Source organism: Oreochromis aureus, linkage group 23, assembly GCF_013358895.1.
Source record: "Oreochromis aureus strain Israel breed Guangdong linkage group 23, ZZ_aureus, whole genome shotgun sequence".
NCBI classification, from domain to species: domain Eukaryota; kingdom Metazoa; phylum Chordata; class Actinopteri; order Cichliformes; family Cichlidae; genus Oreochromis; species Oreochromis aureus.
The window spans coordinates 28,996,410-29,057,357 of record NC_052963.1 but is presented as its reverse complement, the minus strand read 5'-3'; the positions used below and the strand labels follow the sequence as shown (position 1 = coordinate 29,057,357).

The following is a 60,948-nucleotide window of genomic DNA, read 5'->3' as shown; positions in this document are numbered from 1 at the left end:
TTAGAGCAGAGCTACAGATTAAAAATGCCCAAGGCGAAGCGGTCAAAAGTCTGGCTGTACTTCACAGCAAAAGATGCAAACTCAGCAGCCTGCAACAAGTGCTTTAAGCTGATACTGTCAAAGGAGGTAACTCCTCAAATCTGATGAAACACCTGGCGACGCATAGCGGGTTTTTTTAAAGCCGAGAAATGCGCCGTGTTTGATAGCTTGCTGCGAGACCTCACACCGTGCACATCTACTGTGGGTGTGGTGCCTGTTATCGGACCCGGAGTTAGCAACATCCCCCAAAAACCCGAAGAGGAGAGTCCTGGCCCCTAGCCCTGTCAGCGTAGCAGAAATGATGACGGATGATGATGGCAGCAGCAGCCGTTCTCCTCTGCGTGAGTAGCTTCATGTTGTTCGTGTGTAATTAACGTTGAGTACGCTAACCACATTATTACATTAATGCATGTAAGGTGAACTAGCAAACACCGTTGTAGTTACATGCGGCTGTCTTCTTGTTTGATGGCAGATACTCCCTTCACCCTGGCCAAAAAGGCTAAAATGACCAAAGAAAAAGTGGAAAACAGTTAAACATGAGAGGTTTTTGGACAAAGTTTGTGTTTTTTCCATTGTTTAAGCACTGCTTCCAGCCAAGAGTGAGACCATATATGCCCTATAGCTGCAGAAAAGGCTAACATTGTTATCTTTTTACAAAAAAAAACAGCTGAACATGAGAGGTTTTTGGACAATTTTGTATTCTCCATTCTTTAAGCACCGGTTTGAGCACCGTTTAAGCACCGGCACCGTTTCAAAAGTACCGGTTTGGCACCGGTATCGGATAAAACCTAAATGATACCCATCCCTAAAGATAACCATGGATGTACTATGAAGCTTCTACAAATGGCTCTAGTAAAGACATACTGAGTGGAACCAGAATTTCATAGCTTCTGCTGGGGCGTAAAGAGTGTTGAGCCAACATGCTGATTTTTGCTCCAACCTCTGGAACTAAAATATGTGGATGTTGAACTAGAATACATTGCTTTAATGCAGTGGAGGTTTTTGTGTCTCCTGCCTCGATATGCTCTGTTTTTTTGTCCTCTGAGGCTTGATGGATGGACAATGCTACAGTCTGAAGTCCGATGTGGTAAATCCTGCCATGACTATGGATGGCATGTGTTCACAGAGCTACATTAAAGATCACATTTCATTTTCTCAGATTCTGGTTTTGGTTTGTTTTCACTGACTCAGCAAACTCCACATATCTGGTGCTTATTTAGAGTAAAATCAAGCACTCGCAAAGACATTCTGTTCAAGTCTGATTGTCTCTGGAGATGAAGATGGGAAGAGCAATCACTGCTGGGCCAGCAGAGCATTACGGTTGGCCTTCATCTTCTCCAGGCGCTTGGAGAGGTGGCTGTTACTGGCCTCCAGCTCATCAATCCGATCCAGTGCTGAGCGGAGCTGCGAGAAACATGGAAACAACAAATGTTCCTTAGTGCTCACATAGAAAACAGTGAAAACAGAATACATGCCCAAGAAACCAGAAAACACAAAGCAGGGAAAGTCATGTCCCAGAAACAAGGTGGTGCTCTCACCTCTCTCTGCAGCTTTCGTTTCTCTACCTTCAGCTCATCTTCGATCTTCTCTGCGTTCTCCGACGCCCCTTTATAGCGACTCACCTGACCCTCCAGACGGATTACCTGAGGACATCAACAGCAACATGAACCGTCTTATTTAAGGCAGATAAAGTTTCAAACTTCTTGATGAAGTCAGATGAAAGTGGACTTTTAGGGAGGGAGCGAGTACAACTAAACAGATTGAAAGTTTTGTTGTGTTTTCTGGCCAAGCTACAAGAAAGACCTACAGGAGCTTTTATGACATCCCACACATCTTGACTGATCCCCTCATTGCAGCTAAAACAGCTCCTGCTCTTCTGGGAAGGCTTATGGTCAGACAATGATGTTTTGACATTTGCAGTCTCCATTTTACTTCATATCAAAGGTATGTGATGGAGCAGATATTAGGGCTGTGTGCAGGGCGGTTAATTTCTTCCACAGCAAACTCATTCATTCTAGCCTTTATGGACCTCGCTTTGTGCACAGTGGCACAGATTGCTAGAAGAGAAAAGAACCTTCCCCAAAACGGTTTGCGCAAAGCTGGAAGTAGAGAATTTTCCAAAATGTGACAGTAAGCTGAAGCATGAACATTTTCCTTCAGTGGAACTGAGAGGCCTAGATAAACAGGGATTTACAGTTGGTGTGGTCAAACACTTCTGTCAATGCAGTGCACCTATGATAAAGGCGCTCCAAAGATTTATCTTGTTTGAATATTTCTGAGATTGAACCAATTTGGGAGGGAAACACTTAAGCATGTCAGTACTTACATTTTGTTCAAGCGTGGTGACTTCCTGTTCAGATTTCACTAATTTGAATTTAAGGTCACTGATTTGTCTGTTGGCATCTCCTACAGAAAAGAAAATCAAACGACCAAAGAAACTTAATGATCATTTTAATTATTATGCAACTTTACTGACAACAAATTCACAGAATTTTCACAAATCCATTTGTGAATACTACAACAACAAAAATAAACAGAAAAAATGAAACTGAAGAATTGCAAGGGGTAGATGAGGAAGATTAAACAGGATGAAAGATTAAAAAGGCCGAAAATGATCAAGACTCACTCTGCAGTTCTAGCAGATGAGAGTCCATCCCGTTCTCCAGACCATCGTTCTCTGTATTCTGAACTCCTTCTGTGACGATCTTCTGTCTCTGATCCAGCTGAGACTGCAGTAGCCTCACCTGTTCACACATTCAGAAGCACATTTCATATACTTGGCTAACATCTGATTAAACAAATCTGCAGTGGAGGTGATTTCCATGAGAGCCAATTTTATAATACAGGCAACTCACCTGATCCTGTAAACTCTCTCTTTCTTCAAAAAGTTTTTTCAGCCGAAACTCTGAAACAGCAGAAAAAAATAAGTCCAGGAAACAGTCATATTATTGTAGCCTGAATCTTTTTATGGTTTAACACTGATTCGGTACATCTGCCTTTCATTATAGCTTTATTGATTGTGAGTACAGTGCCCCTTTAATCGTGTTGGAAAAGATCTGTGCCGATCCTTCCTGAGAACATTATGAGTGATGCATTATGTGAGAATAATAATAAATCCTGTACATGGAAGTTGAAAGCTCCATTAAGTAAAGTCCTTTGACTAGTTGTGGTTTTTCAAACACACTTTGCATGTGTTGTGTCTGAGCAGCTGAAACATGATAGAAAATATAAAAGGACCCAATGTAGATCCTTGAAAAACTAATCTAAAACTCTAACTCTGAAGTTATCAGTTCTTTAAGTTCTTTAAGTGTACTGGGCACCAATTTGAAGCCTTTCTGCTTCCTCAAGTCAAAAATTACTTAATAAAACTTTTAATTTATTCATTATGGAAAATGTCAAATGTAAAATACAGACAAATATTCTTTTCAAACAAGTGCGTTTTATTAATCTGAAAAAATACCATCAACCCATTTAACAGAAATAAAGAATTGATTTCATGTAATTGTTTTGATTCCAAATTCATTTTATTAGGACAAAAAACAAAACAAAACAAGTTTACTCACAAAAATAAGACCTGAATGGTACACCGAATTATTTCCCACAATTTGACACACACACACACACACACACACACACACACACACACACACACACATAATTACCATTATTAACATATCTAACTGGTAAAATTTCCTCAAATGATAGAAGGAGACTGATTACATATTTTGAAACATCACTTCTAAGTCAGGCAGTTAAAGTTTACAGCTGCTTACCCTTGCACAGTGTTGCAATTAACTGTCAAGAAAACAATTTTCAAGCAGTCAGCTTATAAAAACATGTCAGTAAAGAACAGATTTATAGGTGAATGAATTAAATATTCACTTTATTTATTTGATCAGTTCAAATACTTAAGTACTGATAACAGTACTGATGCTTCATTGATATTTCAGTCTAATAATTTAGAATCTAAAGCTCCAACACTGTGACTACTAAATCATCATTTCCTTCATTCTTGTGATTTTAAGAAATGCTGCACTCAGATTTTTTATTTTTCCTGCAGTCTGAACATGACTCTCTTTGTCTTCTGCCGTATTTCATGCTAGTCGCCACAGAAATAAACTTTCCATCTTCAGCAAGAGTCTCCATCTCCATCTGCTGGTCATCCCGCTCCTCGTTGATCTCCTCACAACTGTCAGTGTCTCCAGCCAACTCCTTTGAATTTTTGGCAGCTACTACGTGACAGCTTTGACTCTTGAATCTCTTTGAACTTGTTGACGAACCCAGATTTGACCCAGACACCTTTCCTGTGGCCTCTTGAGGTTTAGTGAAGTAGGAGTCGATAAAAACAAAAGGCTCCGAGCAGCTTGTTACAGTTGTTTCATCTATATCAGCAGGATTTCCTACAAACAATTCTACCACTTCCATCTCATGGGTTTTAGACATGATCCTTTGTGCCTTTTGGTCAGCATTCATAGGACCCAGAGTATCTGCATACAGTTTACTTGTGGAGGCTACTTCCAACATCCTTGAAGCTGAATGGTCTCTCAGTAGGCCTAAAGGTCGGGTCAGACGTTTTGCCACATGTTTATTAAGTGCAGGATCCATCATGTGGCCAGTTTGCTCTTTGTTGTGCTGACTAGGCTTGTTCTTTAATATATTTTCCACATCTGAAGTCCACTTTTGAAGAGATCCCAGGATTTCTGAGAAGATTTGCGAGATTTCAACTACAAAAACTTGATTTCCAGCAAATCCTTGGTGGATATTTTGAGTCATCTTTTCCAAACCAGCACAGATGTCCAGCGGGGCAAATGATGTTGATGTTTGAATGTTACGTTCTGCACATTCGGAGGAACTTTGTCTAGCTGGTTCATGAATCCTCTGGTCTTTAAGTTCTTTGGGTGATCGAGCTCTTTCGTGAAATGTGTCTTTATCCACCTGAATCTCTTCCAGACTACCAGAAATATCACACTTTTGACTTGATACACTAAGCAGGACCACTTTGCTATCCTGAATGACATGTTCAGTAGGATGATGAAAAAGTTTTGATTTGAGAACAGGTGAAACAACCTTGGGGCATTTTTCTGAATTTTCCTGAATTTTGCTGATCTGTTCACTAAAGGAGTGTGTCTCTTCTGTTGGATCCTGGTTTGCTGGTGCTGTTGAAACCAGCCCAAATTCATTTTTAGCTTTGGTTGCAATTTTTGGTTCATATATCTTACAAGCAGCCCCTGGCCTTTCTTTATTCATACGTACTTTGGCTCCTTTCTTTCTATGCAGAAGACACCCATGTTGCCTGCTCTGTATTTTCTTGATTCTCTTGGGTCTTGGTTGCTTGGTTCTTGCAGCCTTGTTTCCTCCTAGATGTTTGTCAGCTGTGTTTCGTCTTTCTATGGGCTGTTTGATCGACTTGCTTTTGCTGATGGTGGAAATGTCATTTAATGACTTTGACCGTTTAAGAACCTTCCAGAGGTAGTTTTTCTTGTTGTTCTCAGGTGGTCTGTTGCCTTCTTTTCTCTCCCACTCTTTAGTTTTTCCTGAAAGACCAGGAAGAAACATTGGAGGACCAAACACAGCTGACTCTTAGAGAAGTAAAACATAAATTAACTGTCTAGAAGAGAATTAACTGGCTTGTGGTGATGAAGGAAGGAGGCGATCAGAGGGATTAAACGTCGATTCTTGAATTAATCTTCTGTAGCAAGAAATCGAAGAGCTGATTTTAAAAATCCAGATACGATGCTGAAGCGATTGAAACCATTTGAGATTTTTATCAAAATTAAAGAAAGATTACACAAGCGTGTTTTTGTTAGAGACTCATTCAGACATGCACATCATGCAATATTTTAAAAAAAGGGAAACAAAAACAAACAAAAAAGAAAATGGTTCAGTAAAGTAAAAGGAGATGAAACATTACAAAAATGAAATTACCAATGCCAAGTGAAAATAAACTACTCCAGTTTTATGCTAACATATCTCTAAATTTCATATGTCATATTCCTGCCTCAAACTTGTGTAACTAATAATAATGACTTAAAATATAACAACTTTTAAAAGTTACAATTTGTTTGACTTTAAAAGTCAAAATTGTAATTTACAAACTAATATCCTGAATAAAAATATGTACTCTTGATTTTAAAAATGAACACACTGAATTACACCTTTTAAAACATCGTAGCAATTCCGACAATTGTAATTTCAAAATGTTAACATTAAAAATAAATGTTTTGGTATTAAAACTATAATATGGTGTTGATAAGTTAATGCTTTATTTGCATTCACATTAACTACTGTAAAGTTAGCACCTATTCTTCTACATGTACACTTGCATAATCATAAATTATAAGTTGGACATACAGCAAAAAAAATAAAATAATAAAAACAATAACAAAAAAATAGTTAATATTTATAATAAATGTGTAAATAATTAAAAGAACTGCATGGGGCTGCATGGTGTCAACGCATTAGCATGATTAGCTCGTTAACGTGTTGACGCTGTCCAGCCCCACGCACAGGGCGATCTGCGGTAACTCGCTAACATGGATTTGCTGCATTAATGCGGTTATGGCGTTAACATCATTTTAACGAGATTAACGCTCACAGCACTAATTCTTATGAAAGGTTTATTTGGGTCCTACCAAGCATGCTCTCTCTGCCACCTTGAGGAGACTCCTGAGCCAGTCGAGAGGCAGATTCTGCACTTATATCGTCCTCGTTCCCACCGAGTTCTGCATCCCCATTGGTGGTAATGTCAGGAGAGATGGCCACCCCGTTTTTCTGTCCAGCAGAAATTCATAAAATCAGTAATCAGTCAGCAACATGATCAATACCAGTCGCCCTCTGTGTGTGAACGTTGGTTCTTGTATTTAGTCAGAAAGCCTACAGTTCTTTTTAAAAATCTTAAACAGCTGCACAGATGTTCACATTAACTGTCCTGTGACAGTTAACAGATGTCACGATGTATTTGCATAAGATTTAGAAATTATTTTTATAAGCTTGCCATAAAATTTAAAAACAGCAAACTAAAATAAATATTCTAATAACATAAACCCCTCTTTTAAATGCTTTAAAAGGAACATCGTAATTTTACTAAAGAAAGTAATGAAAGTTTTAGAGAATAAATTCTGAATTAGTTTAATTTTTCAAAAAGTTAGTTTAAAGATGCTGAAAAATGTTGAAAAAGAGTTTAGATACTGACACAGTTTCAAAAGGAATGAGTGCCGACTTTCCCTACAAAAGAAAAGCAAACAAATAAACAAAAAAACCCTAAAAGAAACTTTTTTGCAAGTATAAATTTAAGTGGTTAAAGTGCAGAGAGAATAATCTGTAATTTAGCAAAACATGTTTCAAAATAAACTTTCACATTTAGAGCAGGGCTGGACTGGGACAAAAAACCAGCCTGGGCATTTTGACTAGAGACCGGCCCACCAGGTATTAAAGACATAAAGCCTTTGAATGAAAAGAAATGCTTTTGTGACAGTGATGTACACTGTCTTGTTGGTATATGTATGATTTCTATACATTTTACGTCAGATAAAAATGTTGGTCGTAAGATTCAGATAATTATTTAATAAAAGCTAGACATTTTAAATGAGAATAAGAAAGAAAAGTACTTCTTTGTGCCCCCCTTTCCCTGTTAATGCCCTACCTGGCCCCCTGGCAAAACTTTGCTAGACTCTGCACAGTTACCAGCTGTCAGCTACTTAGAAAAGGATCCTGGTGTTATTAGTCTCTCAGAAACAGTTCATAACTTCCCTTCAACTCATTCATGTCACCTAAAAGGTAAACCTGTTTCTCCATCACCTGTTCAGCTCTGATGATTCAGTAAGGACATCTCCTGGTTTCATCCTAATGTTTCCCTCTCACCACATAACCAAACCGATATCATATCTCTATCAGTAACATCATAGCACCCGCCCAGCTGTGTAGAAACTCCGTCATGCTAGCTCGCACGCAGTATGAGTTACTGTAACTGACTGTAAAAAGTCAGCACAACGAAAATAAACTACACCTAAACTTAGTTTATATCCGACCCAGATAGACTGCAGGTCATAACTTCTTACCTGAAATTCAGTTCACCTGATACTCGGACAACTGAGTTATTTTTACACATTAGCCAGCATCTGGCCAACACCACCTCTCATTGTTCATGCTGTTACAAAATAAATAAATAAATAAGTCATCGGCCCGCCGGCCAGTCCAGCTATGATTTAGAGGCACAAATCGAAATGTTAAGAAAGTTATAAACTTAATTAACTTTAATTTTAATTAACTTTAATTTTAACAATATAATTTATGCTAAAATGGACTATGGCTATTTAGATGAAAGCTTTTCATTTTCATGTAAATATATGTATTCAATTACATTTATTTAGATAATTTTTTTTTGAAACATTAAACAATTTGATCAATTAAAAAATAGTTTTAAAGGAGTAAAGAAGCAATTTTGCAAAAAAAAAAAAAAAAAAAACCCACTGGAAATTAAAAGTTTCATTAGTTCATTGGAACTCTGTTCTGTGGTGAATAAATAGGACATACAGGGAAATAACAGTAATAAAAATATAAAACATGAGGGATCTAAAAAGTTAATTTGTGTAATAAAGCTGTAATTTGACAAAAAAGGGCAAATTTAAGTCTTTTTTAACAGGTTTACATACCTAAAAAAGTTAATTTTAAATTGACACAAGGTTCATTAGAATAAGAACAAAATTTAACAATTAATCTTGTGTAAGTGCAATGCATGAGATTTTAGGTGAAATGAAACTCAAAGGTTTTTCAGATTGTTTTTTAAAGAAGGTTTTTATATGTTGTTAGTTTATGGAACTAATGTTCAGTTTTAAAATGATAAACTGATGAAATCAGATGTATTCTAAACTCTGAGCTCTTCCTGCTGCTCTTCAGAGTTTGATACCTTTAGTAAATCTCGCAGTCGAACCACCTCGTCTCTGAGCCGGTCACGCTCAATGCAAACAATGTCCGAGATTTCTCTGTGCCGTTCCAACGCCTGAGCGACAACGAGCGGGGAGGAGAGGAAAGAAGTAAGCAAGTAAGAAAGAAAGAAAAGAGATAGTGAAGGAAAGAAAAGTAAAACCCTAAGAAAGAAGAAGTGAAGCTTCAGACTTAAGTTTGAAAATCGTAAAGCACTGAATGAAACCATACCCCGATTTTTTTGTCTTTCCACTGCAGCGCTTCCTGCAGGTCAGAAACTTCCTGACAGTAACTGCTGCTCTTCAAACGCAGGTCAGTCACTTCCTGTTCACCACAGACCCAGACGAGGGCAGCAGAAAGCAGTAAAAATGAGTAAAGAGCAGAAGAAGGAGGAAGGAAGGAAAAAGAAGAGGAATAGGATGGCCACACGGCCCATACAAGCACCTGGACGTCCCAGTCAACCGTCAACATAAACTGTCATACGAGTTTTCTAATGAGCAGGCTTATATATATATATATATATATATATATATATATATATATATATATATATATATATATATATATATATATGTAAATACATATTATTGTAGGGATGTCAAAGACATGTTGCCTATTTATACTGTAAGCCTTTTTTTATGCAGTGTATGAATTCACTGGTGTACAAAGTTATCAGATAATTTCCTTATATACTGTTACAAAGATGTCGAATGAATTACAAACCGATTTGTTTGTTTGGTGTCATATCTATCTCTGTTTTTTGCTTCACTTTTTGGACTTTGTGTGCTCAACTGTTTCTGCTACATGTCTTCGCTGTAATTAAAAGTAATATAGTGTGTGCGTGTTAACCAACCGTGAGCAGCTCCTCAGTCTGTCTCAGAGTTTCTTTCATGTCTTTGAAGTGAAACTGCAGTAAGCTGTGAGCATGACGCTCACGCTCCCACTCCTGAAAACACACACGAACACACACTGATAAACAACAACAGCAGACGAAAAAAAATAAATCCTCAAATCTGCAGTTAAGATAATTACAGACATGGTAAAAAAAAGAAGACCCTCTTTAATTGCTTATGCTTTATGTACCAAACGTAATACACATCTAATATTACGCCGTGTCTTTATTTCACATTATTTAACTGTTCGTGAAGAACAAACTCCAGCCTCACTGCTTCCAAAGGAACTACGAGGGTCGGTAACACCAAGGTGCATTTTGAGCAGTTCTGAAGTTTCAGGTGTGTTAACATGGAGGTAAGGAAGACATAATCAATGATCTTAGAGAAGCAACTGCTGCTTCCCGTCAATCTGGGAAAGGTTATGAGTTCATTTCAAACAATCTGAGGTCCATCATTCTACGGTGAGAGAGATTATTCACAAGTGGAAAACCTTCAACGCAGGAGAGGACGTCCCACCAAACTCACCCCGAGATCACACCATGCAAGTCTCAGAGAAATGATAATGTTTTTTTATTGAATCCTTTTTACTGATTACATGTTGTGAAATGTGCGTTCTGGGTTACAGATCGCTGTGAAACAAGGAAGTAAGATACTCTGAGAACGCTGTAATCTCAGAGGTGTTGGTGCTTCAGAAAGCTGAATGTATCACAGCCTGTAAGAAGAATTTCAGCCTTTACATTTGAGGTTAAAGCTCTCAAAGAAAAAAACAAAACGTCTTCAAGAAACTTAAAGAAGCCCAGACGTTTTTCTTTCCAAGATCCATAACTACGATGACCTGGATGACTGAGAACCTTCACAGATGAAATTTTAGGTATATTTAATTTTTTTGGTAATAATTCGGTTTTTGTATTTATTTCATGTTTTTCATGTTTTTCACTGCTGTAATCAAAATCATATAAGCTGCTGCACTGAACAACTTTCCCTTCTTGTGACAAGAAAGTGAACTGAAAGTTTGAGTTAAATCTGAGGCCGTTAGTGTCACAGCTGAAACTGGGTAATAGCACGATGATCCAAAGCACGGCAGCAAATCTCCGTTAGAAACAAGGTGCCGCAAACGTACAGACCTCAGCCCGACTGAGACACTTGTGGTTCTATATTTGGGTTCAGTTTTTGTCAAATAAATGAGACACAGTGATGATATATAATGATGATACATGGACTTTCTTTTTCTTTGACTGTATTCATATCAAACGTGGTTGCAAATATAAATATATACAAATATGTGACCTTGTGTGCATCGTCGCAGCGGCGCCGCGTCTCCCACAGCAGCTCCTCCATGTCGTTGAGCTCCTCCCTCAGCGTCTCCACCTGATACATCAGAGTCGACTTCTCATTGTGCAGTTGAGCGTTAGAAACCATCGCTTTACGGTACTTCTCCTCCGTCTCCGCCAGAGAGTCCTACAGTCACAAAATAGGTTTTTATTTTTTTCATATTTATCACAGTAAAGCCCTCGAAACAAACTTTGTACATTTAATTATTTATTATTCATTAATTCATTATTCAACATGAGCACTAAAACTGGTGAGTGCTTGAGACAGATTTATTAAAATCTTAATGAATTCAACTTGTTTCAAACACTAACGAAACTGTTTTATGGTTTTTTAAACGTGACCTTCATCTCTCTGATGGACGCTTCGGTTTCTACGGAGAACGACGTGTCACAGCTTCCTCTGCGAGATGAGGCTCCACCCAGCGAGGCCAGAGTGGCTGCTGACAGCGTCGACGCCGTCCTAGAGCCCTGACACAAAGATGATTACCAAATTTATATCAGATCTTTTTAAATAAATTAATAACAAAAAATGTATTTACTTGGTAAAATTACAGTATTTTAGTTTTTAAAAAATAAAAATTAAACAAATTTTACACAAGTTTAAAAAACATATGATGTTTTTAAAAAGATAAAATAAAATCAAGAGTGGGCTCACTTTATCTGGGAACTCCTTGTCTGTCCTCTCCTCCACCTGAACACAGAAACACTGATTATTGATATGACTGATTGAGTTTTACTGTAAACTTCAATGAGTGAGGCTGCGAGCAGCCAGCAGGGGGAGCCACAGAGTTAGACTTAGACATCCAGAGATGAGAGCTCACCACTGGGCTTGCCCGAGCTGAACTGGCCCTGGAAGAGGCCCGAGAACCAGAACCCAGAAACCCGCTGTAGTCCGAAGGCTGGACATAGGAGGAGGAGGGTACAGAGGATGTAGGAAAAGAGGAAGGATGAAAAGGAATGAACGCAGGTGAAAAGGAAATAAGAGAAAGGAGAGAAAAAGGATGGAGGGAGAAAAATTAGGATTGAAGGAAGGAAGAAAGGAGATGAGAGAAAATGAGGATCAAAAATTAAATGTGAAGGAGACACAGGAAGGAGGTAGAGAGGGAAGGAAAGAAGAAAGAAAAGAGTTGGTGTCATCAGTTGTTTATCACTTTATCAAGATGTAAAAATAAATCTTTAGAAAACTGATCAAACTCATTAATGATCAATGGAACTTAAATGTTTTGATTAATCAGGATGAAATCAACATGCGGGTCAATAATGAGTTTGATCATAAGACAGGTTTGCTCTAACTTCACTGCTACTCAGTTTGATCTTCTACTGAGCTACACACAACCACAGGAAGTGATGTCAGAGAGTCAGACCCTATAGCCGTGGCAGCGAGGAGCATCACAGAAAAATGCTGAAGGCTGCAGACAGGAGGAGATGACCAGACTCTTTATTTTCACAAGAAGTGACCTCACAATGAGCAAGCTCACAATGTGACTCAACCTCCTGCTGTGATTATTAATCGGCCTCCTGTCCCTTTCCTGCTTACAGCTGCCGCAGCAGCGTCCCTGTCTATACATAACCTGCAGTAATCAGCATGAAGCTCTGCAGCTCTGAATGAGCTGCTCATATCTACTCTTCACGTTCAACCTCTGTCATTTACCATCAAAATGCTTCATACAGCAGCTTAACGAGCCGCAGTCCATTAGCAAAACCTGAGCAGTGTCCATAAAAACCCAGTTTTTATGGAGTAAACTCTTCTGTGGTTAAAATGCTGAGATGTGAACTCACCCTGAGGCTGCCTCGACTCCCCACTGACATCCTTTCCTCATCGTCAGAGATCTGCAATCAAACAAGCAGAGCATCAACAGACAGCACAGTTCTTCACGTCATTGATTCTGTCGTTGCACAGGCTTTACCTTACAACATAAAGCATCGTGAGGTGACTGCTGCTGTGGTTTGGTGCTATGACATCCCCAGGCTGAAAAATCTTCACAACAACACTCAAACGGTCTGAGAAAACCATTCAGTTTACTAGACCTGAGTTAGACCTAGGGCTGCACGATTTTGCATAAAATGAGAATCACGATTTTTTTGCTTAGAATTGAGATCACGATTCTCCCACGATTTTCTTTTCATATATAAATATTTATTGCACTTATTAACTGCACATCAACTACGTAACAGTTGAGACTGAACATAAAAACAATAAATGAACATAAAAACAATAAATGTCTCACATTTTGTCGTTGCCGCAAAATGTTGTACTGCTTGTAATTCCGTCTCCACCGTTGCTCGACACTGCTTGTATAGAGCAGGTAGTGCAACACTTGAAAAATAGTTGCGGGACGGCACTGTGTAGCGTTTGTCTAGGGTGTTGATCATTTTCCTAAATCCCTCGTTTTGGACAGTGTTGATGGGAGCCATATCTTTAGCCAGGTGATAAGTGATAGCCTCCGTAATTTCTTTGTGCCTGCGCGAGTTCGACGGGTATGGGGAAGCGCTGTGTAAGGTTCCCGTTATTGATGTTTGGGTGGTTGACCAGGACAGATTTTCTCCTGTCACTTTCTTGGCCTTTACAGCTTCGTCATCTCTCACGTGCTCTCCGTTGTTTTTTCCCTGCCAATTTTAGCAGCCAGCTGGCTTCTGTATCACGTGGTATAAGGCTCCGCCCTTGTCATTTGTTGAGCAGGAAGAAGGAGCGCTTGTTTTCATGCAGATTATGTCCCGTTTCAAAATGCGATACTATCGTCATCTCTTTTTTTAAATTTTTTTTTTATTATTAAATCGTTGTCATTTGGAAATGATCGCACATAAGTCTGAATTGAGATCGCGATTTTCTAACGATTAATTGTGCAGCCCTAGTTAGACCTGAGTGTAAACTATCCAGAGCTCACTGGATGATCTAATGTTCTTTAAAAGTTGATCCAGCCTTAGGATGTTGCTTTGTGTTTAAACTTTAGGGGACCAAACACTTAGACCTCCTGGTGAGTTAGTGGAAACTAACCATGCCTACAATGATGTCATAGTGTCCCAAATAAAACTTTCCACACACGTCGTCACTGGACGTGTGATATTCAGAGTGGACAGGTAACACGCGTGATTTTTAATTTGTTAAAGAAATAAAGAAACAGAAAAACAGGAAAATGACAGGAAAGAGGTACAGACCGACGCGTGCCTCCGAGAGTGGCGAGAATACCGCTCACTATCCTCCTGAAAGGCCACAAAGTAGAAAGCAGGTTAAAAGATTGAAACCAAAGAATAAGGCGGCAGGTGTCCTCTGAACACGCTAAACAGCAGGTTATTGCATGATTGGCACGGTCTAATAAAGCACAAACACATGAAGGCTGCTGCATGCAGACAAGAAGCATGGGGGGAGAAATGACAGACCATAGCCTGTCAAAATACTACAAAAATTTTGTAGTTCTTATTTTAAAAAAAGAAAAAGAAAAGAAAAGTAATAAAAGAGGTCTGTTTAGGGGAGTCGAACACAGTGTAAAAGTATAAATACAATAATAAAAAATGTGGATACACAAAAAGCAGTTAAAAGTAATGTTCTATTAATTTAAAAATAAATGAAAATTGACACAAATATAAAAATTAATATTAATTAGAATTAAACAGAAATCAGACGCAGGTGTGAAACAGTGGCAGCTGCAGAGACGTGCGAGCAGGAACGGTAACTGGGAGGATGATAACTGATAATCTATCAGACAGGATTAAACAGGCCGTTAATCTGAGCCTGTCTGAGCACGTGCAGAACAGACAACAACAACAACAACAACAGACAGTGGCGTCCTGCTGACACATGAAAACTCCTGCTGTTACGCGCTTTTAAAAAAAGGAGCTGGGTAAATGGGGTCAGGCTTTAGGATTGAACAGAGACAAAAAATCAGCTGGTTTCACTCAAACATCTGGATTCAGGCTCAGTTTTATTTGACTTTTAACATAACGTTAAACTGTGCTCATGTACATGTAGTTTACATTAAGGTAATACTGTTTTATTCTTTTTTATATTTTTATATTCATTACATTTTAATATGCTGCTGTGTTACATGATATAAAAGATACCTCAGTGTTGCTTTTACTTACATCACGTTCCATTAAATCGCATTAAAGTTTAAACTTTTATTCAACTTTAATTTATGTTGAATCACATTGTGTTAACAAAATTAAATTCAATATTTGATGTATTATCGTCACGATCTCTGTCCTGTAATATGAACTCAACATTTAATATAAAATTATGGCATTTGCAATACAATTTTATTTTCTTTCTTTTATATTTATATCAAACAAATGACATTATTAGTATTTTATTTCAAACTGTGACACTCTTAAATGTAACTCATGTTAATGTGTACAGCTTAGAGTCACATGGGAGGCTTCAAAGGGCTGGTTTATTTTATGTTACAAAGAAAACAGGTTCTGTTACATTATTTAAAATATTGATTATAATTATAAAACTCTAAAATCAGATACTTTTTCTTTCTTTTTTTTCTATTTTTTAATGACTTCTAATACAACGCCTATTTAAATTCATTTCTGTTACACTGTACATTGTTTCATTTCTAATGATGCATTGCATTGATTGCATTTTGCATATACAGCTCATGTAATATGCTACACTGTTATCTAAATGTAATCATTATGTACTTACACGACGGGTATTTTTTATTAGACCGTGTTTTATTATTACTCGAGTCTTGTTTTAGAGTCATATGATTGACTATGAGCTGTTGCACAGGTAATATGATGAAACGGCCCTTTATGTCCACTGGAGCTTTCATGTGTCAGCCTGACACTCGCACAGAGTCCTACCATCCACTGCTCAATGTGACCCCACTTATTATCCACACCGTAATACTTCTGTAGAGGAGGACGAAGAGGAGGAAGAGGAGAAGATCAAAAGGGGGAAAGGATAAAGTTTCAACTATTCAAAGACAAAATATGAAATCTGTTTGCTTTGTCCTTCTGGGGACACCAGCTGGGTGGAGTTAGTGCAAAGCCCCACCCAGCTGGTGCCCCCAAAAAGATAAAACTAAAAGAAAGAATGAGTTAAGGTTGAATGGAGGACTTATTCATACCTTATGACTGTGAAACAGCTAAAGGAAGAACGAGAGGAGAGAAAAAACAGGTCAGAGAAGCCAGAGATCAAAGGTCAAAGGGGCGTCCAGGGTCAGATAATGAAGAAAGAGGACACAAACAGACTGCAGCTCAGTGGGAGATAACGGCTGAGACTTTAAACCCAGAGTCTGCTTCTCCAACAATTTCAAAGTAACTACACATTTATAGAAATGTAACTATTTAACTTCTTGTTTGATTTTCACAGCAAAAGCAGTTTTTTACTTTGTCAGAGGCTGATGATGCTCAGCTCTTTTCTGAATCTCATTCATCAGTCAATCACTGATTAATGACCCGTCATTCAAAGCCCTTTCTTATTTTTTATATTTTTGGAATAAGAAGCAAAATCAGAAGAGCTGATGAAAACAAACTAATCATTACAAACAATCAGTAAACAGACACACTGTAATAATTTGTTGTTAATAAAGTTGTTCTGAGACTCACCACAGCAGGACAAGGCCGGGTTACCTCCATACTTCAGACCGAGCGGTGACTAAAGGCTCAGTCAGACTGGCCTTTGACCTCACACAAACACAATTTGATGACTTCCTGTCTTTGTTTATTCTTACTCTTTAGTAAACTGAGGGTTTTTTTACGGCATGCAGCCCTGCTGCACAGCCTGAAATTTTATAAGATAAGACTTGAGGACAGGAACAGTGTTTACTGAGGTCAAAGGTCATTAGAATGAATGAATTAACAATAAGATGGCCTGCTTTTTTAAATTTAACTGTTCTTATTTACGTGGTTTTAAAACATACCTGAAGAAGTCAGTTTTTCCTCCTTGCATCAAACTGTTTTCACAAGCTTGTAAAATAAACTGTTTCCCTGTGAACTTGTGAAAAAATAAAAGTCTGCTAACCTCTTTCTGTCGCTCCAGCTCCTTCATGCGGATTTCTCGGGCCTCGGCTCTCGCGGCCCGCTTAGCTGCCAGCCGCGCCTCTGCCTGAACACACACGGAGATCAATACATCAGCCAAAATTTTGTGATTAATAACCAATTACCGGGTCACAGGTTTCAAATGCTAAGAGTCAGCAATAAAAAAAATTATAATAAAATTTTTTTTTTAAAAAAGGGGTTGATAATAAAACATGAATGTTATGTAATTTTAATAAGAATGTAAGTTAAAATAAAATAAATAAATAAAAGCCTCATTCAGCCGTCTGTTCGTCATTGAGCAATAACTTGATCAAACTCCTCTCAGTTTTAATCAATACACTCAGTGATGTCATCAGTCACTGTTAGAGACCATAAACCTGAACCACTTCCCGCTTTTATTAAATTAAATTCTAAATGTAAAACTAAAGCTGATAAAAAGTAATGACAGTAAAGCTTAAATTAAAAAAAAAAAAATTCACACCAAAATAAAGAAAAAAATGTCATGAAAATTACATTTTAATAAACAGTTTGTTGGTTGTTTTGAAACTTTTTTTTTTTTTACACTTCTTATTTACAATCTTTCATTTTTATTTTAAGCATTAAATAATTATGTAAACAAAAGTAAAAAAAGTTTGTAAACTAAAAATATTTTATCTGAAAAAAATAAAATTATTAAAAACAACATCTTACTTGCAATAATAATCTAAAATACTGTGCAAATGTAAAACAGTAAATATATTGGTGTGAAACTGATGTAAATGTTTGAGGTCTGATTCTTTAGGTGAGTCTCAGGTGAGTCCAGCAGGGGGCATCTGTGTGTCTCTCAGGTTAATTCAAAAAAGATTTATCAGCACAACAACAGCATTATTATAAAGTACAGGTGATCACAGTCAGACACCAGTTGATCAATTACTCCACAGGAGACATCGTCTTAATTACTGTATCAATCTATAGGCGTCACGTAGGGCTGTGCGATATGACCAAAATCTCATATCCCGATATAAGACATCTATCGTCCCAATAACGATATAAATCACAAAAATTGAACATTTTCTGTAAATTCTGTGAATCTCGGGCAGCTCGACTTGTGTGAAGTGTTTCCAGCTGGGCATCATGTACCTGGAGTCGAGTGTTTTAACTGATGCATGAAACTATACATTTTTAGACACAAGTTGTAACAGCCGCCGTTTTCATTGTGAGTATTTATTACACGGCGTGCTGAGGGGAAAAGCCTGTTCTAACGTTTGAGTCTAAGGTTTATTTTTTAGCACCTGACGGCTCTTTTTTGCTTCTCATCCATAAATACTCTGCATACTCTTTCACGTGATTCAGTTTATTTTGAAAAGTCTCAACAGGATCTTGAGCTTTATTGTGAAAGGTTTATGTGGAAAATAAACAAGCGGACATGCGATGGTTTTACTGTCGTTGTTGCTAAAGACAACGCATAAAAACAGGCGCTTGTCCGTCTGTAGTGTGGTTATATTAAATATAAGAGAAAGAGAGAACTTTAAGGAATTAATATAGCCACTACAGTGACCATCAAAACGATGAAAAAATATGAAACAAACGATAGCGTAAAATGAAACAATAGATGTTTTTATATCGTCAGCCGATATATATCGTTATATCGAACAGCCCTAGTGTCACGTGATTGGCTGCCACAAATCACCTGATAACACACGCCTCAGCTCAGGTATGTCTAAAAAGAAAAGGTGTCCACACTTGTGACAACATTAGAAATTACTTAAATTACCAGAGAAGAAAAACTGCTGTTTCCAGGACACCACTTAAAAGGACAATACACCCGAGTGTGCAAACACCTGAGTGTGCAAACACCTGTCAACATTTAAGCTGTGTGTGTTCCGTCACTGCAGGAGGAATGTGGTTCATCCACCTCTCTTCATACCTGAGACACTCCCTCCATCTAACTGTCAGCACCCACCTGAGCCACAAATGATTATTTTGATAGTCGACTAGTCACCAATTATTTTTGCAATTAGTCAACTAATCAGATTGGACGTAAAACATACAGCTTATTGCACCAGCATGCATCTGCTCTTATATAACTATCATTAGCTTACAGCTTGAAGTGTTTAAGGTATGTGATAACCAAAAATAAAGATAAGATGATAGTTTATTAAATTTTTAATGAAATTTGCAGATTGTCTTGGTGGAGTTTAATAAACTCAGCCGTCTGCTCCTTGCTATCTAAAATATAACAGGACACCGGAGTATATTCTCGAGCATCTCACACTTCTGATAATCAGTTGTGTGCTTGACGTTTATTCAGCTGTGTAAAAACTATAACTTTAATCTCAGCCAAACCGATTTACTCAGGAACAAATAAAATACTGAAAGACGGTGGTGGGTTTGGAAACGATTTGCCGGGAGTCTGGTGTTCTCGCTGGCTCTAGTGAACCTTGAACCCTGGCTAGCTATCGGGCTGGTGGGTAACAGACGTCTCCCAAAACGTCGGAGTGCTTTTGAAAATATGTGGTGTCTTGATAAACTGATATTTGAAGTTTACACAGCTACATTATTGCCTGAAAATATGTTAAACATTTGTTTTGTGACCCAGAAAGAATAATAAGAGTTATATTAAAACTAACTAGCTGCCGCCATTGTTGGAAACTGAGCAGGGTCGCGCTATGAATTCTGGGATAGGTTAGGCCACGAATCGACCCATCCTTCAAATCTGGGGAAATGAGGGGTGCATTTGTCGGCCGCATTTGTCGGAGTCTTCGAATTTGGACAGTCTTCGTCGTGTCGCTGTAACATAATCGGCCGACAAATGCGGGCACAGAAGGATGAGGTTCCTGAATTTGGACACAGCTACGATACCGGACACAGCTTCTTCTTCTTCTGGGTTTAACGGCAGCTGGCATCCTTGTACATGCAGTGCTGCCATCTTCTTTTTCCGTCCGTTATTACACTCTTAAATCCTACTACTTATTCCTGTGTCTTTTGGGATCTTACAAAGCTTCAAACGACGCATCAACAATTAAACTAGTCATCGACGAGTTTGATAGTCGACATAATCGTGACTAGTCGACTAATCGCGGCAACCCTACACCTGACCCATCCTTCAAATCTGGGGAAATTAAGGACGCATTTGTCAGCCGCATTTGGAGAAGTCTTCGAGTTTGGACAGCCTTTGTCATGTTGTTGTAATGTAATTGGCCTACAAATGCGGCCCCTGAATTTGGACACAGCTACGATACTGGAGACTGCTTCTTCTTCGGTGTTTAACGGCAGCTGGCATCCTTGTAGATACATTGCTCCCATCTTCTGTTTCAGTCAGTTACTATACTCTTAAATCCTACTATTTATTCCTGCGTCTTTCAGGATCTTACAAAGTTTCAAACGACGCATCGACTATAATCGTGACTAGTCGACGAATCGTGGCAGCTCTACTCAACTCTGACATCACATCTGATTTTATTTCAATTTGAAAACATCAAATTTAACAAATTTAAAAACAATTTTAAATACTTCAAACTAATTTTAATATTTATATTTTAATGCAGTTATTTTATTATATTATACATTCATTATTGTAAACGTACCTAATTTTTTTGAAAGATTTTTCATAATTTGAATTCATCTTTTTATTTTTTTTTAAATAATAAAAAAACTAGTTTAGTGTTTAAAGAATAAAAAGTACCACCAGTTTGTTTTTTGTACTTATAAACTCCTGAATATTACACTTCTACTGGTTTTAAAAAACATTTTACTTTATCAAACATGAATTTGATGGTATATTTAAACATGTACAAGATTTTTTGTCTTTACGCTGCAGTGATGATGAGTCTGCTGGTGATGAAGATGAGTGGGCTCGTCATGTTGTGACTGCTGAAATGGAGATTAATGTTTGTGCTTCAGCAGGGGATTAAGAGAGGTTGCACATATACACACAAACACACACACGTACAGAGTGTGTGTTTGTTCTCCCAGTAGGTCAGTGGGAGGGAAAACGTTGGTATTTGTGTCACACCAGACTCCAGTGAAAAAAAACCCTGATTTAACAGTGTCCACACTGCTGATTAGAAACACACACACACACACACACAGCCTTTAGGCTGTGCCTTTAGGCTGTGTGGGTGTGTGTGTTTCTGTGTGTGTGTGTGTGTGCGCGCGCGCGCATGCTTCAGGCTCACTGAATGTGGCCAAACCAGTTTCAGGGTGAGGCTCCACAGCTAGTGCCACCACCCGCTGAGAGAAGAACCACAACCGGAGCCAGCTCGACCGACGCCCAAAAGCCTCCCTTCAGCGCTCCCCTGCACGCGGGGAATCAGCAAGGTTAGACTGGTGTTGTTGACCGGCTCTGTTAGCTCAGGCTTCACATGTGCAGTGATTATAAAGGAGAGCTGGCACAGTTCAGGTCGCTAAAGACCCGACCTGAACAGGAAAATCAGCCTGACAGGTGTATGTCTGTCTGTGTGTTATCACCGAGCAACAGCAACAACAACAAAAACAAGCTCCACAGTGAGGTGTGACACATGCTGGGGGTTTTCATTGAATCTGATGAGTGTTGGGTTGGATGAAAGGATGTTTACTCCACATCCACGAAAGCTTCTGACCAGAACCGGGCAATGACAGCAAATCAGCATCTCACCTACATCATGACTTACGAGTTCTTGCCCTCATAGTTAAACTGGTTTGTACTGCAGATATGCAGAGATGCTGTTTTCCTGTAATGTGATGGGATCCAAGTGCTGCAACAGACTAGTGAGATCACCAGTCACGATGGTGATCACTGGCACACAGTTTTTAGTTGTCTTCATTTCCATTCATCTTCTCTTTTCTAAAACCAAAAACGTGTTACATTTGTAACTACACACCCTGCACTGTTTTAAAGTTGGCAGTACATACACAGTGAATATTAACGGAATTACTAACATAACGAAACAAACTAACACACATGGATGAGACTATGTAGCTTTTCATTTCCAGACCCTACTTCTCACTTTAATGAGAAAGAAAATCCATACCATTCCTACTTCAGCTGCCACACTTCAAATTTCTCATAAAAAAAAACTAGTGCTGTTAGGGTTAGTCTCGTTAAAATGACGTTAACGCCATAACCGCATTAACGCGGCAAATTTCCGTTAGTGAGTTATCGCGGATCGTCCTGTACGTGGGGCTGCACGGCATCAACACGTCAGCGCGGTTAGCTCATTAATGCGTTACCGCCGTCCAACGTCATTTTAACAAGATTAACTGTGACAGCACTAAAAAAAAAAAAAATACAGTTATCAATCCAACATTTTGTCCTTCACATCTTCCAAATTCATCCAACTGGCCAGATTAGACTCCTCGCTGGGCCAATTCTGGTCCCCAGGCCTTACGTTTGATACCCCTGAACTACAGGCGTTGTTCCATTATAATCGAGTTGTTACATCAAATGACTTCCAGTGAAGTCCTTTGTTTCAAAAATGGCAGTTTTGATTTTTGTTAAGGAGGCGCTCTCATGACTCATCAAGTGACGTTACTGTGCAGCCAATCGGTGATATGCAGTCTGTAATTTTCAGATCACCTCTGGTCACTATAAACCCAGGTCAAGTAGGTACTAAAAAAGTGTCTGGTACCAGGTTCTATCACCTGAAACAGACAGTTTACTAAAAACAGATGATAGTCAGGGCTCAGAGTTAGAAAGCAGTCAATCTACAACATCAGTCTGAGTTTCCAGCTTGAGCACCCAGGATGACACACTTTTTTTCCTCCCGATCATCATCATCATCAGGTCTTTACCACAAACCGCTCAGATGTGACACCAAACGTGACCTGCAGCAGATCTCCTGATTTAATCTCGATTTAGACTCCATACACCATCGACTGGCGTCACAGTCAGATGGAAAATATGAGGAACCAAAGATCAGCAGTTAGTGAGCAGCCACATCCGCCGCTACAGATCTGTGACATACTGAAAGTAAAACTGTACAATATTCTAAAGTATCAAACTATAGGAACACAAATTATACTCTAATTTTATCATTTCACTTTCAAATTTGAGTAAAAAATTAAAGATTTGTTCCTAATATTTTGATGTAAACACATTTTAAAATGTTAATTTTTTAGACCTTATTCAGATCTATGAATATTTTACTGTAATAATTTAATGCTTCTGATCTTCTGCTGTGAAATAAAGTCTTGGCTGGGGTCCAGAGGGGCCCCTGAGCAGTGTGCGGCCCTGGGCTCTAAACAGCTGGGACCAGCTGGGACTCACAGAAACGTTTCTCTGATGTAAATTTCTCCTCCTGATCGATCAAATCGACACCAGCGGGTCTATTAATAAACATCCTCACCTCCCGGGCGATCTGGTTCAGAGTATCGTCCTCTCCGGTCAGCTTCTCCCGGTTCGGGATCCTCTTCCGGCCCGGTCCCTGCGTCCCCATGGTTCCGGATGATCCTCAGAGACCCCCCGTGGTCCGGGACATGCGGCTCAAAATCTGCGGCTGAAAAAAATCCCGAATAAGCCGGATGGAGACTAAAAACTGATTTTCCTGATGCTAGGCTCCGCTGCAGGCTCCGCTTCTCTCGGGTCGGGGTCCTGGTCCGGCCCGTATCTCATGTCTCCATAGCCCAGGAGGATTTTACCTGTAGCCGAATTATCCACAAAGGTCCCCGTTAGTCCTGAATCTACCCACTTCAAGCTTAGAATGAGATGATCCAAAATAAACCGATTTATCTTCAAAGAAAAAAGGCGATTGTAATGTGATTCTACAGTTAGACTCTCCGGGATCAGAGTCCCGCAGTACGCATCACTCAGAGGTATACCTGCGGCCGAATTATCCAAAAAGGGCCCCTTTAGTCCTCGGTGCACCCACCTGACAGTTAGAACCAATAAAACCCCAGATAAACCCGGGTCGGTGTCAAAACCGGGATCCTGCCCCTGCGGTTTTGCGGTCAGAGGACGTGCGGGGCGGCTTCGGCCGAGATGCCGCAGCAGAGAGCTGAAGTTAGCCTTCGGCCGGCGTCACCACCGGAAAACCTCAGCCGGAAAACCGTAAATATCCCGCATCTGATCCCGCACCCCTCCGCGGGGACTAACCGTCACTGCAGCGTCGGTGAAATAAACGTCAACTCGTTAATCCGCCATCTTATCGGAGCTCCAGAGGAGGAGAAGGGGCTGCTAACTCCGGGACCCTGATGTACGCACGGGACGGGCTGGCAGGTGAGCCGCAGGTGGGCCGTTCCCTAACAGTGAACGCATCACGACACGCCGCAGTGTGACAGGGAGGAGGCTTTTATTGTGGAGGAATCAAACATGCATATTTACGCATCGCCGGAAGAGACCCTAGAAAATAAAAGCTGATGAACGATCAGTCAGCTTTATGTGTGTTCAGAAGTGACGTTTCCATGGTGACAGTGATCATGACGACTTTAAAGTCCGACCTCAGTTTTTGGGGAGGCAGGGAGAGTCTGGGATACTGAGCGAAACCATGGAAGCATGAAAGAAAGGGACTCCAGGAAGCAGCGTTGACAGGTGATTGATTCTATAAATGTTCCTATTGATAAGTGATCGGAATGTATTTAAATCGGGTTTAACAAACAGGAAGTGTTCAGCTCAGACCTCACAGTGTAAACACATCTGACACCGTCATTTTTCCACACCGATTTTTCCAACCTCACCACATGAACTTACTGTTTAATTTAAGCAGGACAGGAAAGACGCTCTCAATAGGAACAGATTTTCATATTAAGAGCACATTTGAATGGTTTTTGCTTTAATTTGCTGTCAAATCCTGAGAACAGACAGGATGCTTGGATGCCCCATGACTGAATAAGCGGACATCCAATAGTACTCAGTGTATAAAATATTAAAGACATTCAGCATTTCTCATGTTTCTGCCATTCTATAAAAACAGCTGCTTTTAAAATCTGATCCAATTAAAGAGGCATGAACTTCCATGTTGATGAGATCAATATGTACAGCTCCAGGGGTGTAATTTCCAGGGGGGGTTAGGTGGGTTATGACCAGTGATGGGAATAACGGCGTTACAAGTAACGGCGTTACTAACGGCGTTACTTTTTTCAGTAACGAGTAATCTAACTAATTACTATTCCTATCGTTACAACGGCGTTACAGTTACTAACAAGGTAACGCGGTCCGTTACTATTTTTCAACAAACAGACGTTGAAGCTGTGTTCAGCTTACCGCATCTTATATCAGTTGCACGGAAGTAGCTGTAAGTAATCTGGACGCTACAGCTTTAAGCAGCTGCGCGCTCCCGCGGATGGTAATCACGATCACTGTCTAGCACAACACCTGGAGCTAAGGAGGCAAAACAATCGCATGAGTGCTGCTGTTTGACAGAGGAAGAATAAAGTAGTCGTGGTAAGTCAATCACATGACCACTTAAAGACAAAGCAACAAGGTACCAGTTTTTAAATTGTGTTGATAGGCCACGTAAAACCAGATATGATAAACAATATATACGCGGCGTTTTTTCCTCAATAGTTTCGCCACGTTAGCGCTAGCAAGCACTCTCTGCTTATGAGCAAAAAAACAAAACAAAAAAAAGTTTTAGGAGTGACGGCGAGAGAAAGAGAGAGAGAGAAAGAGAGAGGGAGAGAGAGAGGGAGAGAGAGAAAGAGAGAGAGCAGGAAAAGAGAGAGAGCGAGTTTTGAGATGTGAGATTTGTGACGTTTAGCGTGTTTGGAGTGTGTAGTTAATGTGTTGTCTTGTGTAGTTAGTGTGTAGTGTTGTGGATAGTTTTGTGTTGTGTGTCAGAACAATGAGGCGACTGCTGTCTCCAGGTAGAAACAGGAGTGATACACCTGCTGCTGTCAGACCTGCGGGTATCAGGCTGTGATGTTCTCCTTTATAGTGAACAGAAATTATGTTTTTTGGAGTGGCACAAATAATTTGTGTGGCATCTTATTGAAGAACAGCTGATTGTTCTTTAAATAGTTTGAAATGGTTATTTAAAAAAAAGGGTAAAAGGTAAATGGATGCAAATAACTTTGTTGTTTGCAAAACTTGTGCATAGGATTTTAAAATTGACAATTAATATTTGCATTTGAAGTTATGAAATATGATTCATTAAACATGTTTATGGTTGTTACAGTAAAAATATAACTTTTTCTACTGTGATTTTATGTTTTTTGTCTGATTTTAGATCAATTCTGGTTATACAGTATGTCAAAATGAAAACAGAACTGTAAATTCAGGCACGTGAAGTTGCGCTAAAAAGAATGATACCAAACAAGGCAAAGTAAATAGTTTTTAAAGGTAAAATGTGGAGAGAAAATCAAGAGTAGTAAAAAATGGCCAATTATACCCTGGACCCCAGGGGTTAAACGTTCTTTTTTTTTTTTTTTAAAGTAACATAATAGTTACTTTTCCAAGTAATTAATTACTTTTAGAATATTGTAACTCAGTTACTAACTCAGTTACTTTTTTGAAGTAGTAACTAGTAACTATAATTGAATTACTATTTCAAAGTAACTTGCCCAACACTGGTTATGACCCCCCCCCCCAATTCATCAGACCCAACCAATATAACCCCCCCAATAAAATTATGCATTATCTTGCATAAATAGGCTGTTGATTTTCTTTACTCATTTCAGGCATTACCAGCAAAATAGTTGCATGTTTAATCATCTGGGAATTTACCCAGATTTATTTATTTATTTAGACAGAGATCTTGACACCCCCGCCCCAATGTTCACCACAATGTTACCCCGATGTACAGCTCTGATGTCACTAATGTTCCCTTGAACTTCATTGATGGTGATTTGTGGCCCTCTGCTGGTGAGAAGAAAAACTGCATGATGTCAGTTTAAACAGTGGAAACAGCTTCAGCAAACTCTGATTTTCAAAATAAAATCAATTGATTTACACTTTTATCTTTAAATAGTTGTGTGTGTTCCTAGAATTACTGTAGTCCAATCATCTTCTTGCCTGCCTTCTTTGAACCAATTAGCCTTCACTTTGCATGGTTTAAATCTGTGATTTCCATCATTCTTTCTTTAAGACTCTCCTTCATGCATCCCACCTCCTCCCCATCTCCAACTCAGCCAGAGCTATATTCAAGGTATAGTCTTCATCTTCACCACCACCAGCGTCCAGACTTCTTATGACAAACCACTATACTATGAACAGCAAGACATCTCCAACATAAAGAAGCTAAAGGAAGGGCAGACATCTGCCTTGAATGGATAAAGGGTGAGGAAAAAAGAAGAGACAAAAGTGGAGAGACCAGGAACGACAACTGGGAGAAAAGTGAGAGGAATACAGAGAAAGATGAATGAAGCTCAGGAGTGACATGCAGTAGTAGTGTGTAAATGCATGGAAAGTGAGAAGAAGTAAGTGAAGTAAAAAAATGCTCAGTGCATAAGAAAGCCCAAATCTATAACAGCCTATCTAAGGGATGGTTCAGGCTCGCCTCATTAACTGGGAAGTGGTGACAAAGGAGAGCAGCCTGATACTGCCAAATTGGAAACTGCCAGATAAATATAATTCATACTAATCCCATGCTTTTTCTTAGGCCAAGGAAGGGGGCACCAACTAAATGGGCTGATTCTTATATAGTGCTTTTCTACTCTCCCAGTGAACTTAAAGCACTTTACTGATCCAATCAGTTAAGTGCTTTAAGTGATTTTTAAGTACTTACTAACATTCACACGCATTCATACTCTGATGGATGCATCAGAGAACAATTTAAGTTAACTGAAGAAAGCCGGATTTCTAGGCGCAGCCAAGTGGCGGAGGGCTTTCACTTCGGTGGCCTCAGAATCTCATCTCTGCTTTTTGCGGATGATGTGGTTCTGTTGGCTTCATCAGGTGAAGGCCTCCAGCTCGCACTGGAGCGGTTCGCAGCCGAGTGTGAAGCAGCGGGAATGAGGATCAGCACCTCCAAATCTGAGGCCATGGTTCTCAGCCGGAAAAGGGTGGAGTGCCCACTCCGGGTCGGGGATGAGTTCCTGCCCCAAGTGGAGGAGTTTAAGTATCTCGGGGTCTTGTTCGCGAGTGATGGGAGAAGGGAGCCGGAGATCGACAGACGGATTGGTGCTGCGGCTGCAGAGACGCTGCACAGGTCCGTCGTGGTGAAGAGGGAGCTGAGTGTAAAGCTAAGCTCTCAATTTATCGAGTCGATCCACGTCCCTACCCTCACCTATGGCCACGAGCTGTGGGTAGTGACCGAAAGAACGAGATCAGCGGATACAAGTGGCAGAAATGAGCTTCCTCCGAAGGGTGGCTGGCCTCTCCCTTAGAGATAGGGTGAGAAGTTCGGCCATCCGGGAGGGGCTCAGAGTAGAGCCGCTGCTCCTCCACATCGAAAGGAGCCAGTTGAGGTGGTTCGGGCATCTGACAAGGATGCCTCCTGGGCGCCTCCTGGGTGAGGTGTTCCGGGCATGTCCCACCAGGAGGAGGCCCCGGGGCAGACCCAGGACACGCTGGAGAGATTATATCTCTCGGCTGGCCTGGGAACGCCTTGGTATTCCCCCGGATAAGCTGGAGGAGGTGGCTGGGGAGAGGGAGGTCTGGGCTTCTCTGCTTAGGCTGCTGCCCCCGCGACCCGGCCTCGGATAAAGCGGATGAAGATGGATGGATGGATGGATGGATGGATGGATGGATGGATGGATGGATGGATGGATGGATGGATGGATGGATGGATGGATGAAGAAAGCCGGCATAAAGATGATTGGACTAGCCCATCGTGACAATGAGTTTGACAGCATGGGAAAGGGGAAATGATATAAATCTTAGATTAGCCACCAAACACCTGGGAACCAGATTGTGTGAGTACAGAGCTTCCTCACTGAACTTACGCACAAGCTTCATCAACACAACTCCTACAGGTGAAGCAGAGGTATGAGTGTGTGTGAAAGGTAAAGCACTGTAGAGTAATATAGTGTTAGAAGTGTGTGATTTAAGGGGTTTAGTCAGTTAGATATAACTATCATTGCAACATGAAATAATCTATGGATTACAATTGAGTACTTCATTAATGCATAAAGTGCAGGTTTTATCTCTTCTTCTCTTAGCTACAGCCACAGCGGTGACTGGGAGTAACGATTAAATGTACAAACAGAATTTAAAGGCTTAGTCTATATGCAGATTTGACATGTCGGCAGTTTAGGTGTCCTGTTGTAGAATCTTTTAGTGTAACTTCGTCTGAAATCAGTCAATTTTTACAACATATCCTCTCAGCTATCTGATTTGTATACAAATTTTATTCTGCAGGATTTTAACATTTACAATCATTGCTTACATTTTTAGCTACATATATCAAAATACTTTTGAAGATTTCTTTAAAGATTTATATATATTTTTCAAATGGTCGACTAGCCACAATAAGGCCCTTTTTTCACACATTGAAATATGAAGCAAGGTTTGAACATTAATATATATTAAAAAAAAACCTGTTTTTTCTTACAATCAAGATGAATCTGAATCTGAAATTTGGGTCAAACACATCAAAAATGGTCAAAATATCAGCTAATTAAAAATACGATTTAAAAAGAATTTTTTTAAAAAAGCAGAGCACTCCTGTTACATAGAATACTTTTTAACAAAAAGTTTTAGTCACAAAAATTATTAAAATGCCATTTTCATTCAACTTTCATGTTGGAATGCACAAATATGACAGGATGCACCACAAAAACAAAAATGTCAGTAGGCAGTCTAATCCAAATAGCACAAAATGTTGAAGTTCCCACATTACTACCCTAAGTATAACAGAAAATAACTGTGTCCAGATTCACCACACCTGACACATTCAAAACCACAACCACAGCAATGTGTTATTAAAGCAACCGGTTAGGCAATACACGTTTTTGCCTACTGACAGGTGGTTACCAGGGGGGATCAATGACTGGTCTCTAAGCTTGTGTGACTGGGGCACAAGCAATAATTTTCCCAGCAACTGTCAACTTCCAGAAACTACTCCTAACTCAAATAGTAATTTGTTCTTGATTGGTAGCTGCCAGATGGTCACAAACCAATTTCTAAGCCTTGTGATTGGGGCCTTATTGACCTGTTCCTTAGATCTTTGGGTTAATGTTATGTCTCTGCAAAACCTCAATGCTAAAATCAACACAGGGAGACTGAGGAAGCAGCACAGATTGCAAATCCAGGATAGAGACGGTCAGTGAATGTGGTGTTGAAGGTGTGGAGGTGGATCAGAGTGTCAGAGGAGACTCTGTAGAAGGACAGAGTGCCAGCAGGACAGTCCACATACACTGCTACTCTGTTAGAGACAGAGGCGGTTGAGTAGGAGGATATTGTTTTGTCATTGTGCCAGGCAAAATGAGGACCATTGCTAGTGCACTGCAGACTCCAGGACTGAGTGTTGTGTCCAAATGAAGAGTCATAACTGCCTCCTTTCCTGCTGATTTGTCTGTAACTCACTGTTATCCAAACCTCTCCTCTCCACTCGACCTCCCAGTAACAGCGACCAGTCAGACCATCTCTACACAGCAGCTGAAACCAAACATCAAATCTGTCTGGATGATCAGGATATGACTGAACCTCCTCCACATGTGTCACCTTCCTGTTGTTGTCAGACAGTTTGAGTTTTCTGTTTACTGTGTTTGTGTCGATTATGAGTTTACAGGAATCTGATGGAGAGAAAAAACACAATCCAGCTGCAGTTATTGATCCATCATCTGTTCATTGATTGACACTTTGATGATGACACCTGACATCAGAGATGTGAATGAGTGATTTAACAATGTGAAGATGGTTGAATGTGTATTTTCATGAATCACATTAAAAACACACTTACACTTCCTCAGACCTGGTGCCAACCATTGGACTCCAGCAGGCTCCACCCTGAAAGGAGGAGGCGGGTCAGACCAGCACAGTCTCTTTCAGCATGCACACATGGACATTGCATCGCTCTCATACACATACTGTTAGACAGTGATAAAGGGACAGTCCAACATTTTCTCAAATACACTTCAATCCATACGTGGATCAAAGTGCTGATGATTTGGACTGATCCTGGATCTGTCAGTCCTTTGAAGCAGCTGTTGGATAAATCCATAAAGTCAAATCATGGGTCCACCATTGTAATAATTGGTGCATTCATACAAGAACATTTTAAATTGGGAAAATATTGTGTCATCATCATGATCCTTTCCCCTGACTGGACAACACAAAATGAGGAAGAAAAAATACTTGATGAGGTTACGACTTAACTCCAATCTGCACGTTACTACCCCCCCCCCCCCCCTTATTTTAACTGGGATTTACAATGGAAATGGCATTAAGAATAAACATGTTTATCGGGTTCCTCTAAAAAAAAGAAAAAAAAAAAAAAAGTTACCGATAGAAAATGTAGACATTCAGGTGGGGTAGATGTGTGCTTATAAAAGGCCAGTGTGAAATTATATGGTAAGTTGGCAGTAAACACTGGATTGTCCAAAAAGCTTTAAAGTTTTTTAAAATAGAAATAAAGCGATGTAATAATTAATAACTTTTATAGATCTATATTTTAATCACAATGGAACATAGAAAACATATCAAATTTATAGTCTAAAAAAGTGCCCCAATTTAGGAAAAACAAATTTAGCTCATTTTCACTTTGATAGCAACACACCTCAAAAAAGCTGGGTTAAGAATCAAAATTACCTCAAAAAGTAAGTGGTACCACAATAACAAGGTGGAAAAAACTTTCTAAAAACTGTGGAACTGTTTCAGAATATTGGTCAATATTCATTTATGAAGACTTTGAATGTCTTATCATTTACTATACATAGTACCATAAAATGATTGTGAATCTGGAGAAATCTCTATGTGCAAGGGAAATAGGTGAAAATCAACAGTGAATGCCAGTTTATGCTGTCTTTTTTCTAGATGGTTTAAAGGTGGTATAAAGGTGGAATTCAGTGAATGAATCTAACTATTATAACTTAACAGTAACATAGAGCTCTGTCACTTTGGCTCTTGGCAAAGGCGGTCGCACTTGTTCTCCTCTCCTCTCCCCCTTATCTTCCCTGCTTAGCCTCTTGTGTCCTTGTCTAGTCTCATGTATTTTTGTATTACTTTTCCCTGGAACACTCTCTCACAGTCTGTTCTCTAAAACCTAAAGAGGAATTATGGATTTGATCAACTGGTCCCTGAATGCAATTGACACCCTTTTCTCAACGAGAAGTCTGGGCTCGGGTGAGCCTGAGTGTTGAAGGTATCTACCTATTCGGAACCATGATAACAGGGTTCTTGCTGATCGGAGCTGGCTTGGCCCTGGCTTATCGAAGATTAAAGAAAGCGGAATCGGCTGTTCAAAACCCCACAAGGCTGCCCCTTGGGATTGAATCGATGGGACAAGTGGTGAGTTCTCAAAATGGGCTCATTGAGCGCAGCACAGATAAGATCTTGGAGAAGCTTACGGCTGCCGTTAACACTCAGAATAAGACCTCTGAGCGAAAATTGATTACATCTTGGAGAAGCTGACTGCGGTCGTGAGTTCTCAGAATCTGCTCTTTGAGCAGAAGAAGGACAACATCACAGAGCGTAAGTTTGATAACATCATGGAGAAGCTCACGGCTCTCCAACAGGAGATTGAGAGACCAGTGTCGGACTGTTAGAACAGCTTTGAAATTCACATGAGTTGTTCGCACTAAAGTAAAAACCACCATCACTTCATGCGGCTACCACTTCGGCGCCAGCTGTGATCTCAAGGCTGGAGCTGAACAACAACACCCTGATAACAGACTGTGCTTAGATTGTTCTTCCTATCCTACGCAAGGCCACCTGGGTTGGCTGGAAGACTGTTTACTTAGCCTGGCAGGGCGAAGGACACTGTCTCAGCTGAACTCTGGACACACACACACACACACACACACACACATACACTGATACACACTCATCCCCCCTCCCTTTCCAAACGCCTTCGATGCTTGTCCCCTCCCGGGGAAGATGGCGGTCGACTGGACCAGCGCAGACATGCTGCAGGACCGGATGCGCTGTCTACAACGGCTCTCTCTTACCCTTTCACCCGCCCCTGTTGCTTGTCTTGTGTTTCTATGGTGTATTGATAGTCATGTGCTTTTTGTGCTGAGGTGTTTTTTTCTGTTCTCAAACTGTTCTCCCATTAGGAGCTCAGTCTGAGTGTTTTTTTTTCTCCTCCTCTCACCTCATGTTATGTATTTTTGTTGTTCTTTTCCTATCAGCCTACTTCTCTGACATGTCTTCCCAATGTGTTGTTTGTGTAAGTTTGGTCAGAAGGTTCCTTTGTAAGTGCGCATGCGCCATTAGCCTGCTGCCTGCTGTAACCCTAATTTCCTTCGGGATTAATAAAGTATTCTGATTCTGATGTCACACTTGATATGACTTTAATCTGACCATGAAACCACAGCCACTGCGCATTTCCAGTTTATCAAACACCACTGAGCTAATTACATGCACATGTGTAAAAGAAAACAATACACTCTCTTTTTTGCTGTATATTGTGAAGACCAACATAGACTATGCAACCACTTAAAACTGGACTCGAAACTGTAATCAAAAAAATATTGCATTAATATATAAATATCTTATTCGAATGATTACTGCCATATAGATGAGAAAGAGAGATACGTGAGCCCCATTCACTCTGTTTCAAACTTATTAAAATATCTGAAAGTTCCCGATAACCAAAACTCCAGACTCAGTAAAACAACATGTTGAAAGATAAAACATTTACAGCAGTTTAAAGTTCAAGAAAGTTTCCTTATGGTTCAGATGATGATTATAAGGTGTAAAGGTCAAAGTACGTGAAACTGACTGTTACGATTGGTCAGATTTAGTCCACATAAATATAATAAATGTTACCTTTTTTTTTATAAACAAGGAAAACACCTTTAGTCTTTTTTTTCATTTGAATATATATTTTTAAACTGATTAAAAATCAAAGCTAATGCTATACCAGCTTCTAGCATTGCTGAACAGTGCATAGAACAAACCTGATTACAGGAGCCTCCAAAAAACAACCAAACGCACCCAAACTTTGATGGCTGTGAGAAAAAAAACAAAGTTGACTAAGCCCCAAAAGAGCAATAAACCTGTGTAGTTATTACAGTACAGTCTCAATACTTTCTTTTCTTGTTTGAAAAGAGAGTTCTCTAAAAGATGTGCTGATCCCTATTACAAACAGTCTGGTATAATAAGTAGTTTTATTTGGAATTGTGCAGGGCTTGTCTGCATCATTGTTTCAAAGAAAAGCATTATCAAGATGTGGTGATAGCCAAATTGGCCAGCAGATGTCACTTTGGAGATGAGTTTCAGATTGTTTATGCACCTCGATACAATTCTGGTGTGTGCCAAAAAACCAACAAACAAAAAAACCACCCACCCACTTTAACCCCAGACTTTGCCACATGTGACATCTGCTGGTGATTAATAGGACAGAATTGCCTTTGATGTGTTTCTATTTAGGCTCAAACCCATTTGATGTTTGGAGTCTTGCAATGATGAAATAATAATTCCACAAAAAAAAAAAAAAAAAGTTAAACCAAAAGTAATAAGTCAGTCTTAAAAATGTGAGTAGAAAGTACAATATTTGCTTAAAAATGTAGGGAGTAAAAGTAAAAAAGTCGAAGTAAAGTACAGATACCTGAAAAATACTACTTAAGTACAACAAAGTATTTGTTCTTTGTTACTTCTCACCTCTGTTTTCTATGTTCCACTGTGAATAAAATGTGGGATTATGAGATTTGCAAAAAATAAAAATTCTGTTTTTAGTTTTATAAAATAAATTATTTTTGTTCTGAGGTGTTTAACAAAATTAGAAAATCCTTACTCTAGAACTTTACTTTAAATGTTTTACAACCCAGCTAGAGCTGGATTTTATTATCCCAGATGTAACAGTACTAAAGATATCTTTTCACATCTAATTTATAGCAAATTTTTAATATGCAGATTATTTAGTGCTTTTAGTCTGTTAATGACACATCTATTTTGATTTGGTGATTTGGTCCGTTTTTAATACATTTTTCTATTAGACATTTTCTCCATACCTGAGAGTGTCCAATTTCCGGCCTGTATCCTTCACTCCAGCCGAAAGCAGCTTTATTCCCGAGTCTCCTGGATGGTTGTAGCTGAGGTCCAGCTCTCTTAGATGAGAGTTGGAACTCAAGGCTGAGGCCAGAGAAGTACAGCCTTCCTCTGTGATCAGACAGCCTGACAGACTGCAGACACATAAAACAACAATTCATAAGTTACTGGAGGTTTTTCTTTCTTTTTTTTTTCTTATTTCAGATACAATTACATCTATACTTTTCATCTATTAAATTCAATTTCCCTTTTATTTATAAAGAGATTATTTCAAACAGACAATAGGACCTCCAGTAACACAAAACCTCCTCGAATACCCCAGAAATCAGATGATGTCCTACGAACAATTACTTTATCCCAAAAAGATACTTCCAATGGAAACTGCTTAAAGCAGGGCCATCCAAGATAGCTGATTGGGGGATGCACGGAAGGAAAAGAACATTCTCCCTACTCAACAACAACTGTCATGGAACAAACTCTGGTTACTGGTGATTATGTTTTTAAACATCTTCAAGTAGACACACCAGCATCCATCGTCAATTGTCTTTCATGGTCAGAGCAGGCAACATTGAAGGAAACAAGAAACTACCGGCTAAGGATAAATTTAGATTTGGTAAAATTATAATTCATATCATCAGTAAAGACACCCGGTTATGTAGATTGGAGATGACTAAAATTAATTTTGAATCAGTCTGTATGTTTCCCAAAACAATGTCGGACTCTATAGTTTTCTCTGCTCCCCTCCCCAATGGACCAAGAGTGACATGTTTAGCTGCACTTTCTCTTGAAATTGTAGGTTTTTGACTGGAATCCAAAAGTCAGTGTGGGCTTTCTCCCTTCTAAACCCACAGGAGTGTCCGCTATCCCATTTACGTAATTATTTTTAAATCCCAGAAGAATTGCTACCAAATAAAGTACAGCAATATTTTTTTTTCTGATTATGAAACTGGAGGATTCATACTTGCATGCATCATGCATTCAGCCTGTTCTATGCTGCAGTTTCCTTCCACTAATGACTTTGCAAAAATTGCATAAAAAAGCGCACAAAACAACAAAATATTATAATCCAGGAACATACTTTGCCAATCTGATCATAGCTGTTCATAGCACTTCCTACGTTGGAATACAAGTCATCATGTTGTCAGCAAGAACTACCACATGTATACCATTACCTCCGGGAACCAGAAGTGGGAAGCAGATTTTTTTGACTTTATGACTTTCTGAGTGGGACACTTAGAACCTAAGTGTCACTTAGGGACACTTAGAACTTAAATTGCACTGTTGGAAATAGTTTATTTTGGTGCACATGCTCTAGAAAAATCTAGAATTGAATTAAAAATCCTTCTCCTTGCACATAGCTCTATAGTTGCATATGGGCTACATTTATTATAACTACAATTATTACTAAAGGAGGGTGAGGTATAACTAAACATCTGACATACTGAGCAAGAAAGTTCAGGAGAGATAGGTGAAGTCCATGCCAGTTTGCTAGCTAGTTGGCTATGAGCTAAGCTAAGCTAGCAATTCCCTAAAAACAAATGAATGAACCCTATCAACAGGTGATCCAAAAGAGAGCTGCAGATTACATAATGAAATAAGATGTTTTCCAAGGGTTTTAATGAAACGGACTACAGAGATAATAGGAAGAGATACCATACCATAACATGATACCGTACCTGATTAAATACATTAAATTATATTAAACTTGTGTTTGGGGCATTTTCTTGAAAATTGTTATTGTTCAAATTGTAAAACTCTAAACTGACCCGTGTGTTTAAAAAAATTATATATATAACATAAAACATATAAAATAAATTTTATATATAAATTATGAATCTTATTATGATAATTTTTTGGGACAAATATAAATAAAGGGTAAATGTTGGGACTAGGTGTTTCTGCAATAGTATAATTACACATTTAAAAGGCAGTCAGTGAAAAGTCTTAATCCTGACCTGAGAGTTTCCAGTTTACAATAGGAACTCTTCACGCAAACAGACAAATGCTTCACTCCTGAATCCTTTAGATCGTTGTCACTCAGGTCCAGCTCTTTCAAACTAGAGGACTGTGAGCCAAGAACTGAGGATAAAGCTTCACAGCTCTTCTCTGAGAGGTTACAGACACTCAGTCTGAAAAATTATAAACAAACACAGACAATAACAATACTGATATTAATTTGTCATTATGGAATTACTAGATATACTAGATACTAGCAATACTTAGCCTTGAATAAATCCTTAATGTTTAATGTGACTCTCAAATACTGAAAAACATTATTATACAGTAACATATGGAAAAAGTTGACTTTTATTCTTAAAATTTTAAACTAATTTATTCTGTCACTTAAGAGAAAAACAATATTGTTTGATCTGACCTGAGAGTATCCAGTTCACAATGTGGACTCGTCAGTGCGGCAGACAGAAGAATCACTCCTGAATCCCCCAGGTTGTTGTTACTTAGGTCCAACTCTTTCAAACTAGAGGCCTGGGATGTGAGAACTGATGACAGAGCTTGACAGCTTCTCTCCGAAAGGTTACAGACACTTAGTCTAGGAAAGAAAATAAAGTTCTATTTGTCATGGTCCTGGGTCTAATGACCCAGTATTTATGTTTTTGATTATTAATATCCTTTGATTTAGTTCATTTCTGGTTATATATTTGATAGTTTCTAGCCTTTAGGTTTTGTTACTGTGCCTCCCCTGTGTTCCTTGTGTTACATCTAGTCATCATTTTTTCTGTTTGTTTATTTCCTGTTTTACTGTGTCCTGTGTTAGTCTATTCTGCTTCGCTTCATCCCATTATCGTGTGTGTGTGTGTGTGTGTGTGTGTGTGATTAGTCCCAGCTGTATTTCCCTCCTGGTTCCCATTCCCTCATTGCCCTTTTGTGTATTTAACCTTCTGTTTTCCTCTGTCTATTTTCAGTTTGTCTGCTTCTCTTCCTGTTGTTTCTAGGTTTCAGGTTTCTTTTTCCATGTTTTTAAGTTTCTTGTTTCATATAGTGTTTTGTGTTTAGATTTCCCAGTTTTGATCTAGGTTTTGTTAGTTTTCTTTGTGGTTGGTTCTACTGAAAAAGAACCAGAATGAGCCTAATCAAATCATGCTTTAAAAATCATCAAAATTATTTTAACATTCAAAACACCAGTACAGGGACTGTAAAAGAACCATAATGTGTTGATGCACGTTCAGTCATCCAGGTAAGTAAATTTCCCAGCCCATTGTTCCTTCAGTGGGCCGGTTTCAGTCATTATGCAAATGAACTGTTTATAAGATTGGGGTAACCTGCAGTCAGCTGAGACCGAAGAAGTCACTTGGATGAGTGACGAAACGTTTCTCCCACTGAAAACGCTATGTCCAGATGAACAGAATCAACTTTTGGAGAAGCATAATGTGTTCTTTCCTTCTGCTCCTAGTGAGCACTCTGAATGCACAGCTATGGATCAGTTGTTGATTCATCACATACTGTAGGCCACATAGCAAAACATTGCTGCAGTCAAGCCTGTACATTAGTTTCTCAGAGAGAAAAGATTTAAGGTGATTACAAATCATATGTAATGGCAGACAACAAATTAACCCTGGGCTTAAAATATGAGTCAATGACCACTGCCAGGTTTGTCGCTTGATGACTTGGGTTCAACATAACTGAGCACTGTGATGATATCTCTCTTGTCTGAGCTGCTTTTTTTAAATTTTTGTCCAGATTTTAATATCTACACTTGCACTGTGCACGGATTGTTTAGCTGTGCACACATTTTTATTTATAGTATGTTGTTAAAGGTATTTGGATAGACAACAAAAACCTGGCCAAATGTTTTGTCTGTATTATTTTTACTCTTCTTCATGATTCCTCCACAGAGTGGACAGGGAGATCTCAGAGGCTCCCAGCGGTCAGTCTGCCCAGCAGCAACAAACACATCTGGACTATTTTTGGTCTGTACACATACAACAACTAGTTTTATATTTATTCTGTTCACAGTCATGTTCATGCTGGGAATGGGGGTTGTAGCTCAGGAGGGAACTGGTTGTCTCTCATGTAGAAGGTTGATGGTCAGATCTCCACTTCCTTCTGTCTACATGCCATAGTGTGATACATGTAGTTATTCTTATATCCCTGTCCACCAGTGACAAGGATGGAGTTCACACAAGAAATTATTTTACTTGTTGGAACAGACAAAAAAAGGAAATATCTAGGTGTTTGACTAAAATTTATGGATAACTAAAAAAGTTATATCAGAAAAATATATAGCATTTTAAGTCTGTGTTTCATTTTAAAATGACCTTTATCACATGCTGCACAAAGATTACAGGAGGGCATGTTTCTTATTATACGCTTTTACCTGTGGAACATAACGCTGGATTTTGTCTTTCAGACAGTGCAGTACAAAACAGTATCCCTGTTAAAAGGTTTACATGGAAATGAACTGAAATGCCGACTTCAAATGAAATTTTTTGTGCTCTGGAAGCAAAGGTAGGACTTGATTTATACTGCTCTGCTACAGTTTCTGTGCTGAAGGTGAGGTAAAAACTCAGCTATGATTACTGACAAAAGAAGATGATGTAGTTAAAGTCTGCTGACTAAAAAATATGAATTAGAAATGGAGAGCACAGACCACCGAGACTAGTAAACCAGTGTTCTGCCATAGGGGACGAGCACTGAAATTCTTAAGAGCCAAGAATTTATATTGATTGTGACATTTTTCTTCCATCTGACAAGGGTTACACCCACAAATGTTTTAGAGACTCTGACACTTTCTAATGCTGTGATATATTGAAAGTATATTATACTTAACCGTGGATGCTGAATGCTGATGAAAATTACATTCAATAGCTTTAGAGTTTCTATAAGAGTTTCTATTAGAGGCTAGAACCTATTAAAATATTGTGGGTTTTTTCTTTCAATTGAGCATTTGCTATTTTCTTAACTATAATCAGCATTTTAAAATGAGAGAAGTGAGCACATATTTACGTACAGAGCTTTGTTGGAGGCTTTGATCACTGGTAGCAGTCTCAGAAGAGCCTCCTCTGAAGCTGAGAATTTCTTCAAGTCAAACACATCCAGATCTTCTTCCGATGCCAATAAGATGAAGACCAGAGCTGACCACTGAGCAGGAGACAGATTATTTGTCAAGAGACTTCCTGAACTCAGGAACTGTTGGATCTCCTCCACTAGAGAACGATCATTCAGTTCATTCAGACAGTGGAACAGGTTGATGCTTTTCTCTGCAGACAGACTCTCACTAATTTTCACTTTAATGTACTGGACTGTTTCTTGGTTGGTCTGTGAGCTACTTCCTGTGTGTGTCAGCAGACCTTGTAGTAGATTCTGATTGGTCTGCAGTGAAAGACCCACGAGGAAGCGGAGGAACAAGTCCAGGTGTCCGTTTGGACTCTTTAAGGCCTTGTCCACAGCAGTCTGATAGAAGTATTTCTCGTTAGATTCTCTTGTTTCAAATTTCCTGGAGGCTGTCTGTTGCTCTTCCAGCAGATTGACTCCAGAGTCGATGAAGGTCAGATGGACATGAAGAGCAGCCAGAAACTCCTGAACACTCAGATGGATGAAGCAGAACACCTTGTCCTGGTACAGTCCTCTCTCCTCTTTAAAGATCTGTGTGAACACTCCTGAGTACACTGAGGCTGCTCTGATATCGATGCCACACTCTGTCAGGTCTGATTCATAGAAGATCAGGTTTCCTTTCTGCAGCTGATCAAAAGCCAGTTTTCCCAGTGACTCAATCATCGTCCTGCTCTCTGGACACCAGTGTGGATCTGTCTCAGCTCCTCCATCATACTTGACCTTCTTCACTTTGGCCTGAACCACCAGGAAGTGGATGTACATCTCAGTCAGGGTCTTGGGCATCGTGTTCCACTTTCTGGTTTTCAGCACATGCTCCAGAACTGTAGCAGTGATCCAGCAGAAGACTGGGATGTGGCACATGATGCGGAGGCTAGGTGATGTCCTGATGTGGGATATGATATTGTGTGCCTTCCACCAACTTCTGAATCTCTTTCTGAAGTACTCCTCCTTCTGTGTATCAGGGAACCCTCTAATCTCTGTTACCCTGTCAATGCATTCTGCAGGGATCTGATTAGCTGCTGCAGGTCGTGTGGTTATCCAGAGGTGAGCAGAGGGAAGCAGTTTCCCCCTGATGAGGTTTATCAGCAGCACATCCACTGAGGTGGACACCGTAACATCAGTCAGGTTCTCAGTTTTGTTGAAGTCCAGAGGAAGTCGACACTCATCCAGACCATCAAAGATGAACACAACTTGGAAGTTTTCAAAGCTACAGAGTCCTGCTTCTTTGGTTTCAGTAAAGAAGTGATGAACAAGTTCCACCAAGCTGAACTTTTCCTCTTTCAGCACATTCAGCTCTCTGAAAGTGAATGGAAATATGAACTGGATGTCCTGGTTGGCTTTGTCTTCAGCCCAGTCGAGGGTGAACTTCTGTGTTAAGACTGTTTTCCCAATGCCAGCCACTCCCTTTGTCAGCACTGTTCTGATTGGTTCATCTCTTCCAGGTGAGGCTTTAAAGATGTCTTCTTGTCTGATTGTTTTTTCTGGTCTGTCTGGTTTCCTGGATGTTGTTTCAATCTGTCTGACCTCATGTTCATCATTGACCTCTGCAGTCCCTCCCTCTGTGATGTAGAGCTCTGTGTAGATCTGATTCAGAAGTGCTGGATTTCCTGCTTTAGCAATCCCCTCAAACACACGCTGGAACTTCTTCTTTAAAACAGATTTTTGGTTCTGACAAACTACAGTGGGAGTTCCTAAAGGCACAAAAGGGCAAAAATGTCAAGTACGTATTTATAAACTAGAGATGCCACTTATTTCTACAGCAAACAGGTTTTTGAATACATTTTTGTAGATCTCTTGACACATTAGTAAATGTTTTTTTCATGTAGCTTAAATCTTTAGAAAAATCCTCTTACTGCTCTGCAGTCGGTCAGCCAGCTCCTCCTGCTTCATTCCCCTGAGGAAGTCCAATGTGATCTTCAAAACTGCATCTCTGCTTCTTCTCCTCCGCTCTTCATCCTCACCTGCTAATACTTCCTCATCTTCCATTTGTCTCTCTGCCCATTCTGGGTAATCTTGACGCAAAACCTTGTGGATCTTCTTCAATTCATTCTTCACAAAAGTAATGATGTGGTCGTCCAGCATCTGGAAAACATTACTGCATTAATGATCTAATCACCCCTTAATCTCTATAGGGTGCTGGGTAAAGAGGAGAGCAGAAGGAAAAGACACACCCAGAAGCAACAAACAGAACAATACACTATCTACAGGTGAGACAAGACAACGTTTAATGACATACAGTAGTGTATACCTGGGCAGTAAAAACAGGGAGTCGAGAAGTACTCAGTGCATCATGAAATTCCCCCAGCAACCTGAGCCTATAGCAAAATAACTATGGGATGTTTCAGGCTCACATGATCAAGCCCTAACTCAAAACATTATCACAAAGTAACACTAAATGTCTAATCCTAAAACCAGAGAGTGTCTCTGTTTTCTGAAACCAAACTGGGAGCTGGTTCTACACAAGATGGGCCTTGCAGTTGAAGGTTCTTCCTCCCATTCTACTTTTAAAAGCTCTAAGAACCAGAAGTAAGCCTGCAGTCTGGGAGAAGCATGCTTTTTTGAGATAAGAAGAAATAAGATACTGTGATCCCAGGTTCAAACACAGGGTTGAACATTATTAAATCACTCTGTTTGCAGTAAGAACTAGGTCCCTCCATGAAATTCAAACCGTTGCCTATTTAAAGGAATTGAGACATATTTCTATATAACAGCTCCTCTCTGTTATGACCTTCTCACACTCGTGAAAGCAATGGCCTATAAAAGCTGACCTAGGTCTTCCACTGCACCTGACATCAAATTATTGGTGACCTTTTTGTCTTGGTTGGGTTATGTTTAATAAATGATTTTATATTTATGTAAACTTTTTGTTTAGACTCCCTCCTTGTCACCTACTTTGAGCCAGTTTGTAACAAACTGGCTCAAAGGGGCTTGTTTAAGATATTAGTCAGTATTAATTTACAACTTATTTTGTGGTTTGCTAAATGCTTATCTAAGTTCAACTGAGTTTGAGTATAGCCTCATAAAAGGTGGCCAAGGTCTTTCATGCAATCCAACATCAATTTATTGGTGATCTTTGTGTCTTGTTTAGGTTACGTTTTATTTAGGTAAACGTCTTGCATGAACTCCATCCTTGTCACTGGTGGAAAGGGGTATAAAAATAACTACATGTATCACACTATGGCATTTAGATGGAAGGAGGTGGAGATCTGACCATCAACCTTCTACATGAGAGACTACCAATTCCCTCCTGAGCTACAACCCCATACCCAGCACGAACATGACTGTGAACAGAATAAATATAAAATAATTGTTGTACGTGTACAGACCATAAATATGGAGTCCAGATGTGTTTGTTGCTGCTGGGCAGACTGACCGCTGGGAGCCTCTGAGCTCTGGTCCACTCTGTGGAGGAATCATGAAGAAGAGTAAAAATAATACAGACAAAACATTTGGCCAGGTTTTTGTTGTCTATCCAAATACCTTTAACAACATACTATAAATAAAAATGTGTGCACAGCTAAACAATCTGTGCACAGTGCAAGTTTAGATATTAAAATCTGGACAAAACAAAAAGCAGCTCAGACAAGAGAGACATCATCACATTGCTCAGCTATCTTGAACCCAAGTTATCAAGCGACAAACCTGGGAGTGGTCCTTGACTCATATTTTAAGCCCAGGGTTAATTTGTTGTCTGTCATTACATATGATTTGTAATCACCTTAAGTCTTTTCTCTCTGAGAAACTAATGTACAGGCTTGACTGCAGCAATGTTTTGCTATGTGGCCTACAGTATGTGATGAATCAACAACTGATCCATAACTGTGCATTGAGAGTGCTCACTAGGAGCAGAAGGAAAGAACACATTATGCCCGTTTTACAGTCCCTTTACTGATGTTTTGAATGTTAAAATAATTTTGCTGATTTTTAAAGCATGATTTGATTGGCTCATTCCTGTGTAAATGTCTCACATACTGAAAACAAATGAAGCAGTTTCTGTGAGACAATTAAAATGAATGAATTATCAGCCAAATTCTCAAGATCCACTAGAGCCTTATAATGATCTTTGTCACTCTGAGAACACGATGTTAGAATCCATTTGGGAATCTTCAAATTCACATGTTGCAAAATGTAACAGCTTTTAGATGAGTGAGAACTTGTAGACTAAGAATAAGAATGTATAGAAAAATCTAGTAAGTCAAATTTTACTTTATTTTGGTACTTCTTACAACCACAGTTCTGTGATTACAATCTCTCGAGTCAGTTAATAAAACTGCTCAATTACAGCCACTCTAATCACAAGTTTGTTAATTTGTATGCTTTGCTTGTTGCAAATGTGTTACAAAACTAACACATGTACACTTGTAGCTATGATGTGAGACAGGAGAGTTGGAGCAGGCGTGGAGGGACTAGGGCAGGGGTCGGCAACCCGCGGCTCTTTAGTCCTTATAGTGCGGCTCCGCGTGGTTTGGGAAAATAAATTAGAAGTATTTCGCTGAAGTGTATTTTATTTATGTTAGTTCTTTTAAACTTGTAGTTCTAAATTGGAAGATTATTGTGATATTGAAATATAAATATAAAATTATATTCTATTATTTTTTCCTCGCTCAATATAAGCGTCACACTCGCGGAAGCCGGTATTCCCGCCGTAACGCCGTGCATTTATCGAGACTTTCAACCCCAGGTAGGCCAATTATGGATCTTCGGATCCACATTATGTCAGCAGCTCCACCGTGAACTATGTTAAAGACAAACACTGCTCACGCCTCATAGATGACAGATGACAGCTTACAGTCCTGCGTAAACTGACTTCGCACAGCACCGATTAGCAGACGCTGTGAGCAGAGGTTCAGGATCAGAAGTCCCATTGTAAACACATCACGGCAGACCCGACGATGTTTGCATGAAAGCGCTTTTCAGCATCTCTTTATTGACCACTTTTCACACACGGTTGCTGTACGCATACAGCCGGCTAGCTTCGCAGCTCACAGCCCGACACACACCTCCACCAACAACAGCAGAGAGAGCACAGACTTTAAGGCGGCGAGGCGTGATTGCGGGTGCAGCTCAGGTGCGTCCGCCTCCCCTGCAGCGGCGCTGCAGACCACGCCCCCGCCGCACGCATTAACCAGGTAAAATACATATTTAGGCAGAATTTTGCAAATATCTATTTTTCATTTTCAGCAGCATAGAGCTTTTTACCAATTATTTTTTAAAGTCAGGTCAAGGCTCCAACAGCCCAAAGGCGATATAAGGGAGGCGGCTCACAACAGTTTTTGTTTGCTACATGGATCATTTTAGTTCAGCTGGGTGTCTTTGCTTTTGTTATATTTCTTTAAGAGTTCAAAATGTGTTGATTACATAAATAAAATGTAATTTTCTCTGTAGCACTTCATGGATTTCATAAGCAGCACACCTTAGTTGTTCACACAAAGGTAGAAAACAATATATACAGTGTTATCTTCATTTTAGATGTCAAAAAGCATTTGCGGCTCCCAGTGTTTTCTTTTGCGTGGAAACCGGATCCAAGTGGCTCTTTGGGTGTAAAAGGTTGCAGACCCCTGGACTAGGGGAAGAGCTCAACCAATCAGAAAGCAGGGGATCCTGCCTTTCCCTCCTCTTATCTGTCCGCCATGCTGGATTAATAACCACTGAGCAAAATGAGCCAAGGTAACTTTGTTGAAGTATATTAGCTTAGTAATTAAAGAGGATGTAAAACAATGCACATACAAAAGCTAATTTACATGATGGAGCACAGCTTTAAAAAAAAATTCAAATAGATGTAACATTGTTACATCTATTTGAATTTTTTTCAAATTTTAATTTTTAAGAACGTTTAAGGAGATCAGTTTTGGCCTGTTCCTGGCTGCAACAGTCTTTTCCAAGAGTTTTATGTTAAGAGATCTAGGATATACTCTCCACTTTCACTGTCTGTCTCTTCAGGAGTAAATCTTTCTCTGTTGTTTAGCTAAATTGACTCATTTATAAAGCACTATATAAATGAGGACTCAGTGGAGCCTGTTTGAGTCATCAGACTGCCAGGCCAGTTGTACTGGGCCATGCAATCACTTGAGAAAGCAGACATTTGCATGATGCGATCAGCACTACTTTATGCAAAAAAATATTCTCACCTTTCCCAAGCACAATGAAACAGTTTACTACATAACATGTTACTACATGCATATCACACCGAAAACATAACTGTTGTTACTGAAGACAATTGGAAATCCTATCATCAGCACATCTGCAGCAAAAAGAAAAAAGAAATCTCCACATTAAAATCTCCTTCACTTAGATTTGGAAGTACTATGAAATAATATTATGGAGTCCAGTCAGTGAGATGACAGGAGAAAAGTAAGGTCTCCAAAAAGTGTGGCATCTATTTCTCTGAGTCTCTGAATTGTTTTGGCTTTTTTGGAGACATAGTAGTGATGGGATTCCCATTCGTGCTTTGCTAAGAAACCTAGTTTTGTAGTTTGGATGTGCTTTGGAAAAGGGAGAATACTGATTGCTGCTGAAAGCACAGCTCGGTACAACCGACCAGAGGAGGAAACAAACAAGTTTTTGACTCCGGTGAAACACCTCTTACCTTACTTAAACAGGCTCTCCTCCACACTATCCTCATTTATAAAGTGCTTTACAAACCCGAACATTACAGCTAACAGCTGGCTTTTTCTGACTGAGTCCAGCTAGCCACTTACTATTAAAGACAAGAAGAATGAAAGGTGCTACACTTTTTGGAGACCTTTTTTTCTTCATGTCATCTCACTGACTGTCTAATACTTCATATTAGACAACTCAGTATCACTGTATCAAACCCAGTATCAAACATGTTGTAAACATGTCCATTTGTGGCTTTGCCTCTCCAAAACATGAAATAGACATGCATGAAGAAGCATGGGGAGATAATATATTTAAAGCCACGAAGTTGGTAGTCAGCAAAAAACATATTGAGTACATTGCATGGTCCTTAATCATCAGAATCAATTAAGCTAGTGGGCTATTATGTATATACATGTAAATGTGTTATATTGTCTGTTTAAAAACTTTCCCGCATATAATTTTCATGTTGGCTTGAGATAAAATATCCCATTCTGCTGTTACTGCAATTTATTGCAACTTCTACGTGCCTGTATATTTCATGTTTTGAGAGGCAAAGCATAAAATGGACACAGTGCATGGCTATTACATGCTTTGTCATGATATTAGGTTGGATCAGAAGTGAGGAAAAGCAAAGTGAATGCAAGGCCTCATTTTTAAAGTGCTTTACAAACCTGAATATTACAGCTAACAGCTGGATTTCCTGTAGGAGTGCATCTAGCCAAACAAGAAGGAACCACTTACTGCCGAACAGACCGGTATGAAACTGAACAGTATATCCTTGATTTTAAAACAGCCAACACATTGTTGCAGCCAGGGACAACTGAACATTTGTGATAGTTTGTCTTTGGCAGCATAAAAAGGATTTGTTTTAAAGCGCTCATTAGATTCACCAATACTCTGCACAACAGGAATGTCCAAAGAACTCAGTGAAGATCTAAGAAGAACTATAGATTTATACTGGGATGGTCTCCTGGAACCATTTCAAAACACTGCAGATTCCAAAATCTTTCAGTTCTTTGCAATTGTAAATAAGTACAAGTTATCATGATGTGTCAGCCCTGTGCCAAGGTCTGGAAGAAGTCCCAGATGGTCACCCTCAGACTGAAGGAAATTGGTTAGGATGTATGGAAATAACCCAGGAACAAGTACACATTAAACATGGTTTGGGAATGGATTAAGCAGGCTTAACATTAAGCTTTAGCTTAATGTTAAATTATTATACTTCATATACTGACCAGAAACACTTTAAGAACTTTGACTACTTGATCTCCTGAAGAGAGATGAGGGCTATTGACAAATCAAATTCAATTCAGTTTAATTTATAAAGCATCAAAGCATAACAACAGTCACCTCAAGGCACTTTGTATTGTAAGATAAAGACCCCACATTAATGCAGAGAAATCTTTACAATCATATGACCCCTTATGAGCACTTTGGTGACCATAAAACACCATCAAGTAGTTCATTTAAATCAGACACCAAATTGACAGGTATCAAAGAGTTCATGTTACTATCAGCTTACCTCTCCGCAGCAGAGGGTTGTTGCTCCTTAAATTCAATCAAGCGTTTTTTAGACTGGTCACTCTTAAAGGACACTAAGCTGGGTTCAGATCCAGGATGCTGTTTGCGTTTAATTCCATGTTTTTTCCTGTGAATAATGATCGAGCAGTGATATGAGTATATTAGCAGTAATAACATACAGCTCTGTGTAAAATTCAAGTCTTTTTCCTTTCAAAGAACCAGACAATCTTGTCTTATTTTGTTTTAACTGGTCCTGAACAATATTTCTCCAGGCTTTCTGAAGGTCTTTCACAGTTTTTATTTGGGTACAGGCTGCTTTGTCAGTCATTGTCAGTTCACTCTGAACCTGAATCTGATTATTTTCAGAATAATGTTTTTGTTTGTTAAGCTTCTTAAAACTGGAGCTATGACTTATTCTGGCTGCGGCGCTTCTGTGTGGAGTTTGCATGTTCCATGTTTGCATGGGTTCTGTTTACACATAATGATCTGGTGTAAGAACACATTTGTTCCCATTTCTTTAGTTGAATCTATGGAACTGTCAGAGATAACACAGTTTGACAGACATAAAATAGCATTCATGCACCAACGAAGTGATTCTCGAAGAGGTATTAGCTGAAAAATTGAAAACAAACCAATAAACAAGAGATTTAAACACAATCTACAGGAAATTATCAGAATCTGAAAGTCATGTTCTTAATAGCAAAAACTCCAACATAGACCTTAGTAAGGATCAAAGAGATGTCACTGGCCCTTCAGTTGATCCAACTAGTATTTGCCGAAATCTCATTAGAAATGGTCAGTACAATTATACAAACTCTGTTTTGCCTTGCATACTGTATTTACATTATTTTTACATGTTTATATAAATCAATGTAAGTATTTCCAGCAAAATAAAAAAAGAACTAGGGAACTTAGCATCAGCTAAAGGAGGAAAAAGAAAATAGGAAATACCCCCCAGTTAGCCCCTCTCATTATGCAATTACAGCAACATCAAATTAATTATACTTCATATACAGACTAGTAATACTTTATGAACCTACAGAACCATTCAATTTTATTTATATAGTGTCAAATAACATAAAGAAACCCCAACATATCATATGGCCCCCCAGGAGCAAGCACTTTGGCAACCATTAAACACCATCAAGTAGTTCATTTAAATCAGACTTCAAATTTTTAGCTATCAAAAAGTTAACGTTCCTGTCAGCTCACCTCTCTGCAGCAGAGGGTTGTTCCTTAAATTCAATCAAGCGTTTTTTAGACTGTTCACTCTTTAAGGACAGACAGCTGGGTTGAGGTCCAGGTTTCTTCCTGTGAATAATGATGGAGCAGTGATGTGAGAGCTGAGCTGTGACATGGAGAAGAATCATGGACAGTTAGAGATGGTCATCTCACCTCTGAGCTTTGGTCTGGCTCTCATGTTCCCCACACAGAGTGGTTTTAGAGGGAGGGACTCGCTCCTCTCTGTCCTCACACTGATCCATGCTGCTGAATTCACATCCACATCAGCTCACAAACACTTTCTACCTTCACCTGCAGAGGAAACACAAATCATTCATGTGCACATCAACTCAAATCCTCCTTTCCATCATGTGTGCTGTCCAAATATCAGCTTTTCTTTTCTGCTTTATCTCAGTGTCAGAAGAGCAAATAAGAGACTAAGTATCAAAATGTGATTAATTGTGACCTAATTATTTTATGGAATGAGGTTGGCTTTAATCTGTCAAAATGATTTGTACTAAGCTTTGATCTTTTTTGATAAGTTTTGACTGCCATCCTACCACCATCTTCACACTTTCTTGTGGCCCCAACCTGTCTTTTTTTTTGTCTGTTTAAAATATGAATGTGTGCATTTACACTGCATGGCACATGATAACCCCTCTCTCTCCACCCATAGCCGTTTGCTGAGAGCTCAATTCAAGTCCAGCAGTTGAAGACAACTGCTGGACTTATCAAGAGGCCGTTTGATAAATCATCTCCAGGTTAGATTTACTCTTGACCATAACTGAAGAATCCACTTTGTGGAGGGCGCCTGGAAAAACTGCTATTTATAAGCCTTTGATTTTAAGAGCCTTTCTCAGTCTACTGGCCTACAGTCTCATTACCAGAGCAGGCAGAACTTTTCTATTTTGCTTTTTGTTTTTCATTTATTTTATAACCTTGCTAGACTATTTTAGCACATACTACCTTCTGTGTGTAACCATGAGAAGTAAATGGTAAATGGACTAGTTCTTATAACAAATGTTTTGCTCTGAGCACTCAAAGCACTTTACACAACTTTCCTCATTCACCCAAGCACTTTTTTCCATGTAAGTACTTTTTATCTAACATTCATACTCGGACGGACACATCAGAGAGCAACATGGTATTAGTATCTTGCCCAAGGACATCTGGCATGCAGATTGGAGGAGACAGGGATCAAACCACCAACCTTTTGATTAGCAGGTGACCTGCTCTAACTCCTGAGATACAGGCATGGAAAGAAAGGGTACAATCACAATCAGTCTCTCTCACACACCTAAGCATGAGATTAAAAGGCACAATTGTAGTCATACTGAAATACATTAGGTATATTTAAATATGAAAATAATTCATTACAAAGTGGTCTTTTCTCTGGCATCACAGACATAAACAATAATCAGCAAAGAACAAGAAGCACTATCATCAAAACCAAGAATGAGCTTAAGAAAATTTAAGCAGCAGCTGACTCGACCTCAGTTACAAATAGGTGTCTTACACAAGATACATGACATATGAGTGGAAGAGTAACTTTGGGGGTACTGCCACAACCCCTGCTCTGTAGTGGAGCCACACACTACCACACAGACATTATCCAGCACTATGATGTCCCATTATGAAACAGGTGCCCAAGAACCACCTCAAAATACTGGTTAGCTTTGTGCTAACAGGTTAGGTTTTTGTACAGCACTGAATTTACAGTAAAGCACTTTGGTAGATCGATACACAGTGGCTGTCGCACTCATGGTCAGTGTTAAATTACATCAAGCATAGCAGAAATTATTTGCATTTAATCTGATGATGTTTAGATTAAATCATCGGATTCAACCTTGACCAACTGTATACTGCCTCGCACAGTGGCTCTCAAACTTTTCAGTGAGTACCACCTCATAAAATGTGTGGCTTTTGAAGTACCACCCTTATGACCGACTATTAATTACAGTAGTATAGGCTTATTTAACACCATGTACAGTTTACACAAGACAATTTCATTTCTTATATGAATGTTATTTATTTTAACTGTCATAACCAGGATGTGACAAGTGATAATAACAACTGTACTGCATTAAAACATTCACTAGGTTGGATATCCGGCCTTTAAGTGATGACATACCCAAACCCTGCTTCAGGGTCAAAACTGCTTTTATTAAGGCTGTTGTGTTTTTAACATGGTTTAATGCTTTGTATCTTGTTCTAATTAATCTGAACAAGCCCCTAAAAAGTCAGTGATCACTGTCGGCCTCTCTCTCTCTCGGCTTTTATTACCACTATTCATTTTAAAGCTGTTTTTAAAATCTTACGATGTAACTACAGCCCAGCCCATGCAACAGTATATTAATATATTAGTAATATAACAGTATATTACTAACCTCGTATTGGGGATGGATTATCTCAGTTTTTCTCATGACTGAAGTTTAGACTATTTACCACATCTTGCCATGCGATTGCATTTGTCCCTAACCATCAGGAACCCTCACGTTAACTTTTATCAAGTGGAAAAAAGTTAGCGTTCATCCTCCAGCTTCACTGTGTTTATATTATGCTAACATAGCTGTGTAGCTAGCCACCATGTATCCTTTTTTTTTTTTTTTCTTCTATGGATGTTTACTATTTTCATTATGTACAGCACTTCGGTTCAACCCGTATTGTTTTTAAATGTGCCTATAAATAAATTTGATTTGATTTGATTTGACATCATTATATACCAGCCAGCCCAACTTCAGTAACCCCACAAACATCACTGCTGTCTAGTTTTCTGTCTTCGTTTATGTTGGAAATGATGGCAGAGCTGTATGTTTTAATTTTTCAGAAATATCTCAATCAGAACATGGTATACTATTTAATCTTAAATTTTTTTTTGAGACTTCCCGCGTACCACTAGAGGTAGGCTACATACCACCAGGGTACTTGTACCACAGTTTGAAAGCCACTGGTCTAGTATAAAGATAATAGTATACTGTCAGTATAAGGGTTGGAAATCAGCCAAGGCAGCTCTTGAAAAATCTGCTTACATCTTGTTGAAATCAGTTGTGTAATTCCACAAAGAGCACTAAACCTCAGAGCACAAGCAACAGGTCAGTTGATCACATCATGTACACTATGAAACTGTACTGTAGCTCACCTTAGAAATTATTGAACAGGAAGTTTTACTCACATCTGTAAATCTAAAATTGTCCATCAAAACAGGATTTGGTCCTGAAATCAAATAATTAAACATGTTCTAATGTCAAATTCCTCAAGATTCTTCACCAGGGCCCTTTGTGATAATTTAAACTAAAACCTAAAACACTACCATGTACAGGCATTTATGAGAACATTATAACCAAACTGTTATCACCAAACACAAGACTAGTTAATTTTTTTAATGCAGCCTCTTGCATTTATTAGCAAAATCACGTACATTGTGATACCTCAATACAGTCATTAGAATTGCATTAAAACTCCATTCAGATTGTTATCAACTAGTTACACAATATTATTGTTTACCCTGTCTTCAGGTGCGTCTCTGATAACATTTGATAATTTTCATGTTATATAACGGCAGCATTTTAAAATTATTGGATCCTAAAGGCGAAAAAAAAATCATTCCATTCACTTCTACATCAGCAGATATTTGAGAAATCCATTAAAAAGGATGCAAAATAAACATTTTTTCAAACTCACTGTTTGTATGCCAGCATGACCCTGAATATTAGAGAAAGCAGATTTAAAAACACTTCATGTCATCTGTGTTCATTAAACTGACATCATCTTCTCACCAGCAGAGGGCCACAAATCACCATTAGTGAAGAGTTCAGGGAGATGTTTGTGACATCAAAGCTGTACGTATCGATCTGATCAAAATACAAGTTCATGTTTCTTTGATTGGAACAGTTTTTAAAAGCAACTGTTTAGATAGAATGGCAGAAAAAAGAGAAATGGTGAATGTATTTTATACACTGAGTAATATGGGATGTCAACTTGTTCACTCATGGAATATTAATGCAGTCTGCTTGTTCTCAAGATATGGGAAAAAATAAAAGCAAAAAACACAAAAGAACTGTAATTTTGAAAATTTGCTAATATTGAGACCTTCGTTATTGTCCTGCTTCTATGATAGGTTCCAAAAATGAGTGTAAGAATAAAACAGGAGAGGTTGAAAAAATCTCATTAAGAAAGAGAAATCAAACATTCATTTTAATGAGCTCAGCTGGTTGCGAACTGAGCTTCAGAGAAAACACAACATGCTGATATTCACTGTGAAGCTTTGAGTGGAGAAATACAGAAAAACAATGTGTGGATCCTTGAATAATCGTAGCTTCCATCTTTAAAGGACTGAAGAGGAAGAAGTTTACAAGGAATCATTTAGAACAGAACATCAACTGATTGAATCGATGAATCTGAAAACATGTTTCTGAGCGAAAGAAACAGACATGTACAGACTGAACTATCTGTTCAACAGTCAGAGTGTTTCTTTAACAGGAGGACACTCTTTACACTCAGCACAGACTCACTGAGGAACCAGACCAGACCCTAAATCCAGGATGAAGAGTTTCCGTGAATGTGGTGTTGAAGGTGTGGAGGTGGATCAGAGTGTGAGAGGAAACTGTGTAGAAGGACAGAGTGCCAGCAGGACAGTCCACATACACTGCTACTTTGTTAGAGACGGAAGAGGAGATGGATGTTACTTTGTTATTGTGCCCTACAGAACGAGGACCATCATCATAGCAGTACAGACTCCAGGACTGATCATTCCATCCAAACAAACAGTTATCACAACCTCCTTTCCTTCGGATACTTTTGTAACTCACTGATATATAAACGTCTCCTTTCCACTCAACCTCCCAGTAACAGCGACCGGTCAGACCATTTCTACACAGCAGTTGAGGCCACCCATCAAATCTGTCTGGATGATCAGGATATGACTGAACCTCATCCACACATGTCACCTTCCTGTTGTTGTCAGACAGTTTGAGTCTTTTGTTTACTGTGTTTCTGTCGATTGTGAGTTGACAGGAATCTGATGGAGAGAACAAACACAATCCAGTTGCAGTTATTGATCAATCATCTGTTCATTGATTGACACTTTGATGATGACTCCTGACATCAGAGATGTGAATGAGTGATGTGACAGTTTGAAGATGGTTGAATGTGTGCTGCTTTATTTTCATGAATCACATTAAATACACACTTACACTTCCTCAGACCTGGTGTCAACCATCGGACTCCAGCAGGCTCCACCCTGAAAGGAGGAGGGGGGTCAGACCAGCACAGTCTCTTTCATCATGCACACATGGACATTACGTCACTCTCACACACATACTGTTTTACATTGATAAAGGAACAGTCCAACATTTTCACAAATACACTTCAATCCATACGTGGATCAAACTGCTGATGTTTTGGACTGATCCTGGATCTGTTAGTACACCACTGTATTGAATGAAATATGACTGATTCAAATTGTGACCTTCATAATCTTTATATTCCTCTTCTGTTTAGCTGGAAAGGATACCTCCATGTCTTTGCTCTCATTCATGATCTTGATTCATGACTGAATTTGTTATTATTAAAAAAAATGTAAAGCTGTTAAAATGCTTAATATTGGAGCTTATGAAAGGCAGATTAGATACTTTTACCTTTCCAGAGAATGATTGTTCCAGGTCCTGCTGAGGGGTGTCTAACATACCTGGTTTAATCCATTTTGAAACATATAGCAATCTATTTGATGAGAAGTAGTGATAAGAATTTGGTCGTTCTAGCGTACCATTCTGTTTTAGAGTTTTTAGACTTATCTGTGATAGTTTATTTTTCCATAAAAATTTTGAAATATTGGAATCTAATGATTCAAAACAAATAATAGAGGCTTCATTGAGGATCAGTGGAAACAAGTAGTTTATTTTAGGAAGAATCACCATTTTAGGTAGCTTTTCCCATGAGTGATATAGGTAAAGTTCTCCAACATATGAGATCATCCTTTGATCATCAATTTTAAGCAGAGGAATATGATTCATCCAGTCTGAAAGCCTGGCAGAAAAATTTATACATAGATTTTTGATGTTACCTAACTGTAGTGGAGTTTTGGAGGTGTTCTGAATATTACAATTGAGAGGCAGAACTGATGATTTACTCAAGCTGAAGGAGTTGTCTGATATAGATGAGAACTTATCTATAAGTGTGATCGTCTTTGTGAGTTCTTAAAGAAAAGTAATACATCATTAGCATATAGGCTGTATTTTCAGTTTCAGCTCCTTTAATATTTACATATTGTCAGATTGTTGATGCTAGTAGCACAATGAAAATAACAAAAATGCAAGTGGGAAAGCAGACAGTCCTTTCTGGTGCCCCTTTGTAGGTTGAAGCTTTGGAAAGTAGGATCATTTGCCATAAACCATGCATTTGGAGAGCTGTATAGTCTAATCATGATCAGTCTTGATCCAACAAATGAAGAAAGAACCAAAATCCAAATGTATGTAGAAATGCTAATACAAATTTTCAGTTTATCCGGTCAAATGTTATCTCTGCATCTAATTTGTTGATGTAGCAATAATCTATTACATTTATTTGTTTATTTGTATTATTGGCATGTATTATTAGCAAGTGTCTATGTTGATATAACCTGATTGCTCAGGATGTATTGGCATAGATTTTTCAAAGTATTTCAAGGTCTTAAGGTCAAGGTATTTCAAGTCTCTTGGACGAGTAATTAAATGTTTTTCCCACTGAAAACATTATGTCCAGATAAACAGAATTAACTTTTTGCAATTTCAAGATCTACATTTATAACTGAAATGGGTAGTAGCTTGATGGAAGTGTAGAATCTTTGCTTGGTTTGAGAAGTAGACTGATGATTGCAGAGTTCATAATGCACTGCCCCTCCCTGGAATGTGGTCACTTGTTGGTTCCATGGTACATGGTTGGATGTTCTGGCGTGGTCATTGGCCCACTCCTTTGGGGGTGTCTTGGAACTATTTTATGTTGGGGAAGGGGGGGATCTCTGCCGGCCAGTTCTTGGGCGCCTAGGGGTCTCGGCTTTTGCCAGGAAGACTGGCCTCTGGCAGGCCCATTGCCTCTGGTTCTCTGGGACTGTCGCCATTTGGCCTTGGGTGACTGTGGGGCTACCTCCTGCTTTTGCTAGGAAAGATACTCAGTTGTTGGCCTCACGTCCTTCTTCTTTGGGGACTGAGAATGGCTCAGATCACACCACAATAAGCATTTTGGGGGTTTTTTGCATTTTCATATTTTTGTGTGTATGGTGTTTATTTTTGTCCTCCCTTTTTTGTTTCTGATAGGGGAAGCAGTTAGTGATACATTGTACTTTTCTATTTGTGCTCTATCATTTAATTGTATTTTTTGCCTGCCATTTAAAGATTGTCTATAGAGGAGCCTATAGAGAATTTGGAAAAGAAAAATGTGTTTCGCACAGCAGTTCATTCAGATCATAATTCTGTTTTCAAAAGCTTTTCAGACAGGATAGGATTTGAAAAATAAATAACTAAAATTATAAAAAGTTCTGAGATATTGAGTTGTGTAAAATGGTATCTGAATATAATAGAAGAAATATGTTTGTTGCTAAAATGGTTTACGAATATTCAACATGTCCATATATATAGATATTCCCCTTCTCTCCAGTATTGTTCCTGTGATCTGCTGGAGCCACTCGCCTAGCTTGGGAGTCATTCTACCTAGTGCTCTGTTTACCACTGGGAACACTGTTACCTTCTACCTCTACATCTTCTCGAGCTCTTCTCTGGACCCTTGGAATTTTTCTCAAGCTTCTCGTGTTCCTTCTTCCTGTTGTTGCTGTCATTCAGTATTGCTATGTCAATCACTATGGCTGTCTACCACCACTATATCCTGTTGGTTAGCCACCACCATTTTGTCCCACAGGATTTTAGCTCGGTCATTCTCCACCACCCTAGGGGGTGTCTCCCATTTTGACCTCAGGACTTACAGGCCATACTCGGCACAGATGTTTCTGTATACTATGCCGGCCACTTGGTTATGGCGTTCCATGTATGCCCTGCCAGCTAGCATCTTTGTTGTTATGTGCTGGATTGTCTCAGGGGCATCTTTACAAAGCCTGCACCTGGGGTCTTGCCTGGTGTGATAGACCCCAGCCTCTATGGCTCTTGTGCTCAGAGCTTGTTCCTGTGCTGCCATGATTAGTGACTCTGTGCTGTCTTTCAGTCCAACTTTGTCCAGCCATTGGTAACTTCTGGATGTCAGCCACTTATTTGCTTTTTGTGCGTTTACTGTTAAAAAGTGCGTGTTGATGAGAGATGTTCTAACTGTCATGTGTTGCATGACGTAAATTTTAAAGCCAGCCTTCGGTTGTTATAACTAATAAATTATGTTAATACTGCAACAGTGCAAATGAAAACATAGTTAAAATGCTATAAATGAAAATGTGATACAAATATTGCAAGTATGAGTGCAGTAAAAAAATGACAGTAACTGTAAACTGTACAAAAACGACTGTAAACGATTAATTCTTCAGTAAGCTGCTCTAGTATTTGCAGAAAAGTTTGTATGTTTTCCTATTCTGCAAGTGTGCTTGCCTTTAACTGTACAAAACATATTTTCCCTAAGCTGTAAAATATACCACCGTTCTTGATTATAAAATCTTGGTCATAATTTATTTTTCTTCTTTTCATCAACCTGCTGTAGGCTAAGTGATCCTGCTGTTTACAGTTTTTATGCTAAGGTAGGCTAAACACATTTTAGACTTATCACTACAAAGATATTAATCTGAATTAAGCTCATGGGGAGAATAGTAATTTTCTAACAATGACTTCGCCAGTTATAAACTAGAATGGCTAAAAAGAGATCTATCTAAATAGTGAATAAATGGCAACAAAATGCGGTTAACATTATTGTACCTAGAAAAGGTCTTGACCAACAGGAACTCAATGAAGGACACACAAAAAATGTTACCATCTCTTCCTTCTGTTTAGGACATTTTCTCCATACCTGACATTCCAATATGGATCCTTCACTTCAGCTGACAGTGGCTTGATTCCTGACTCTCCTGGATGATTGTATCTCAGATCCAGCTCTTTCAAATGGGAGGGTTTGGAACTCAGAGTTGTAGCCAGACGAGCAAAGCCTTCCTCTGTTATTAGACAGCCTGAGAGCCTGCAGACATGCCAAATAACAATCCACCTGTGAACAGACTCAATGCCATCCATCCATTGCATCATTCAGTTCATTTTAGCTCTATTCATAATGTGACAAGTTACAACAAATAATACTACTTGTGTCAACTTATTTAAATAAAACACATCTATTTTCAGAAACTCTAGGAGCCACAAGTAGGACTGCAGTCTGAAACTGAGGCGCTTTGCTGGGATAATAAGGTACAATGAGGTCTTAAAGAATCATCAAGAGATTTAACAGAAAGTCATTAAGAGAACCTGTTATGGCCGAAATATGTTCTGTCTTTCTAATCCCTGTCAGTACTATCAGTGTGGTATGTTTTATCAACTTAAGTTTCAGGGAGTTTTTAGGACAACATAATTTATTTTGGATTTTGTACATTTTGTTTCTGAATGACTGTTTTATAATTTCTTATTTTTGTGTTGCACCACTGGAAGGAGTCCCTTTTTATAGCTGCAAATCACCAGCATGTTTATGCATTGCCTTCCCTATTTCAGTAGGATGCCAGGACCTGACAGGAGAGCAGTGACTGGATACAGCTGAAAAGCTGACATTAAAACAGCTTTCAACATTGTGTATTTGACATGGTCTTTTGCCATATTTAAAGTTTAATCAAAAATAAGCAATAGATTGTTATAATGATGAACCCAGTTACTAGTAAGCCAACAGTTTTACTTTTTTTATTGGGGGTACTGGCCATTTCATATCACATTAAATATAGAATAAAAGTACAAGATTTTCACCTAAACGTAGATAGCAAAAGATGGATCATATTCCGAAATGTCTTCTTCTTGCATACTAGAACCTTAACCTACATGTGTGGATTGCATGTTAAACTTTTAAAGACAGGTACAGTTTTTTGGAAGTGTTCCTGAGCGCATGCTTTGATTTCCATTACATGTCTGTTTTTAATGCAGTGTTGCCCAAGGCCTTTGAAGATTGCAGGTAACCAATATCCAAAGAGATTTCTCCAGATTATTTTAATATTTTGATATTTTATACTGTAGATAATGAGATATTCAAAGTCTTCATATTTTACACTGAGAAAAATTATTCTGAAGTTTTTTACCAATTGTATACAGTGTCTTTCAGATTTGTAAAACCTCTCCTCATCTTTGCATTTGAGAGATTCTGCCTTTTTAATAACTACCCAAAATTTTTTTGATTATGAACACCTTTTATGGTAAGGCTAATGATGTAGTAAATGGTAGATAAAAGGTCACTCAACATTTCTATAAAGATTATTTGAGTATACAGTAACAAACTGAGATTTAAATGGTCAGTTGAAAAGTCTGAATCCTGACTTGAGAGTTTCCAGTGTACAATGTGGACTTTCCAGTCCTGCAGAGAGAGTCTTCAACCCTGAATCCTGCAGGTTGTTGTTACTCAGGTCCAGTTCTCTCAGATTAGAGGAGTGGGAGCTGAGAACTGAGGACAGTGCTTCACAGCTTTTCTCTGAGAGGTTACAGCCACTCAATCTGAAAAACAAGAAAGAGAAATAATGATGAAGACTTTGATACAGTCTGGAGCATCATCTGTGGTGTATGGATAGAGGTGTTTTTGTCACGGCGAGTGAGATGAGCCGTGTGAAAAAGGTGAAGGAGGATCCAAACGCAGGCAGTCGTACAGGTGAGAGGGTGGTTTATTAAACACAAAAGAAAAGACAAAACAGCAAACGGGACCGACGACTATCTAAACTGAGAACAACTAAACTACTGATACAAACCAAGACCTGAACATGAAGGAGGATGAGCGGAGGTAACGGACGACGGACAGCAGGGAGACACACAGAATGGAACAGGGTGGATACACAGACGGACCAGCAACTACAAACACAGAAGACGCGACTTAAATACACACAGAGAAACACAAGGAGATTACACACAGGTGGGGAACACAGCTGGGAATAATCAACAAGACGAGACAGGGGTAAAACTGAACACACTCACATGAGACGCGGACCTTCACATTAAAACAGGAAATGAGAACACAACACCAAGACGCAGACCTGACACTGAGAGAGACAGAAAATGACACATGGAACTAAACTCACACAAAACATGAGAACACAAATCCTAAATACCAATAAACAGAAACATGGAACTCAATAACAATAATCATCATCACCACCATCACCACCAAATGAGAAAAAACAAAACACCAAGATAACTGAAACACAAAGTGCCAGAGAAACATAAGAAACAATCCATAATGCAAAAGT

The 60,948-nt window shown here is 39.0% G+C and overlaps 3 protein-coding genes across 6 annotated transcripts in view; all 3 read right to left on the bottom strand.

Annotated features, from left to right (window-relative positions):
* Positions 1-728: 728 nt before the first annotated feature.
* Positions 729-24,455, bottom strand: lrrfip1b (leucine rich repeat (in FLII) interacting protein 1b). Of its 4 annotated transcripts, XM_039606778.1 has the most exons (19): positions 23,479-24,391; positions 17,157-17,240; positions 16,261-16,278; positions 15,995-16,042; positions 14,342-14,386; positions 12,965-13,015; positions 12,007-12,084; positions 11,841-11,876; positions 11,528-11,653; positions 11,142-11,312; positions 9,815-9,907; positions 9,193-9,285; positions 8,945-9,037; positions 6,672-6,810; positions 2,895-2,944; positions 2,666-2,783; positions 2,366-2,445; positions 1,578-1,682; positions 729-1,443 (listed from the first exon to the last, which is right to left on the bottom strand). In XM_039606778.1, the coding sequence occupies exons 1-19, from the start codon at positions 23,566-23,568 to the stop codon at positions 1,333-1,335; spliced, it is 1,629 nt and encodes a 542-aa protein (XP_039462712.1). In that variant the 5' UTR covers positions 23,569-24,391; the 3' UTR covers positions 729-1,332. The 4 variants fall into 4 exon arrangements, with proteins under 4 accessions (XP_039462712.1, XP_039462711.1, XP_039462709.1 ...); XM_039606775.1 differs by lacking the exons at positions 729-1,443; positions 1,578-1,682; positions 2,366-2,445; ... (3 more) ...; positions 15,995-16,042; positions 16,261-16,278 and adding an exon at positions 3,028-5,573 and having other exon boundaries at positions 23,479-24,455; XM_039606776.1 differs by lacking the exons at positions 729-1,443; positions 1,578-1,682; positions 2,366-2,445; ... (4 more) ...; positions 15,995-16,042; positions 16,261-16,278 and adding an exon at positions 3,031-5,573 and having other exon boundaries at positions 23,479-24,450.
* A 5,188-nt stretch (positions 24,456-29,643) lies between these two features.
* Positions 29,644-42,408, bottom strand: LOC116314063 (NACHT, LRR and PYD domains-containing protein 3-like). The gene is made up of 7 exons (XM_039607065.1): positions 42,083-42,408; positions 40,126-41,920; positions 37,534-37,707; positions 37,115-37,288; positions 35,123-35,293; positions 30,910-30,956; positions 29,644-30,742 (listed from the first exon to the last, which is right to left on the bottom strand). Exons 1-7 carry the CDS (start codon positions 42,309-42,311, stop codon positions 30,216-30,218), a joined length of 3,117 nt encoding a protein of 1,038 aa, XP_039462999.1. The 5' UTR covers positions 42,312-42,408; the 3' UTR covers positions 29,644-30,215.
* A 10,537-nt stretch (positions 42,409-52,945) lies between these two features.
* LOC116314062 (NLR family CARD domain-containing protein 3-like) overlaps positions 52,946-60,948 on the bottom strand; it is a 16,249-nt gene continuing 8,246 nt past the window's right edge. The window contains exons 8-11 of the mRNA XM_039607064.1: positions 60,032-60,205; positions 58,542-58,706; positions 54,764-54,810; positions 52,946-54,588 (exon numbers count right to left, since the gene is read on the bottom strand). Of these exons, the coding sequence (XP_039462998.1) occupies positions 54,068-54,588; positions 54,764-54,810; positions 58,542-58,706; positions 60,032-60,205 (907 nt within the window). The 3' untranslated portion in view covers positions 52,946-54,067. The remainder of the gene's footprint in view (positions 54,589-54,763; positions 54,811-58,541; positions 58,707-60,031; positions 60,206-60,948) is intronic.

Coding starts and splice junctions, on each gene's coding strand:
- lrrfip1b (XM_039606775.1), bottom strand. CDS start 23,568: ATGGGGACGCAGGGACCGGGCCGGAAGAGGATCCCGAACCGGGAGAAG. Junction 11,313..11,527: donor CGTCCATCAGAGAGATGAAG/GTCACGTTTAAA, acceptor TTGTGACTGTAG/GACTCTCTGGCGGAGACGGA. Junction 9,908..11,141: donor GCTGCGACGATGCACACAAG/GTCACATATTTG, acceptor GTGTGTTTTCAG/GAGTGGGAGCGTGAGCGTCA.
- LOC116314063 (XM_039607065.1), bottom strand. CDS start 42,311: ATGCTGGACGACCACATCATTACTTTTGTGAAGAATGAATTGAAGAAG. Junction 37,289..37,533: donor TGTGAACTGGATACTCTCAG/GTCAGATCAAAC, acceptor ATAATTTTTCAG/ACTGAGTGTCTGTAACCTCT. Junction 35,294..37,114: donor TGTAAACTGGAAACTCTCAG/GTCAGGATTAAG, acceptor ATGTGTCTGCAG/TCTGTCAGGCTGTCTGATCA.